This window comes from Podarcis filfolensis (genome assembly GCF_964270895.1).
Source record: "Podarcis filfolensis genome assembly, chromosome: 3".
NCBI classification, from domain to species: Eukaryota; Metazoa; Chordata; class Lepidosauria; order Squamata; family Lacertidae; genus Podarcis; species Podarcis filfolensis.
In genome coordinates this window covers 3,606,442-3,678,530 of record NC_139606.1, presented here as the reverse complement: position 1 = coordinate 3,678,530, position 72,089 = coordinate 3,606,442, and the positions used below count along the sequence as shown (strand labels likewise).

Below are 72,089 nucleotides of genomic sequence, written 5' to 3'. Positions count from 1 at the left end.
TAGGTTATTTTAAAAAAGATTTGCAGGATTACCTCCAGATTTATCGGTCTTTTGTTCTAATGAATGGGAAAACTATCAGAGAAGGCCAGAAGGATGTTTAAGCAATTGTTTAACTCAGGCTTTTTGCTCTTGGTGATGCTGTCATTGCCTCATGACCAAAATTGTCATTGAGCAGCAAAGCAAACACTTGATTTGAAGTCCTTTATTTCACTTTTTGTTCATTTTATTTATTTCACAATGGCTGCTACAGGACACTGTAGAACTACAAACACCTTAGGTGATTCACTCAGTCATTGAGCAGCAAAGCAAACACTTGATTTGAAGTCCTTTATTTCACTTTTTGTTCATTTTATTTATTTCACAATGGCTGCTACAGGACACTGTAGAACTACAAACACCTTAGGTGATTCACTCCGATGCTTTGGGATTGTGCAAATTAGCTGGCTGCATTTCCATCTGGTTTTTTTTTCTCAGTTCTGAAACCAGGGGAAAAGGTATTGCTGTTTTTAGATAGATTCCCTATAAAACTCTTTATGGAAAGGGAACAGGGTATTTGACTGACTGACTGCTCCTACATCAGCCTTCCCACTCCTGGGAATGACGCTTGGAGGCCCTACAGGGAATATGTATTCATTAGTAAATAAAGATCGATGAGTAATAAATTATGAGTGATTTGTTTTGTGTGTTAACTTGTTTGTTAAGCACCATGAATATTTTTTTAGCTGAAAAACAGGAGATGTGTGTTTGTGTATAATGAAATAAATTGAAAATAAAGAGAGTAGCTGAGTTGGTAGAGCATGAGACATCGGTACTGACCCCCTTCCATGCCTGCTCCCTGTGATGCAAATAGGGAAACTTAAATGCCACTTGAAGAAACAACAGACAGCCAACCACTCAGAACACCATGTGCCATAAGTCCATTTGTGTTTGATGCTATCATTCTGGCTGTTCTGCAGAGCAAGCTCATGGTGGTCATGCTGACATTTAATAGCTATAACATCATCAAAATGCTGCAGTCAGCCTCATGCAGAAGATATCCAGCAGATACCTAAATGTGCTTTAAGTCACACTGACTGTTTAGCATTTGCACTGCTCACATTGGGAACGCTGAGCCAAAACGCATGATAACATCAGAGTACTGCATGAGTGGGACAATGGTTGCATTGTTTAATGTTTTTTCATATTAAGCAATCCCTGAACATTGCAAATGTATATATCAGGGACTCAGCTGTATTAGTTTAAAAAAAAATTGTTGTTGTAATGTGTTATAACACTGTGACACCAGATGGCACAGTAGAGTTGAAATTGGAACTCTGAAATTTTCCATTGTGGGCTTTAAAACTGTTTTTTCAGAACATTTTCAGAGTGTTTTTTATAGCTGTGTAGATGCAGCCCAGGTCTAGGCTAGGACCTTTCTCCACGATGTGCTAATTGTTTAAATGCAAGATTTGAGGTAAAGGTACCCCTGACTGTTAGGTCCAGTCGTGGACGACTCTGGGGGAGCCGGTTACAGCTTCCGGGTCATGTAACCAGTATGACTAAGCCGCTTCTGGCGAACCAGAGCAGCGCACGGAACCAGAGCAGCGCACGGAAAGACCATTTACCTTCCCACCGGAGTGGTACCTATTTATCTACTTGCACTTTGACGTGCTTTCGAACTGCTAGGTGGGCAGGAGGAGGGACCGAGCAACGGAAGCTCACCCCGTCGCAGGGATTCGAACTGCCGACCTTCCGATTGGCAAGCCCTGGGCTCTGTGGTTTAGACCACAGTGCCACCTGTGTCCCTATGCAAGAGTCTAGTCTAATGTTAATGTTTAAAGTGCAATTCCTTCACAATGCAATGAACATCAACACACCCATCTTAATTTACACATACAAATGGATATATGGCATGAAAATCTCTGAACAAGTATCGAAACGAAGTTGGCACTTAAAATGTAGCAACACCAGACAGAGGTAGCCCAAAGCCATCATGAGTAGAAGCCTATTGCAGCCTTGTCCTCTCTGAATTTGTCTGATGCCCTTTCAAACCTGCCTTGGTTGGGAGCTGTCAGATCTTGTGGGAGTGAATTCCAGCTGTGTGCTGATTCTCTGGAACATCCCTCCAGCTTGACTTGGGCAAACATTACACACTGGAAGAGAGGGAGACAGAACTTATTGTTGCTCTTGTGAATGTATGTGACTTATGCAAAAAAAAATAAGGCACATTTTCCTGGGTAATTCCTTTTTTAAAATAATAGTTTTTATTAAAGGTTTTCTTGGTTTACAAAAGTATGTGCATTGTCTCTTTTTTCAGGTTGCGTTTTCTACAGATCAGTTACATTTGTTCTGAGACATTAGTGCTGTGTGCAGTGTATAAGCAATTCCAAAGATAGGCTCTTGTACAGTGTGCTTATATCTCCTGAAGAGCTTTTAGTTTAGGCAAATGAAGACCCTCCCTACAGAATCTACATCAATTCCCAAATCGATAAGCTCAGTGTAAGCACCCTTTGACTTTTTGTACACAACTGAAACCAGGGAGCAACCAAACAGGGCCCCCTCTCCTTCTCTATATAATCAATATGGCATGTAAAGAAGGGGGTTCCAAGGCCAAAAGGTGGGGACAAACTTCTGAATGTAGAAGGAAAAGCAGAAAGATCACACACACACACACACACACACACACCCTACCTCCAGCCAAACTAATTGTATTCCTAGGATGCAAAATATGGCTAAGTAACTAAGGAGAAGCAGTGTGCCAACAGATGAACAAACTGTCCTTAGAATAAGCACTCATGGGGCATAAGTGAATATACCTCTATCGTTTGAAGCTCTGCACTATATCATAACAAACATAGATAGGCCCAGTAAGCCAGGTTTGTGGCCCCCAGAGATGAGCAGGCAAAAGGAAACAGAGGTTTCACAACCTGTCCAATTATTGCTTTGATTGATCTCAATGGGGGACTATCACACCACACAACCAGGCATTGCTGCCATTTGTCACCAGAAAACTAATGGCTACTTTCCCCTTCGTGTAGATCACCCCCCAAAAAGCCCTCCAAACGAGTAAAAATATTCCCCCTTCCTGGAAAATAACAGCCCATCCCATTACTGAGAGAGGCTGCTATTTCCCCATGTACACTCACTGAAATCTCCTCCACCAGTACTGCTCTCCCTCTCTCATCACTGTTAGCCAGTCATTTGTTGATGTGTCTTAGGGAAAAGGCTAAAGCTGGATGTGGTTAGTCTGGGTAAAAGAAGAGTGTTTTCTCCTACTTCAGAGGGTAGGACCTGAACCAACAGATTCAAGCTACAAGAAAGGAGGGGAAACTTTCTGGTGGTGAGAGCTGTTCAGCAGTGGAACGGACTTCCTTGGAAGATGGTAGACTCTCCAAGGTCGGAAGGCCACCTGTCATGGATGCTTTAGTTGACATTCCCGCACTGGAGAGGGTTGGACTAAGTGTCCCTCTGGGTCCCATCCAACTCTACAATTCTATGGTTCTATGACACTGATTACTCTGACCAGCCTGTATGTTCATCTGGATGGAGAACTGTGGGCTTAAATGGATGCTGCCCGCATTGTTCTTCTCCACTCCTAACCAGCAGATGTAGCTGTGCACACAGAACACTTTCCAAAGGAATTAAAATAATGTCAAGCACCTGTTCACTAAGGGGGTCACTAAGGGGACTGAATTTAGTCCTCTTACCTCCTCCTATTTTCAGCAAAGTAGCCTGTAGGCACTGGAAGGCTACAAAAACAATTAGTGACTGGAAAACAGATTTCACTGTTTATTAATGAGGAGCTGAATAGAATGAAAGATGAAGTATGCAACCTACAGACCAAACTAGTGATGACCGAAGCTAATGAAGGAACAAACAAACATATTATTGATAGAATGGGAGACCACTTAGAACAAATGGGAAATAGTAGAAAAGACTGCATTAAGATTAAAAGGATAACTGAAAAAGCAGAAGGAGATAATGTAGTTTCTTATCATGTTGACTTAATTGTTTCCATAGCAGGAGTAGATTTGGCTAATAAAATTATTGCTGCAGCTTACTATTTAAATTCAAAAATAGTGCATACAAGCTAGATAGAGATCGTCAAGATATATTTCAGAGCATTAACTCAAGAGAGATGTTTTTAAGAGTCATCCAACATCTTAATGATATTAAAATTGGTGGTAATGTGATCAACTTCCTAGCAGACATTTCCTGTTACTCTGAGCTAAATCAAACTGAGGTTGAAGCATTAAATGATTCACATATTCCATTTGTCCAATGTAGTACTATCACTAATTTTTCAAATATCCCGAAATTATATTTAATTGACTTAAGTACGGAAAATTAGTTGCAAATTGATGGAAATGACAGTGTTGGAGGGAGTCTGAGTGTCAGTAAGCTTGACCTGGGAAGCAGAAGAGAATCAAAATATATTAAAGAAATAATGTTAAAGAAAAATCAGTTATCGCTGATACTTTTCCCCCTAATATATTGTTAAGAAAAAAATATGAGTGAAATGAAATGTTTGAGTCTTGGGGTGCGAGCCAATGCAGTGCAAGCAGGTATCCTCTGAAATGGGATTTCTCTTTCGACTTCCCCCATCCCTTCAACCTTCTGTGCCCTGCAATCTACTCCAGAACAGATTTTGGAGGCATCTGAGCAGCTGGAGGGGAGAGAAAAGAAACTGGAACTATTGTTGTAGAAAGGAGGCTCCATTGTGCAAATGGGCAGACACTGGATGCCAATCATCGTGTCAAAGGACTTAACCCTTCAGTTAAAAGAATGCAGATTATGCAGTTCTTGAAAAAGGGAAAAGGCAATAAAATATTTCTGCAGACACTCGCATGAAAGAGGTGCAACAAGTCTATATGAAACCTCCTTAGCTAGTGCAAATCTATGTTTCTTGTGTGACAGCTAAGACCAGAGGTGTGCTAATATATGTTAAAACTTCAATTCATTTCTAGTTTTTAGCAAGTGTAAGAGATAGTGAGGGACACTGTACTATGAATAAAATAGGTGCTGGGTATTTTGTTGTTGTTTAGGGACGCGGGTGGCGCTGTGGGTTAAACCACAGAGCCTAGGACTTGCCGATCAGACGGAGTGAGTTCCCGTTGCTTGGTCCCTGCTCCTGCCAACCTAGCAGTTCGAAAGCACGTCAAAGTGCAAGTAGATAAATAGGTACTGCTCCGGCGGGAAGGTAAACGGCGTTTCCATGGCCTGCTCTGGTTCGCCAGAAGCAGCTTAGTCATGCTGGCCACATGACCCGGAAGCTGTACGCTGGCTCCCTTGGCCAATAAAGCGAGATGAGCGCCGCAACCCCAGAGTCGGTCACGACTGGACCTAATGGTCAGGGGTCCCTTTACTTTATTTTGTTGTTGTTTTTTGTTTTTTTTATTAAAGATTTTCTAGATTTACAAAAGTGTGTGCAATGTCTCTCTCTCTCTCGTATCCCCCCCCCCATGTAACATTTTTACAAATCAGTTTCATTTGTTGAGACATTAGGAAGAAAAGAGGAAAAGAGGTGGAGCGGGGTGCTGGGTATTTTGTTTATTTATTTTCTAAAATTTATGTTCCTTTTAATTGTAAAAAGAAAAAAAAACTCATAGTAGATAAGATGCTGGTCACATTATGCACCAGATTCAAAATAAAGTGTCTTTTCCCATTTATTTCACTTCCCTCCAACCTCACTATTTACAGTGTTCTTCTTATAGTAAATATAAATATGTAAGTGAAACCAAGCTTATGGGGAATCTCCATGGTTGGGAGGGAAGATGGTGGGGAGAGGTGGCCCATTTTGGGTGACAGGTCAAGTGCCAAGGCCCATGACACCCCACACCACTGGGCAAAGATTGGGGTGGCCTGTCACAGTGGCGTCAGAGTGGGATCTGTGTTTCCGAGTGGAAAAGGCCTGTGAGCAATGTGTGCCTGAAGTAAAAGGGGCAAAAAAAGGAGGGAGGGAGGGAGGGAGGGAGGGAGAAACAGCAACACACCTTGAGCTGTTCAAGTTGATACTGGAGCAGCCAAGCCAGCAGTAGAAGGAGCAGTTTGAGAAAATGGATCAGGGGCAGAACTATTGGTCCGGTGAAATGAAGCAACTGCAAGCAGAGTGCATGAGAAGCCTCCTTGGGGAGAAATCTGCAATTGCATGTGAGGGGAGAGTCCTGCCTTACAAAATCCTGCAAGGGGGTGACCCTGTTGGGATATTGATGTTCTGTTCCATCTAAACAGATGTGTGGAGTTGTTGTATGTCACATGTCTGTTTACATTCCAGCACAGCTTGCTGGGAACTTCCGTTTGTGTATTGCTTTTGCTTTGTGCTTACTGCTTTTTGCTTGGGCACGAAGGGGAGCAGACATGTTTTTCCTTTGTCCTATTGCTGAATTAAATGCCTGTAAATATGCTTACATATGCCTCTGTCCGCTCTTCCGTTGAAAAGAGTTCTTATCTCTGCTGGCTTGCGTGCTCAGTCTCTAAAGGTTTCTGACGCTTGAGTTGCAGTTTTGATGCTGTTCTGAGAACCAGAGTTCGTCTGGCTGCCAGCCAGTGGGCTGGAGCCAGCTGGGGGCCTGCCAATTGCCCCCGTCTCCCAGGACGCATCCCAACAGACCCAAGACCCCAGCTGGAGGTCCAGAGTGTGGAAGAGCAGCTGAGGGGCTTAGACAGTGAAGAAAGGCAGTCTGTAGCTGAAGGCAAGAGGGAAGATGGCATCTTGGAGAAGGATGAGCTGTCTCGATTTGGGGAACAGGAGGAACTGGAAGTGCATGTGAGCATGCATGAAGAGCAGTGGGTGACTGCTGGATCGGTGCCAGCAGGGGTGCCAGGAAAAGGGAAGCAGATGGCTTCTGCTGATGTGGAGCTAAGTGGGGCCACACTGTGCTGCCTGCCCAGCCATGCAGTGGGGAGCCCAGATGGCTGACGCCCCTCTGCTTTGAGGGGCACACTCACGGCACCCTGCAAGCCCAGTGCTGCTTTGTGAGGCTCGCTAGAACAGTGCTGGGGGCGCAGGGCGCCATGAGCTGTTGTGGCCTCCAGCTGGAGCAGTGGCATTGGGTGAGATGGCTGGGGGGGGGTTGTTGCCCCCGGTGCAGTTTGGGGGGCACATTCCTCATGGCACCCTGCCACAGCATGCGCTGTTGCATCCGTCTCACACTGTCCTCCAGCTGGAGGGTGCCTTGAGAAGGATGCAACAGCTCATGGCATCTTGGGACCCCAGCGCTGGGTCTTGCAAAGTGGCGCTGGGCTCACAGGGTGCCATGAATGAGCCCCGCAAAACAGGGTGGCATTAGCTCATGTCTGGGCAGCGTGGCCCCACTTAGCTCCAGTGGGTAGGGGTCTCTCCGGCGGTGCACCTGCCCCCACAGCACACCCACCCTAGACACCAGTGGGGGGCACTCTGTCAGTGGTCAAGAGACAATGGAAGAGACTGCAAGCCTGGGCAGTGTGTCTGGAGGGCCTGGGCCTTGTCAGCCTCGCTGACAGGGGAAGCTGGAGCACCAGCTTGGCTGCAGGAGTTGCCAGAAGGAGGCGTACAAAGCGCCACACAACTGCCTTAGGGACTCCACCCTGGATTTGTGTAGGGTTTACTCTTTTGCCTTTTATTCTCCCAAAGATATCCCAGCAAAGGGAGCAAGTTAATAAGGTCTCTTTATAGGCTATATGTTTAATTATGTTTTTTAAAAAACTAATTAAGCAATAGCCCTGCCCCCCAAACTAATTCAGGACTGGATCTGGGGCAGGTGATTGTCAGGTAGCCCCAAGCAGGTCTACCTGATTCGGGTCCCCCAGATCAAGGCTGCCGGTCGGATGGAGGGGGCTGCGCACAGTCTTAATAGCAACTACAAAAGTCGCAGAATCAGATGGATACAAATATGTGACCAATGATTTGCTGAATGTTCATGATTGACAAATATGAATTACAGCTCAGAATCTGAAGCAACAATTAATCAACACAACTATCACATTTAATGATCCACTGGGAGGAAAAATGTCACTAAAAACTGCTGGCTTCATTGTACAAATAAAAGCACAGTGGAATGTTCAAAAAATGATCAAAACTGATGGTAATTCCTGCAGAGACTCCTTAATGTTCAAAGTGCTGCCTGAGCCAAGAAACTTACCATGCCTCATGGCTGAGCTGGTCCGGGAGAACAGAGCTTTGTGAGTTCTGTTTGCAGAACACTATTGGCAAGCACTTAGTTAACTTAGAAAACTTTCTATGTTATTACTTTGAAGTATGCTTTTGAATTCTCAAACATACCAGCTTAAGTCAACATTGCAACATAATGAAGCCACTCTGTTCTTTCCTCCTGGAAACAAATAGCCCATCACGTTATTGTCAGAGACTGTTAATGTTGTCCCTTGTACGCTCATTGAAATCTCTTTCCCTATTGTTCATTCACTTAAGGAGAAGTTGATTATGACACATGATCTCTCTTTGTGGTCAACTGTTAGCCAGTCATCGACTGATGAGGCAAGGCACCAATGTCTTCATTAGCCTAAGCACATTGCCTACATACACAAAGGCAGGAGTCAATATGTGAATGTCTATCTGGATGGGGAATTGTGTGTTCCAATGGGTCCTGTCTCCCATGCAGTAGTGGGAGCTGCACACACAGTTTTCCAAACAGTAGAAAACTGGGGAAAGGGAGAACAGATAGAATATCCTGAAAAGGACATGGGTAGTGGATGGAATCCTGAATGGCAGTCACCCTAAAATGTTATGCTGCAGGTCCCATTTTGAAAGGATCGCTAATAATTATATTTTCCCCATTATTATTTTTTAAGACAAGCTTTCCATTATAGGCTCCCTGATTTTGAGGCCAGGAATAACCAAACTTTAAGCCATAAATGCTGACCCAGCCGCAGTGTGCATGCACATACACAGCAGAAAAGCACCAAAAGAGGCAAATATTTAAATGATGTACCATATTTTTCGCCCCATAGGACACACCGCCCCATAGGACGCACCTAGATTTTTTTGGGGGGGGGAATAAAGAAAAAAAATCCTCCCCCCCGAGCTTCCCCCGACCCCAGCCCCCAGAACAGGCTGCTGCCTGCAAGCCTTGCGAGCCCAGCGGGACCTCCCGCCGGGCACGCAAGGCTTGCGGACATCTGCCCGAAGCACAGGGCGTCCTCCGGAGGGCGCCCTGTGCTCTGGGCTGCAGGCTGCTGCCGGCAAGCCTTGCGGACACTTGCCCGAAGCACAGGGCATCCTCCGGAGGGCGCCCCGTGCTCCGTGCTGCAGGCTGCCGCTGGCAAGCCTTGCACGCCTGGGGGGAGTTCCCGCGGGCACGCAAGGCTTGCGGACACTTGCCCGAAGCACGGGGCATCCTCCACAGCGCACCCCGTGCTTCGGGTTGCAAGCTGCTGCCCCAAGCCTTGCGCGCCGGGCGGCACCTCCTGCCAGGCGCGCGAGGCTTGCGGACATCTGCCCGAAGCACGGGGCATCCTCCGGAGGGCGCCCTGTGCTCTGGGCTGCAGGCTGCTGCTGGCAAGCCTTGCGGACACTTGCCCGAAGCACGGGGCATCCTCCGCAGCGCGCCCCATGCTTCGGGTTGCAAGCTGCCGCCCCAAGCCTTGCGCGCCGGGCGGCACCTCCCGCCCGGCGCGCGAGGCTTGCGGACATCTGCCCGCAGCACGGGGCATCCTCCGGAGGGCATCCTGTGCTCTGGGCTGCAGGCTGCTGCTGGCAAGCCTTGCGGACACTTGCCTGAAGCACGGGGCGTCCTCCGGAGGGCACCCCGTGCTCCGGGCTGCAGGCTGCCACCCACAAGCCTTGCGAGCCAGCAGGAACTCCCGCGGGGCTTGCAAGGCTTGCGGATAGCTTCCTGAAGCCTGCATTTGCCCCATAGGATGCACACACATTTCCCCTTCATTTTTGGAGGGGAAAAAGTGCGTCCTATAGGGCGAAAAATACAGTACATTTATAGAAGTCACAAGCCACAGATAAGCCCTGCTTTCTCTGCTTTTCAGCCATGATCCCGCTCAATTTGTGCATGTTTGGCTGGTTACTATGTTGTACAAATCTGCTCCTAAGGTAAGACTTTTGTGAATTTGCCAGTTTGGACATTCATAGAAGACTTCTTCCCAGAAGATTGATTCCTGTTCATTTTGCTAAACAAATTATTTGAATCACATCCAAGGACATCTTGACAGGGAACAAACAACCACCTTTGTACCCACCATGCAAGGTTCCTTCGAGTCTGCATTGGCCCAGTGTTGCCATTCACAAGCAGAACCTGTGTATCAGAATACGCCTGTAAAAATCGCCTTAAAGCAGGACTGTCGTACTGAAACTCCCAACCCCTAGCAGAGCCAGTGAGTTTCCTACCCAGCAAGCAAGGTGGAGAGCTTAAAAGTTCTTTCCACATAGGGTGACTGCTGCTCCTATTCCAGATTGTATTTCTCTTTCTCTGTTAAGTACAGGGGATGGATATTGAACTTGCCATTGGGCAGGGGGTTATTTGGGTAAACTTTTAATTCAAATAACAGCTTTCTGTCAGCAAACCTATGTATTAGAGACCAAAAGTTATCCTGTACATCAGGATCCTGAAAGGTTAGTTCAGTACACCCTCTCTGGTCACAATTAGAAAGGTATTTACAAAGTAATCCATTTCCTAAATCCAAGGAATCCCCCTACAATGGCTTCGATTCATGCTTGCCGTTCAGATTCTTTCTCTCTCTCTCTCTCTCTCTCTCTCTCTCTGTGTGTGTGTGTGTGTGTGTGTGTGTGTTTATATTCGAATGTGTAATAAAGAAATGTACATGTTATGGAAGAAACCAATATGGCTTAACGCAGAACTGGTACTGCCCACCTTCATAACTCAGAAGAATTCAGGTTTTCGTTAGGGCAACATTTTTCAGAGCTCACTGGGAGCTGTCCAGGGTACTGATTCCTTCCAGGACTTGACTGCCGTGAAGAAACCTGATCTGACCAGGCCCGTCCATTTCCCTCGCAAGTCATAAGCCCCAGCACAGCATGTCAAGGAGGGGGCGCTTTCCCGACTCCTCCCTCCAAGCTACTAATCAATCACACGCAGGCACCAGAAGGGTTACCAGGCTTTATCTGGCATCAGCTACAGAACGTCAAACAGCAAGTCGAATACACGGCATGTTCTCTCCCTCCCCCAGCAGTTTAACTCAAAGATTTATAGGGGCTGGGGGATGCTGGCAACCAGCCAGCCCCATCACATGCTCCTACTTTGGGGACTAACTGTTACCACCTGACTAACTGTTACCACCCAGCAATCCTTGCTCACAGGATCACTACTTCATGACAAGCCAAACATTACTGGCAAACATTCAGCTGGCCACACTTTCTACGTTATGACTTTAAAAGAGGGCTGGAGAAATGGAAGCTTAAGTGCAAGACATGTACTAGCAGTACATGTGAAAAGGATCTAGGGGTCTTGGTGGACCACAAGCTTGACATGAGTCAACAGTGTGAGGCAGCAGCAGCAAAAGAAAAGAAAAGCTAATGCTATTCTAGGTTCCATTGACAGAAGCATAACATCCCGATCAAGGAAAGTAATAGTGCCACTGTATTCTGCCTTGGTCAGACCACACCTGGAATACTGTGTCCAATTCTGGGCATCACAATTTAAGAAGGATGTTTACAAGCTGGAACATGTGCAGAGGAGGGCGAACAAGATGATCAAGGGTCTGGAAACCAAGTCTAATGAGGAGCGGTTGAAGGAGCCTGGAAAAAGAGGAGATATGATAGCCATCTTCAAATATCACAAGGGCTGTCACATGGAAGAGGGAACAAGCTTATTTCTCTTATTTCTGTCACATGTTCTCTTATTTCTGTCACATTTCTCTTATTTCTGTCACATGGAAGAGGGAACAAGCTTATTTCTGGAACGTGTCCAGAGGAGGGCAACCAAAATGGTCAAAGGCCTGGAAACGATGCCTTATGAGGAACAGCTAAGGGAGCTGGGCATGTTTAGCCTGGAGAAGAGGAGGTTGAACATATGATAGCTATGTTCAAATATATAAAAGGATGTCACATAGAGGAGGGAGAAAGGTTGTTTTCTGCTGCTCCAGAGAAGCGGACACGGAGCAATGGTTCCAAACTACAAGAAAGAAGATTCCACCTAAACATTAGGAAGAACTTCCTGACAGTAAGAGCTGTTCGACAGTGGAATTTGCTGCCAAGGAGTGTGGCGGAGTCTCCTTCTTTGGAGGTCTTTAAGCAGAGGCTTGACAACCATATGTCAGGAGTGCTCTGATGGTGTTTCCTGCTTGGCAGGGGGTTGGACTTGATGGCCCTTGTGGTCTCTTCCAACTCTATGATTCTATGATTCTATTCTATTTTCTCCTGCTCTGGAGGGTAGGATCGGAACCAATGGCTTCAAGGTACAAGAAAGGAGATTCCGATTCAACATTAGGAAGAACTTTCTGGCAGTAAGAGCTGTTCGAAAGTGGAACAGTCTGCCTTGGGAGGTTGTAGACTCCCCTTCCTTGAAGGTTTTTAAGCAGAGGGTGGATGGTCATATGTCCTGGATGCTTTAGCTGAGATTCCTGCATTGCAGGAGGTTGGACTAGATGATCCTCGGCGTCACTTCCAACTCTACAATTCTTATGATCTCCCTACTGCGTGCTAATTAGGCTTTAGGGGATAGCTTGTATTAATGCTAAGGGGAATTTTTTTCCCTAAGCCTAATTGCTGGGGGGAGGGGATTTTTAGGGAGGGAAGAATCATCCCTCCCTGTGATCTACATACATACCCACTTCACAGCAACTAGGCTTATGGGGAGACTATTATCTTGGTTTCAAGTCTTTTTTAAAAAATAAGGTAACCTTCCCTATGGGGGTGATTAGTGAGGTGCATGGCTATTGTTTTGTGCACATCACCCCCCCCCCCATTCACCCCTTATGACAATTAGCCAGCTTTGGCTGGTGACCGAACTGTACTCCTATCTGGACAGGGATAGCCTCACTACTGTTGTCTATGCTCTGGTAACCTCTAGGTAAGGTTACTGTAATGCATTCTACATATGGCTGTCTCTGAAGATGGTTTGGAAACTTCAGCTGGTGCAGAATTTGGTGGCCAGTCATATTACACCAATACTGGCCTGACTGCAATGGCTGCCAAATAGCTTCTGGGCCCAATTCAAAGTGCTGGTTTTGACCTATAAAGTCTTAAATGGCCTTAAACAGCTCAGGACCTCAATACCTCTCTCCATATGAACGTACCTGGACTCTGCAATCATCATCTGAGGCCCATCTTCTTGTGCCCCCTCCACAAGAGGTCCAGAGGGTGGCAACATGAGAAGGGGCCTTTTCTGCAGTGGCCCCTCCCCCAAGGAGGTTCACCTGGCCCCTTCATTATACACCATTAGGCACCATTCCTCTTCAACCAGACTTTGGCTGATTATATCTTTTAATATGTGCATGTGGGAGGGGTCAGGGGGAGTGGGAATATTAGTTGGTTTGGTTTTGTTCTTGTTCTTATAATGTATTTTGTCTTTTTATCTTGTATTTTTATGCTGTGAGCTGCCCTGAGATCTATGGATCAAGGGCAGTATACAAATGTAATTAATTGAAATAATAATAATAATAATAATAATAATAATAATAATAATAATAATATAGTGGTGCCAGTGTAGAGGGCAGAGAGATCAAGACTGGTGTTAGCTAGGAAGGGAGAAAGTGTGTGTGTGTGTGTGTGTGTGTGTGTGTGTGTGTGTAAATGAATGCATACAGGTGAAGGGTGTTTATGGGTGAGAGAATTATGGATAAAAGGGGTGGATCCACATGTCCTGCACACTTTGGGATCTGGTTCCTACCTCACCCCTTACTGGTATGCAGCCCACAGCAGAGTAACCCTGAGAAAATCCTCTTTAATTATTTGACATTTAACATGTGGCAATATTGCAACATAATGAATACACTTTGTTCTTTTTTCTGTGAGAATATTCACCCTAGAAAACAAAAGCCCATCACATTATTGACAGAGGCTGTTCACTGAAATCTTTTCTGCTATTGTTCCAGCTGCAAAGTAAGTTTAAGGAGGAACTGTTCAAGCCAAATATCTCCTGTTGTGTTCAGATGCTGACCATAACCAGTGATTACTGGTTATGAGTCTAAGGACATTATGCACACAAAAACCAGATTCAGTGCATGTCTGCCCAGCTGCCTGGGGAACTGTGCACAAGTGAGTCTTGCCTGCATGGTTCCTTTCTCCCTTACAGCAGTGATGAGCTGCACAAACAGAACCCTTTCAAAAGGCTATGCGGGAGCGACAATGGGGATATTTTGTCTTCCCCTTCACTCACATTGAATAAAACAACAGAGCCCTTCCTGAAGACATATAATCATGCAATTGAGTAATGTCAGCTAAAACGGAAATCGCTACTAATCCTCTTCCACACCTCCTGCTACTGAGACAAATAAGGAAACCAAAATGCTGCTTGAAGGCACAACTGAGAACAAAACCTGCACAGCCTTTCAGGACACTGTGTGCTAGAAGTACATCTCTGTCTAGGCTACAAGCTCAGGTCAACAAGCTTCGCTGGCTAAAGCATCGCCAAAATGCACCAGACAGCTTAACTAAGAACATATCCAGAAGATCTATCTCTAAAGATCTTTTTCATTCTCATGAGGGCCGACCCAAGGCATCTTGCTGCCTGAGGTGAAGCACAAGATGGCAAACCTTACTTCCATGTACCAAAGCTGGCTAAACTGGCAGCTGAATCTCAGTTCAGCCCTGGCAATGGAACAGCATCCACCACCACACCTCAGTGTGGGGCAGGCAGATCATGTGGCTTGCACAGCTCTGCTGCCTGAAGCAGCCACCTCACTCTGCCTAACAGTAGGGCTGGGCTGGGCCACCCTGCCATTTGATTGGCTTATGCTGCATTTATGAGCTGGGGCAACCCAGTCAAACAACGGGGTACAAACAATAAAATTATGAAGAGGAGGAGGAAGATGAATGCAGCAAATCAGTTTAATAAACAAATTTCTGTCCTACACATCCCTTAACTTATTTATTGTTCAGGTTGAAAGCACCTTCTACAAAATAAATGGACATGGCAGTCATTGCAAGACTGCCAATGGGGAGCATTTATAGAGGTTTCTTCTTGTCAAACACATAGCCATCAGGGATAGGACTCAGTAAGAATCTTTCTCAGTGATGTGCTAGTTGTCTACATGCAATATTGTTGCATTTTTCATACAGGAAAACATTCCAAAATTAAATCCTTCACTGATACCCTGACATGATACAGTTGAGGAAGGATTTTACTGTTTGTTTCACTGATCACATAACTCAGTCACAAGAGAGGAGCTCAGGAAAGGATATAGGGGTACCTTGTTTGTGGGCAAAAGAGTAAGAGGCAAGTTTGGGGATAAGAGAACCACAGTATGATTAACTATTCAACTGGATATCAGCTTCAAGCAATGTCTACATTGGTGACCCATTGGAATGCGGAGTTAACCAGGGCTATTGACTGTCTGGCTCTGAAGCGCCCTCTCCGATTGCATGGAGCCCGGACAGCCCTGTGGTTTCCCCGGAGCTGAGAGCGATGAAACAATTGTTGAAATGGCTAGAGTGCTGGTGGCTATTAATCCAGAATGCGGCAGTTAGACTGGTGGCTGGGAGAGGCCGCTGAGAACATATAACACCGGTCCTGAGAGACCTGCATTGGCTCCCAGTACATTTCCAAGCACAATTCAAAGTGTTGGTGCTGACCTTTAAAGCCCTAAATGGCCTCGGTCCTGTATACCTGAAGGAGCATCTCCACCTCCATCATTCAGCCCAGACACTGAGATTCAGCTCCAAGGGCCTTCTGGCGGTCCCCTCATTGCAAGAAGTGAGGTTACAGGGAAGCAGGCAGAGGGCCTTCTTGGTAGTAGCGCCTGCCCTGTGGAACGCCCTCCCTCCAGATGTCAAGGAAATAAACATATATCTGACTTTTAGAAGACATCTGAAGGCAACCCTGTAAAGTTTTTAATGTCTGAGTTTTTTTGTGTTTTAACATTTTGTTGAAAACTGCCCAAAGTGGCTGGGGCAACCCAGTCAGATGAGAGGCTTATAAATAAAAAAAGTATTATTATTAAAATTATTGACATGTTGGCAAAACACAAATGTAGCATTTTTTCTAATTAATTAATTAATCGAACTATCTGTAGAAATACATTTTACGATGCGCTATATATTACATAGTTCTCAGTACAAATATCATATTTTTATTATAATGATTAATTGTTAATATATATATATGGCTTATATGCCAAAATGACTTCTAAGTGGTTTATAATGATAACATCGATCCATAATTAAAATACACAATAACATTAAAACATCCTCACTTGAAATATATAATAAAACAAAATATAAAAGTAGCATCTCAATTACAACAATTAAAGACAAAAGGCAAGTACAAAATGGAATCATTGTTCCAAGAGCTCTTTTAGGACCTAAAAAATTGATCTTGCCTTGATTGCACTTATATTTGAAAATCTGTATTCATTTAACTTTGTCAATCAAGCTATCTATCTACCTCAGGTTAAGGCTATTCAGAGAAGAAGAAAAATGAGCAGATGTTTTGAAGTTTTAGAATATGCATAGCAGTCCATTCCTTGAAAAAACTTAGGTGATCTGGCTCAGGTAGATTTATTTCAGAAATAGGTGACAATTGCATTGACTCTGTATTGAAATAAAATAAAATCTGGATCTTTCCCCTGCAATCCATGCATTGTTTTGTTACACAGGGATTTTTGCAAATGAGCGAAGTTTCATCTTGGAAACTTCATTAATAGCTCTTTTATGCCAAGCCACAAGCTCCTGTCAACAAAAGAGAAACCAGGAAAACTGCCTGAATATATACTATCCCATGAAGAAAGCCTTTCCGCAGAACCTCTACAGAACCCTCTTTGGTTGTTAGCACTCTTCAGGCAAAGCTCTCAAAACGGTTTACACAGGAATGAAAGAAGAAAACAAATGCTAGCCAATAAAAATAATTGTGTGACCGTTGAAGTGCACACGCACACACAGAATTAACAGATAGCAAGAAAATAATGGATGGGTTCTTTTTTTTTCCTCCCCAAAAAACAAAACAAAAAAAAGGGAAATGTTTATTTCCCCTCACCTCAGAATATATATATATATATATATATATATATATATATATATATATTCATATATTCAAAGAAAGTGACCAAAAAGGAGGCGTCTGGGTTAAAGAGCTTGCCAGATGTGCTGCCTGCAGTGCACCCAGCAACTTCTAGAGAACATTTCTGAAAAAAGAAGGGACCCCTTTCCCCCCCTCACACCTCTTAGTCAGTCTTCTTTCCACCAGTACTACTATTCCAAGAATGTGTTTTCTTTTTATATTTTTTAAAAATGACTTTTTAAAGAGCAGGCGCACAAGACTCCACAGTTGTGCCAACCATCTTCCACCTCCCAGAGTGTTTCTGGGCTCCCCTGGTGCCAAATATGGCCTCCTCATTCACATCACAGGAGACCCCTGAGGATGATTCTCCTTCCCTTCCCTTCCTTTGCCTTGGGATACTGTCCAGAGAAGTTACAAAATTCAGTCAAAACATGGACATTCCCCAAGGTGTTTTGAGGGTTATGTATATGGACCACGAAATGTGCACATTTCCCCCTTCATGGGAGGATTATGTGCATGTTCTCCATGAGGTATAAAGAATGTGCCAATAGCTGCTCAATTTACATCCCCCTATACATACACACACAAACACACACACACACACACAATTCTAGCCACATTCACACCATACATTTAAAGCACTCTTAAAAACTTAAAAATTCATGGCTTGTCATGGCCCTCCAAATCCAATACATCTATATTATTCAGTTGGCACCAATCTCTTATCCAAGAAAAACAGGCTGCCTCGTAATATAACTTTAAATCGGCTAGGCCAAATCACCACCTCTCTTTGATGTCAGTTAGTAGGGTGTGCTTTATCCTTCTTTCTACTCATTTCCACTGGGAAAGCATACAAAAGTAACATTTCCTGAACAATATCCTGCTCTCCATAAAGCTGGACCATAAAGAAGGCTGATCGTTGAAGAATTGATGCTTTTGAATTATGGTGCTGGAGGAGACTCTTGAGAGTCCCATGGACTGCAAGAAGATCAAACCTATCCATTCTTAAGGAAATCAGCCCTGAGTGCTCACTGGAAGGACAGATCGTGAAGCTGAGGCTCCAATACTTTGGCCACCTCATGAGAAGAGAAGACTCCCTGGAAAAGACCCTGATGTTGGGAAAGATGGAGGGCACAAGGAGAAGGGGACGACAGAGGACGAGATGGTTGGATAGTGTCTTCGAAGCTACAAACATGAGTCTGACTAAACTGCGGGAGGCAGTGGAAGACAGAAGTGCCTGGCGTGCTCTGGTCCATGGGGTCACGAAGAGTCGGACACGACTAAACGACTAAACAACAACAACAACATCCTGCTCTCCAGATTGGTGGCTTTGGCTCCAATCTAGCCTCAAACCTGGATAAGTATCACGAAGAAGGAGCAAAACTTTGAAGGTGGGTAGACTTTGCTGCAACAAACTTCTGAGCTCTTTCAACAAGACTCTAGCTCAGAGAAATCAACAGAAACCTCAAAGAAGAGACATGTCCTCTGCTGAGCAAAGCACTGTAGCCAAACAATTAACAAAATCACATTTCTGGTAGTAGAAGTCTTCATTATTACCAGAGAAGTTCCAGTTCTGGGTCAGATGGCTGTGCTTATACTTATGGAAATCAAACCACAAAAGAAGTTTTTTGTTTTGCATGCCTGGTGCTCCTCTTTATTCCGAGTGCACCTGGGAGAGGTCTCATGTTTGCCAAGGAGTTCTCTGAACATGATACATGCACAGTGAATGTCATTCAGTGAATAGAGATTAAATTCCTCAAATATAGTGGAATATTACAAGAGGTTCAAAGCATTGTTTCCACCTGTTACTGAAATTGTTTACCCTAAGATGCAGCTTCCTGTTATTTTGCTTTACTGGCAGTCTACAATGATACATGTTAAAATATTTTTGCACAACCTAAAATATTTTTGCACAACCTAATAATTTTCGCACGACCTAATTCTTGTGGCTAGAGCCACATGAATCAACAAGTGTCACCCTCACCCTTATCTCATGCCACCAACACTCTCTTCATAGACATCCTGAAGCCAAGCATCATTACATACTTTCTCTAACATACTTCAACCTAACTATCATACCAATGTGCAAGGATAGGGAGGTTGGCCAAGAAACGGATATTTTAAAAGTCAGGAGCTTGAGAAGTTCAATGTGACATTGTTGTTGTTTTTTGTGTGTAGGGGGATTGTTTTGTTTTGTTTTGTTTTTGTTAAATTTATTACCTGCCTTTCACCAGCAGGTCTGGTGGGGGGCATTTGCAACAATTTAAAATTCAGAAATTCAGAAATTAAAAACATGGGCCTTTGGTCCTATTGTGCTACCAAAGTCATGTAGGTCCCATGGCAGTCTCGAGCATGTCTGATAACCATACAAATGAACACAATGAAGGCACCTCATGTAATTGCAGCAGCTGCACCTTTTTGAACCTCACATCCCTAAACTGCTGTGAGGAATGTGGAATCCATCATTTGCACTAAAGACAAAAGGAAGAAAATGCCAGGCACCTTTAAGCCCCTGTAAGAGGCATTTGCCAGTCAATGATTCTCAAATTATCTGGAACAAATCTTTCTTCCGCTTTTTTGCACTGGAGCAAGGCTAAAAAGAAACACTGAATCTGAAATAATTCATGAAGCAGAAGAGTAGATTTTTGTGCCTGTCCTAACCCTTATAGGTGACAATCCTAAACTCACTTACCAGGTATTAGGCTCCATTGAAAATACTGAAACTTACTTCTAATGAAACGTAAATAGGATTGTATCGATAATTGTGCTTTCCCGGGTAAGCATTTTTAAAAATAATAATAATAATAATAATCCACCCCACTGTCACTTAATGTAAAGAAAGTTAGCTATGCCAGCTCTAGGAGTGATGTACATTAGGGTGTATCCTGGGAATAATGAGACTTTGGATCCACCAGTTCCAGGCCCTCATCTAGCACATTTGTTTTCAGTCCCACTGCCTATGGAGAATCTCCAGTGGTTTGGGCATTTTCAGCCGTTGCACTAGGGAGACAGCAGCCTGTGGCTCTCTTCCAACAGTCCCTCAACTGCTATCCCTGAAGGCTTGTTCCCTAAATAGGCATAAACAATTCATAAAACTGTTACTATGTTGTATGAAGTGTTACAAGGATCCAGAAAAAGTGAGACGCCAGAGCTGATGGATTCAGTTACATGAATCTGAAATAAGAAGGTTCCATGTGCTTCCAGACTGTAAACAACTGCAGAAGATGATAGGAGGAAATGAAAGAGGGGGGAAATGAGTAATTGAGTCATACAAAATTGCTTTTCAAAAACTGTCAGCCATGGCAAGCTGCAGGGAGCCATGTACAAGTGTCAGGCAGCAGTGGATCCAATCCCCACAGCAGGTCGCCAGGAAAAGACAAGGAAAAGTTCTTACCAACTGCTTTTCATTCAATATTCACAGAGAGAGGCTTGGAAATGCAGTCTCTTTGAATAGTGGCGTTGCCCTGAGTCTCCACCCCCTCGATCTCTCACATTATGCGTCATCCCTATGGGAGCTGAGATGTGTCCTCTGCCTCTGAGCTCTCTGCTCTCCTACTTTCAAGGCTCACTGGGTTCTGGGAGGGGGATCTGGAATGCTTTCTAAAGTCACTGTGCCATCAGCTGTCTCTTGTGCTTCTTCCTCCTCCTCTCCCATTATTTCCCAGCTTTCCCTCTCATCTGCCTCTGAGCTGTGATCCCCCTCAAATCCCTGTCTTCCTCTTCTCTGGAAGGGCCAGGCTGGGGAGGCAGTCTCCACCATTCCTCCTCTGCCCAGACAATAAGCCTTATTTATACAGTACAATCCCCTTTGTTTGCACAGTCCTTACTGTACCAAGTCACGTTTGCACTGGTAATTATACCATAACAGACAAAACAAAATAGTTCTACAAGTTTTACTCAGTCCATTATGTTTGAAAGATAACAGTAATGTATGCTTTCATAAATGACATTCCCATCAAACCAGGTTTGACGGCAGTAAAATGGACATAATCCAAACAGAGAACTATTTCTTATTTTCCTTGGAAAACGAACTCAACCATCAGTATCCTATTCCTCAAACTTTGCAGTATCCATTATGTGAAGAATTCCTTATATTTTCAACACAAAAAGTACACTCTGATTTAGCTGAAAATTAATAATCAATGTTAAGTTTTAAAAAATGGATTAGTGTGATGTTGTTGGTAACCCAGCCTCTAGTCAAAATGTGTTTGGTTTGAGGGTGACTTTTAGTCCAGTTCAGCTACTCGTTATGGAAAGCTCCTGATCTATTTTCCTTTTTGTCTTTTGCAGAGGAAAACCAAGTTGTTCCTCATCTAGCACAACTGTAGGGTTATAACAGCAGTAACATTTCCACAGCCAGGAAAATATCAGGAAATAAAAGCTATTACAAAAACAAATATTGCAAGAAGACAGTGACACAATTCTCACATCCTACTTCACACAGCCGTTTCTGTGACTCACATTGCATACCAGGAAGCAACAGAGGTAGGGTGTGTGTGGAGAATATATATATTCACTGAAGCAAGAAAATCCACTCATTTTCAAAGGAAGGAAGGAAACTGCCTAAAGGTACAACGAATTCTTCTGAACTCCCTAGAAAAAAAGGTAAGTTATTTTGGGGATATCACCAGAGTTACATTGCTGTGGTTCATATCGCTTAACTCAGACAGCGTTTTATAATTATTATTATGTTTTTAAACTTCTGTTTTTCCTAGAAGCTCTAGGTAGTGCAGAGCCATAGTGGGGGGCGGGGAAGGGGGGTTTGGCCCTGGGCGCACATTTTTGAGGAGGCGCAATCATGCTCCCCCATAACAGGCACGGAGCGCTGGCAACTGAGGTGCGGTGGCAGGCAGGTTGGTCTAGTGGGCAGGTGGATGGAGGCAGTGGGCGAGGAGCCTCTTGGAGGTGGGCTCTGTTCACCCTCTGTGAGGGCTCTGCATGGGCCCCCCTGGCATGCCCCCCACCTCAGCTGCCCAGATGGGGTGCAGCACTTGCCCTGCCCTAGGCACTGGCAATCCACACTATGCCACTGAGGTGGTAGATATGGTTTTCTCCACTCAATTTCTCTTCGCAACACCCTGATCAGGTAAGCCGCTTCCACCTTAAGGAGGAGGTGGGGTTACAGGCTCTCACGACCCCTCCATGTGTGTGGGATGTGTGTGTGGTCAGCCCCGTGCGACTGGGGGGTTACCGGCTAGTGGTTAACCCTTCCCAGACTCCCTGAAGACGGCCAGGAGTGAGATATAGTCAGTTAGGTCCAATGCCTAAGCCAATACCGCTCACAATCTGTAATCAATAAAGTTGTGGCCTTTTTTAGCCCATTAACCTTAATACTGGTGCCAAGCGTTTTTATTCAACTATGGGGTGGGGGGATGTTGGGACCTTGCCACGCATTGTTAGGGTGCATGATCATGACTGGCCCAGTCACCCAGAAGGTTTGGTGGCTGAGTGGGAAATTGAACATGACGTCTCCTTGGCCTTAACTGAACACTCTTAACTGAACACTGGGTGTGTGTAAAAGTAAAACAAGTCAGCATTTCTGTTTTGCCAACTCTCATTGCTAATGTCAAATCCTACCTGACACCGGCAAGTTATAAACATGAAACAGAGAGAAGGAGATTATGAAAACTTATGCTTCTTATTTGTAATAAAATTGTTGTTGTCATTCCAAAGTGCCAAATATGGAAACACGGACTTTCTGTCTTTCTGTGACCAATTCGCCATTATAGAGGAAGAAGGCTAAATGTTTTTGGAAACACACAGCATACTTTATGGGAAGTTGCCAGAGTCTAGCCATTTGAATGGAAAGATATGTTGGTAATCACTATGCCCATATATCTTAACACTGCAGGTTGAGTTGTAGGGCCACTGAGCTGAGCACACTTCATGCAAGGTGCATTTTCTGAAAGTCTTAAAACCACCCCCACTTTCTTGGGCACATTCACAATTTCACCAACACAGAATTTGAAATAAGAATGACTATGTGACCCACCCTGTGATGTGAACTGCCCTGTAATCTTTGAAGAGTAGTATACAAATTTAATAAATCATCATCATCAGTTTTCAAACTAGATAACCCTGGGGAAGCTTGCCAGGAATTCCATGAGATGATTATTAATAACAAACTTGTGTCTCTGAAAGAAAGCTTGCCTGTTAGTAGAGATCACCCCCTCCAATGTACAGGGGAGTGTTGGGTGTACTCTAAGGCATGCTCTCCAACTCATAAATCGCAATAGAGAGGCACAATAGCCTTGACAAGCTCTACTATACTTCCTCAAATCATCTGCAGCAGGCATAGGTTGTGCAGCAGGGCATGTAAGACCCTCCCCAGCAATCACAATGCTATGGATATTGATGGTAAAACCACTGGACTAAGGGACGGGACTTATTTTGCAAATGAAAGAAGTATGGATTCTGAATCATTTTGCACAGCAATATTCTGATGTAAGAGTTTTGTATGGCTGAGACAATGGACTCTGTGGCTTGCACTGAGATTGCAACAGCAGCATCCTGCGTTTGTCTAGAAGGCGAGTCTGTCACACTGTGGTTCCTCTCACTTTATTAAAAAAAAATTAGTAGCCAAATATATGTGGTTGCACAGGTATAGCTTGTGCTCTACTGGCCTTAAAGATGCCTTGGAGGTGCTTGCCCCCTAGATTAATTTTGCCTTCTAGACTAATTTTCACTAAAGTTCCATGCTGTTCTATAGTATTGTCACCACTGGATTTGGTGGGTCTGTAGCAATGCTGACAAGAGCAAAGATTTAAAGTGGACAATGGCCTGGTTGACACATCACAGTAAGCCAGGGTAGGGCCATATTATTATTATTATTATTATTATTATTATTATTATTATTATTATTATTATTCCTATACCACCTTTCATCTGACGACACAGGGCAGTTTATAATATAACACAAAAATGCATACCATAGTAACAAAAACAGTACCTACCTGTATAAAGGTAAAGGGACCCCTGACCATTAGGTCCAGTCGTGACCAAATCTGGGGTTGCGGTGCTCATCTCGCTTTATTGGCCGAGGAAGCCAGCATACAGTTTCCGGGTAATGTGGCCAGCATGACAAAGCCGCTTCTGGCGAACCAGAGCAGTGCATGGAAACACTGTTTACCTTCCCGCTGGAGCGGTACCTATTTATCTACTTGCACTTTGACATGCTTTCGAACTGCTAGGTTGGCAGGAGCAGGGAAAGAGCAACGGGAGCTCACCCCGTCACAGGGATTCGAACCGCCGACCTTCTGATCGGCAAGTCCTAGGCTCTGTGGTTTAACCCACAGCGCCACCCGCACCCCTCCTACCTGTATACACACAGTTTAAATAGTCATATATTTAATTAGCCAAAGGCCTGAGCAAATATGAATGTTTTTGCCTGGTGCCTAAAGATATGTAACAAAGGCACCAGGTGAGCCTCCCTGAGGTGAGCATGCCACATGGATGTGCTGGTTCACAAGGAGGTGCTTGCACCCATTTTGGGGGCTTTTTAATTTGATACAGGACAGCTGCTAAGCCAAGGTTTGGCTTAGTGAGTCATCTAAACCCAGAATTGTGGTTAAGTTCACTCTTCATGAGGATGGACTGATATGATTATTTCACTTTTTTTCTCCTTTTAAAAAATGTATCTACTCCTTACAAGCTTCTGGATAGATCAGAAATATTTTTCAGTGATAAAAAGTGACACTGTGTATTGGCACTGGAGAAAAACCTCTCAATCTACTGTTTTCATGTGCTAGCAAGGACTTTTTCTTCATAAATACCACAACAACTTGTTAACTTGGAGACCCAAAAATAACACAAGTCCTGGTGAATGATCCTGTTCTCAATTTCTTGTTAATGACATTTTGTATCTCAAAATATTTCTAAAGTGTTCAGAGCCTCAACAGTAGACGACACATTTTAAAAATAAAAAAGAACTAAATGCCACTGTCCTTCATTCCTATTATAACCCTTCTTTTTCAAACACGGGATTAATACAAGAGCTCTCCATCAGCAGCTGCAAAGGAGAGCAGGTTCGGTTAATGAAAAATGTCACTAGCGGAACAAATAACTAGCATTAACCATTCAGAAGTATAGGTTCTCTGATCATTGCAGAGCGCTCATGATGACACAGCTAACTCAGAACAATACTCAGATTCCTGCTTACCTATAGTACTTAGTTACAGTTCCCAGCTCAGAAGGAAACAAAGTTCTGGTGTACTATTAGGAGAGGCTGGAGTGGGAGAGGGCAGTCATGGATCACTGCTCTGTGGCAGCCTTTTTCTCTTACCTGCAGGTGTGGGGTGGAGGGAGAGAGCGATAAAACATCAAAATATTTGAATTACTGTGATGTGCTGCTTCCTGATCTCTCTCTCTCTCTCTCTCTCTCTCTCTCTCTCTCTCTCTCTCTCTGTGTGTGTGTGTGTGTGTGTGTGTGTGTGTGTGTGTGTTTCAAATAGCTGGCTTCTACATTAAGGATTTATTATGTATATTGTTATAGGATTAGGGTCGTGGTGGTTTAGATGATATCCTTGGATCGCAGCCAAGCCTGTGATCTTTTTTGAATCTAGTAGAGGGAATCTGCTGAGCTGCTTGAACCTGTCTCTTTTGATACGATAATGGGGCTGGTAGACATCCATTTACTTGTTAGACAAGATGTGTTGCCAGACAGACAACTGAGATCTGGGGATTGGGCCTTTCTCCTGGCTGGTTGTTATGTCATCCTAAGAAGCAGGGGATAGTCTAAGTGTAAGCCAGGGGGTGAAAGGACTTAGAAAGGCTCCTCTTGTTCTCGGCTGAATCCAAAATTATGGTTTTGGATACTTACCACCTAGAAACTAACGAGGAGGCAAGATCTGTTACAGTGTAAATGCTGTGCGTCCCTTCATCCTATGCTTGGATTGTATATATGTGTAAAAGGCCCACATATCCTAAAGATATCACAGTCTCCACTGACCCATACCGTGCAACTGTCCTGTTTTTACCGGGACTTACAGAAGCTGCCCCAGGTTCTGATTCCATCCCAGGATGTCCTGTGATTTCAGCCAAGGGGGTTCCGCACCTTTGCCTGCTGGCCAGCTGCTGCCGCCCACCACACACACACACGGAGGGCTGCAGCATCCTGAAGAACAACACCACTTCTGGACATTTGTCACTGCGGCCCTGTGTGTGTGTGTGTGTGTGTGTGTGTGTGTGTGTGTGTGGCATTGGGCAGGCGATAGCAGTGGGCAGGTGAGTGGCGATGTGCAGTGGCACGCAGTGGCAGGCACGGACACGCACAAGCTGGTAAGGTGGCAAGTGAGCAGCAGTGGCAGGAAGGGGGGGTATGGTGTGAGCTGGCCAGCGGTGGTAGCAACAGTGGTGTGGTGAAGGATGACCCGATTTCTTCTTGGGAAATATTGGAGCATATGCTGACCTTCATTCCAAGGAAACTAAACCCTGCATAAGTAATGGCATCCCAGGAATCTCTTGCCACTCAGAGATTAGGCTGCATGTAGCAACAGGTAATTTCCCAAAATTTCACATGGAAACATAGCACAAGTGTTCTCTCCCATGGATTATGATAACTCTCAGCCAGGCCCTGTCTTTGTAACTCTAAGGGCTTATCTACACTTCCTCTTGTTCTGCTACTTTTCCCCAGGGAAAACCACTCTTTAGCATACAATCAGAGCAAACAGAAATCAGGTTTCTCACAAACTGCTGTTTGTTCCAATTTGGAGCTAAAGAGCAGGTTTTCCTTGGGAATGGAGCAGGGCATGGGGGAAACTGCTCAGACTTGTGCCTAGAAATTGTGGGTCAAGTGGAAAACCACTTGGACCTGTGCTTTCTAGACACAGGACAGGTAGAAGTGTGGACAAAGCCTTAGACACATAGTAACCAAGACTGCCATCCTTAGTTTGAGGACACATGGTTAGGATTGTGCTGTACCACGGTCAAATATTTACACTTTCTCTTAACACTAAATTCTGTCATTCAAAACAATAAATTTTGACTTACTGAAGAGGCCTCAAATCACTTTAATGATCCCTGAAGGAAATCTCTAGCTAGACTGCCCAGTGTGCTGCTGTAGTCATGAGTTTTCTAAATCAGGGATGGGTTGGAGCAGATGATTTTTATGTCCCTTCCAAACTGATGATTCTGTTATTCGTGGGGAGAAGAGGGACCTGCCAGATCTTTGAAATTTACTCAATGAGTAAAGCAGGCTCCCTGTTTCAGAAGGTCAACCAACTTACAGAGGCTTATGAAAATGGCAAGCAGGGGCACAGAGCTAGCATGCTCAGCCCTAAGGGGCCCCCTCACGTAGTTTCAAATTACACAGGTAAGGTGGATGTTTTAGTGGCATAGATATATTGCAGTTAAGATGACAAATGTGTCCTGGTTTCTTTGCTTTTCAGCCATGATCCTGCTCATTTTGTGTGCATGCCTGGCTGCAGCGCTGCATCAATCTGCTGCACAGGTAGGACCTTGGTTTATTTGTAGAATGTGGGGTGTTCATAAAAGGCAAACTGGTTCCTGATGCTTTTGCTAAGGCCACCTATACTAATCAAATCCAAGGAGATCTTGCCAGGGAGTGGGAAAGCACTTTCACACCCACCCTTCAAGGTTCATTGAGGTCTGTGCTGGCCAAGCTTGACATGAGCATGTCTGTGCAAAATAGCCCTAAGCTGCCAGGCAGGTGCCCAACTTGCTCCCTTTTCCTCACTCCATATTTTTTGCTACCTAGAGAGCAAAATCCTGCCCCAGCCAGACTCAATGTGCTTTCCTGCTGGTGACTGCAGATAGAACCCATCCACCTTTGCTATGCCAGCAGACAAGAAGCTAGTTGAGCTTCTTTCAGAGAAGACTTTCAGAGAACTGACTTCACAGCTCATACCCCTCTGGTGAGTCACATCCAGAGGACAGAGCACTAACAAATGGCCAAAGTAATTTGAAATTAATTATTCTCCTTTATTACATCCAGATTATAGGTTTGTAATCTTCTGTTTTTAACTCTCCAGTTTTTGTATTTTTTTAAAAATTATTTCTGCTGTATTTTTGTTGTTCCCTGCTGCTGTTTTCGTGTTAACTTATAAATGACTTTCTATTATTCTCCAAAGAAATACACAAAATGTTCAAAAAGGAGGCAAAATGATTATAAGAGAGTTCACAGGGAATAATATTATTACAGTAATACATGATAAATAAGCTACTTTACAAATTAAACCTACTATGAACACTTTAGATTTATTATAACACTGCTATTGTCTTACAAAAACCAAATAAAAGCATGAAATTGATTCCTGTCCTTGAGACCCTTAAATTTGATGAATTTAACTGATAAATTTTAATCACAGGGTCTCAATTGCTTTGCATATATTTATACACCTTGATTTTCTCCCCATCGTTGTTGTCAATTTTATTATTCCTAACGGTTCCCATAATTTTCTGATCAATTCTATTTTAGCTGGTTTTCTACTGTCTTTCATTTTAGCATATGATATCCATTCAAAGGATATATACAAGACTTGTGTCTAGTGCTTTTTAGATACACAATACTTTACAAAGTTCAGTAGATGCATGAATGGGTTAATAATTACGGTAAGCCCACAACTTAAGCAGGGATTACATTCCAGGGATCATGCCTAAAGCCAAAATCATGTAGAGTCAAAGCACATTGGGTTCACAGGTGGGTGGGATTGCCAAAGTCATTTTTTCCTGGAACCCTGCCCCCTTTCCACCTCCGTCTATCATCTATCTATCTATCTATCTATCTATCTATCTATCTATCTATCATCTATTGCCACAAGTTTAAATCTGTATGCACACAAGTTGCAATATTACTGTATTGCAGATATTAATATTGTGCAGCATGAAGCAATTGGATGCATATAAACTGAGTCTTTTTGGAACAAAAATTGTCCAAAGTTTTATTCAAAGTTTTACTAACCAGAACTTCTTCAAAAACAGGTACAAAAACATCCATGTTTTTCATCCAGAAAGTTTTATAAAACATATGCATATTCAAGCATAGGTTCTTCTTCTTAAATATATAACTTAATTACGATCAGCGCTGAAATCAAGGCTCTGTTTTTCCCATGGCCTGCACTCACCTGCAGCTTCTTGAGACACTTCCTCATCACATCCTTCCCTGACTGTGCCTGGGAGCAAATGGCCAAGCCAGCTCCCTTTCAAAATGGTGACTTTGCAATGGAATACCTTAATCACATGATTAAGGAGAGTTAAACACTCACACGAACGCTAGCAGAGAACAACAACTCAGCTAGAGCTCAGAGAGAGCTTCCTTCTAGCTTCGTAGAATTTTCAATCGTTAAACCCTTTGTGACATACATACAAACATCCTCCACTTCAATGTGCAATTAAACAATTATACTTAACATACTGTACTCCAGTTTCGATTACTTCGTTGATAACCGCAATCACCAAACACCAAACACTTTCTGCCTCAGGACAGCATGTGATAATAGTCATTTTTCTTTTCTTTGAAGAAGCAACAATGCCCCCCTCCCATTTACCCAATATTTTACTACTCCACAAAGTTTATTTCTTAAATAAAAAGTCCCATACTTCATCTGTGGTTACAGTCTGCATGTTTTTCTTCTCTTTTTCTCTATAATCGAGTTTTCCTTGATAATTCTCTTATAACATTATTCTTGTTCTTCTCTACTGTAAAAATTAAATGCTATTTTTAACTGTTAATTTATAAGTTTACATTTAAATAAATTTGGGTCATTGGTTCAAATATGTGTTTCCAAATGTAAACCATTCTGGGCTGAGTTTATTTTCATGTGACCTATCAACTAAAAAAGATTTATTTGCTGGGAACCCTTATCTGCATCCCTGTGTTAGCTTGTCAATAAGGACGCAGTCTCAGTTTCATTTCTTTCTGTTTCACTTTATGTATATAGTGTACATGGATCACATTTTAAAAGTTGCTCCATAAATATGAACACACACACACCCCACAAAAAAAACCCATAATGGCTCATTATTGGACCAGGGCATTATGCCTTGAGTACTTCCTCTTCCCTTCTCTTGCAAGCCTTGGTGTGAGATTTCTGGAGTTTACTAAACCATTGTTTCCCATTATGCCTCAACCAGAAAAGTGTGGCTTAAGTTGTAAGTGTGATTAGGCTATGGTTTGCAAACCAGCATTTGGTTGATGCTTAATTCACAGTTTCCTAGTTCTGATGTAATGGGAAACTGTGGTTTAGCAAAGCCAGAAAACTTGCAAAGGGGAGTGAGAGAAAGGTAGAGGAGGCAGAGCAGGAGGGAACACACAGACACAGGCCATGGTTTATCAGTCTGAGATGGTTGCATCTGAACACTTGGCCACTGTCTCTTTGGTTGCAGGTCTCTGACCATTTCGCTAGTTTGAGCACCATCAATGAAGACCAGAAAAAGCAGATTGTGGACATACACAATAAGCTACGGAGAGAAGTCCAACCACCCGCTAGCAACATGGTGAAGATGGTAAGGCACATTTTGAAAACCCAACAGAAATGTATGAAAGAACAATCCTGTCATTTTTAAAATTAATTGTTGGGGGGGAACCATTTGTTAAGGTAGGAAAATGATGAAACCAGAGCAAAATATAGTGGACAAGATATTGCAACATGGTTTTGTTTTTACCTGTTGCATTTTATCTAGTTAAGTCACTCTGAAATTTTGTTTTTTGTAAAAAGTGGGTAACAAATGTAATTATTATTAACAGAGCTACAACTATCTCCATTAACCAATGATGAGTACATAAACTACTACACAAGTAAATCCAATGTGATGTAAGGATTGGAGATGCAGGCTGAAGTACCACTACACCATGAAGCCACGGCTCAGCCTCCTGGCTCTCAGCCTAGTAAACCTTACAGTGCTGTGTGACTAAAATAGGAAGAAGAACCACATATGCTGCCTTGAGCTCCTTGGAGGAAAGGCAAGATACACAAACATAATAAATGAATGAATTTGGCAACATTAGCCATTTCTGGCAATGAGTTTCCTATGAAGTGACCTATTTGCAATTGCTCTTTACCCAAATTCCACTCTTAAATGCTTGGTTAGAGAAAAAAATATGTCAAAAACATTGCTAAATAAATCATCCTTCCTTGCTTGCTTGCTTGCTTCCTTCCTTCCTTCCTTCCTTCCTTCCTTCCTTCCTTTCTTTCTTTGCAAAAATAGACTAAGATCCAAATGCAGTAACGAAAATGCACCTGATTCGACTAGACAAGTAAGCGAAGCATAGAAAGAAATCCTGGGAACATAATGTGCTTCTAAATACCTATAATTTTAAAAAGGTTTGATTTCCACCATTGGCCATGATTATTGAACCAGGATTGTGCCAATAGCTGAGAAATTGTCTTTCAGTGTTTAGCTAGAATATCAACATCACCATAGTTACAAAATCCACTGGTAATTGATGCATTTCTATAAACTTGTAACTCACTAATGTATTTCTATATGTACACAGGAGTGGAGCGATGATATACGAAAGATTGCACAATGGTGGGCAAACCAATGCACATTAGAACACAGTGCAGCATCTGATAGAACACTAAGTAAGTAAAGAACCCATTTTCCAGCAAATATGAGTTCAAACAGATTATTTAAAGTGGATTTTTGTCAGAAGACATTAAATCTATTTCATGAAGAAGAGAATAACAAATATTTAATGCAATATTTTTCTTTGAAAAAAATTAATTTGAACTTTTATTTTAATTCAGTCCAATATCAAAAGAAACACATGAGTGGCACATTTAAAATATGCCAATTGGCCTTTGCAGCTGAATGTTTTATATCTTCATACAAACACTTGAGGCAATATATGCAGGTCTTGGAATCTGCTCCCAAAGTTTGGGGGTTGGGAATGCCTTTTCAGAACTGGAGCCACAGAAGCTGCCCTGTGCATACAGACCTATCCATATTTCTCTTTTGAACCAAGCCAAAGACTGTGCTCCTTGAAATGTCTCGCATATACTCCAATAAGTCTTCCAGCAGCCGTAATCTCTGCCATCTATAGCAAATGGTATCCAGGTAACAACCTGGGTGCTGTAAGTTATACATTTATACATATGAATGCCCAAGTGAGGAACTACAGTGAAATCTTGCAGTGTTGCCATAACTTGAAAGGGAGTCTGACAGAACCGGGGTGGGGGGAATCTTCAAGGGGGAAAGGGGGGAAAGAACACTTTTCTCCTTCCCGCCATCCTGAAACCTGACCCCACTATCATGTAAAAGTGCTGAAGTGCTAAAGTCTGAGATAGGTGTCAGCCCTGAAGTTGAGCCTTTTGTTGGTCTATAGCAGGGAGAAACTTTCCAAAGAGTATGAAAGGGAACATTTCCCCCTTCCCTTTCCTCTTCTGTCCTCTTCTGTCTCCTGAAACCTTGAGTCAGGAGCTCAAGAAGGTACCTTTCCTCCTCCTTCCCTTGTCTCTCCCTCTCTGAGCTCGTCCCCACTTCTGCCTGTGGCCACAAAGCAGGCCCCCAAGAGGTTTTCCGCTTCCCAAACACAAGTCTGAGTAGTTTTTCATGTGTCCCGCCACTTTCCCTGAGAAAACCCACCACTCTGCAGAAAAACCAATTGTTTGTTCTGATTCAGTGGTATACAGCAGGTTTTCCCAAGGGGAGGCAGCAAGACAAGGAGAAGTGTGGACGAGCCCCTATTCTCTCTCTCTCTCAGTCTCTCTGCCAACACTCTCAATATTCCATGACCCCATGCTTCCAATCTTCTGTGGGTTCCGCAAGACAGTGATCCCCGGTCCTTGTCAGGCTATTTTGGTTTGTGCCTATTTAGATTTATTTCCTTTCAATTTTTACAAGTGAGAATACTTCTGTGTACCCTGTATGCAGAAACCTCTGCCATTTAGAGGTGGGTGTAAAGGTAAAGGTAAAGGTACCCCTGCCCGTACGGGCCAGTCTTGACAGACTCTAGGGTTGTGCGCTCATCTCACTCTAGAGGCCGGGAGCCAGCGCTGTCCGCAGACACTTCCGGGTCACGTGGCCAGCGTGACAAAGCTGCTCTGGCGAGCCTGCACCAGCGCAGCACACGGAAACGCCGTTTACCTTCCCGTTATAAAGCGGTACCTATTTATCTACTTGCACTTAGGGTGCTTTCGAACTGCTAGGTCGGCAGGAGCTGGGACCGAACGGCGGGAGCTCACCCTGCCGCGGGGATTCGAACCGCCGACCATGCGATCGGCAAGTCCTAGGCGCTGAGGTTTTACCCACAGCGCCACCCACGTCCCTAGAGGTGGATGTATTTCACCGCAAAGCTGATAGGCTGAGAAGACCACCAGCACTCCACGTAAACAGCACTGGTGACCACATGCTTGAGATGGCAGAGGGTTTTGCCTACTTGGGTTCCACCATAACCAGTAATCTCTCCAGTGACACTAAGCTGGGCAACCATATTGACAAGGCAGCTATGGCAAAGGCTCACCTCTCCAAAAGGGTATAGGAGAATGGGATGCTAAGGATCAACACCAAGAAGAAAGTCTACCAGGCTTGCATGTTCAGTACACTGCTGCATGGAAGTTGTGGGCAACTAACACCCGCCGAGAGCAACACCTCAGGGCCTTCCATATGTGCTGTGTCAGAAAGATTTGGGGTTGCAAAACCATGTAATGTCAGGGGAGAGACTTCCTGGCCCTTTCATTCACATGCAAGAGCAGTTTGATAGTGAAATGGACCTCCACCTCGGAAGGTGGAGGGCTCTCCATCACTGGAGGTGTTTAAGCAGAGGTTGGTTGGCCATCTGTCATGGATGTTTTGGATGAGATTCCTGCATTGCAGGGGGCTGAACACAGAGATCATTGGGGTCCCTTCCAACTCTACAGTTCTATGATTCTGTGATTCTATTACTATGTTTTATGTTTACTGTCAGAGGCAGCAGGTCTCGGTATAAAGATAAAGGAGAGGTTTCAACAAAGGAAGAATGTTAAATTTTGTGGTTTTTTGTGAAAAACCAATAAATAAGTTTTGTTAAAAAAAGAATTAGGGGTAAGGTCATTACAGATTTATAGAAAAGAAACTAAGTCCTAGACCAGGGTTGGCAAAAAAATTTAGCCGCGGGCCAGTCCACTGTCCCTCAGACTTTGTGGCGGGCAGAGAAGCTGCACCGGGGAGGGGGGAGCTGGAATTAGAGGTGATGGGGCAAGTAGTCCTCCTCCCCACCCCCCAACCCCAGCCGCTGTGCTTACCTACCCAGGGGCCACTGCTGCTGCTTCTCGTGGGTAGGCAGAGAGAGCTTGTCCGCTCCACAGGAGCACCAGGGCAGCGGGGGGGGGGCAGGAAGATGAGGGCACAGAAGGGCTGGCTCCAGAGAGGGTCTGCTTAAAATGGCGCTCACCCAGCTCAGCCCAGCCCCCTTCCTCCTCTAGGCAAGGCGGGGAGAAGCCAGGAAGAGGGAGGGAGGAGGCGCCGCTGCAGTGGGGGGGGATGGAATGGCGCAGGGAAAAAATGGCGCAGCCTGAACAAAAGAATCCCCATGCCGATCCACAGATAGTCCACGGGCTGGATCCTGAAGGCAATTGGGCCTGATCCAGCCCGTGGCCCTTAGTTTGCAGACCCCTGTCCTAGACAGTATAAATGCTACTTTTCCTGAAGCACATGCAGAAGTAGGCAAGCCTTCAAGTTCTTGTAAATAATTGTTTTTCCACTTGCAGATGGCACATCCTGTGGTGAAAATCTCTTCATGTCAACTTCCCTCAACAGTTGGACTGAAGCCATTCTGAGTTGGTATAATGAAAGAGATGACTTTCTGTATGCTTCTGGAGCAAAGACAGAAGGAGCTGTGATTGGCCATTACACTCAGGTACTATGACACTGGTCAGAGGTTAAAAAGTTTGAACTATTTATTTACAAATTTAACTAGCTGTTTCAAACGTGTTTGGAAGGGGCAGACTAGCAAGCAGAGATATCAGTTATTATAGCAGAACAAATATAGCTAAATATGTCAGTTCTCAAAGCCCAAGAAATGTAACTGAGGATACTGTCAAGAAATTTCAAAATCAGTTAAGCCTAAGACTGAAATTCAATGACAATATCCAAAATGCATTAGCCTTGCTGAATGTTGCGCCATGGTAAAAGAAACGTTCACTACCTGGCTAACATCTTCATCCTTGTTGAGGTTTCCAATTATTTTTTTTAAATAAACTATTTCATTATCTTTAATTTCTCAAAGCAGTTCACAAGAGTATTTAAAACAAATCACATGGACCCAAATGCCTTTGCAAGGTAGACAGCGAGGTTTTGACTCCTGAACAGCTCTTTATGGGAAGTAAGTTTGAATACATTGCACAAACTGCCGATTCTATAGGAGAGGTTTGCATCAGTGCATGTCTCTTAGACTGATTTGTGATGAATCATCTTTATTATTTACTAGGGATGTAGGAGGGGAATTCTATTCAGTTTGCATTTAAAGGCAAACCTATTGCATTGTACATGTTAGGGGAAGGTGGGATCTGTGCAATAGAATTGCAGCACTGAGATAGGATGTGAAGGGTCCATTTCAATACTCCTTAAGGTTGTAATGGTGTGCACTCAGATTTACAGTGTGATCACATTCATGTTCATTTGTGTATCTGCAGGTGGTTTGGTATAATTCGCATCTAATCGGATGTGCTATTGCCTTCTGTCCAGACCAAAAATACCAGTACTACTATGTTTGCCAGTACAGTCCTGCGTATGTATTAACAGAAGAACGTGCTGCCTCTTGCAATGCTGTTTTTATCTTGGGACATAAGCATTTAAGTTTAGGGTTAGCAGCCAACCAGTATTCTGTAGCACTGACCAATAACATTGTACTTTTTTGAGAAATCCTCACAGGGGACTGGAAAACCAGATTCAGCCAGACTCCACCCTGCTGGTTCCAGTTTCCTCCAAGCTCTATACCAGGGGTCAGCAAAAAAAATTAGTCACGGGCTGGTCCACTGTCCCTCTGATGGGCCAGAGAAGCAGAACAGTGGGGAATCTGGAAGAAGAGGCAAGGGGGGCAAGTAGTCCTCCTCCCCACCCCCAGCCCCAGCCGCTGCGCTTACCTTTCCTGGGGCTGCCACCACCACCACCACCACCGCTGCTGCTTCTTCTCGTGGGTAGGAAGATGAGCACATCCGCTCCACTCTCTGGCCCACAGGAGCAACAGGGCCAGGGCGGCGGAGGGAAGATGAGCGGCGCAAAAGGGCTGGCTCCAGAGAGGGGGCTGCTGAAAATGGTGCTCAGCCAGCTCAGCCCAGCCCCCTTCCTCCTCTAGGCAGGGCGGGGAGAAGCCAGGAGGAGGGAGGGAGGGAGGAGGCGCCACCGCGGTGTGTGTGAGGGAGAAGCGGGCAATGGAATGGCGCAGCCCAAGCGAACATAATCCCCACGCTGATCCACAAACGGTCCGCGGGCCAGATCCTGAAGGCCGTGGGGCCTGATCTGGCCCGTGGGCCTTCGTTTGCCGACCCCTGTTCTATACCTATTGCCCACCAGAGTCTGCTTCATGCCATTTATATGTTCTGTCAGTACTGACAGGTACAGTAAGGATCCTTTTCTGGTGCATATGGGAATGAGTTTCCCTTCTCTGCCTTCTCTCTTGGCAGCAGCCACCTTGGATTTTCTTCTGCATAATGTGGTCCCCTGTGCCTGGAGGTGGCATGTGAATGACACAACTCCATGAGGGCAGCCGACTGCAGGGGTCAATCCTACACAGTTGGCAGATTTCAATCTTGACCTCCAAAGCGCAAACCAAACATATTATATGCTCAAAGTACTACTGCTGTGTAGTTCCTTTCAGTAACTGCTTTCCTTTCTTTTCAAGGCAGCCTGCAGCATCTTGCTCCTATGTGGTGGTTTCCTCTACTACAGGAGGATAGGAAAATTGTTAAGCAAAACAAATCTATTTAGTTGGGTGCAGCACATAACCTGACAGTAGTTTTGTTTACCTATTCATATTGGTGCTTCCCTACTTGTGGCCTTCCTCATATGTCACTAGGGACTCAGCTACCTTAGTAAAGAAACAAGGAACTGAATGTGTTTTAAACATGCAACACCAGATGGCGCCAGAGAGCAGTAATTGTTTAAAACTACATTTCTCATAGGAATTTTTTCTTTTGTTAAAATGATCTAATTTCTGACTAATTTATAGCGTTTTCCCCCTGTGTTTAAATCTACCCTATGTCTCATATTCATTGCTGAATATATCTTACACAATAAATAGGTAAAAGTATTGTCTCATGGCAGTTCACTTGGCTGCCAGCAGGTGGCACTGTGAACTGCAGGGTGATGGCAGACTGAGCTCCCAGAGCTATGGGGCCCTTGCAGCCGTGTTGCAGGGTGAGGAAGGGCGCGTTGTAACCCTTTTCTCTAATCGCAGTTGTGCAGAGGCTGAATATGATTCGACAACAGCAACAGAAATGAATTGGCATATCCTCAAAAAAACACTTCATACACAGCCCTGAGACTTGACCTCTCATTACGAAAAGAAGTTTCGGGCTTCAACCTTAGCTTAGATTAAGCCCTGATCTTCAGTGCCTGCCAGTTAAATTTTGGGTAGCAAAGCCCTCTGCTGGAAGCTGGAATGATCGGGCCGAGGTCATGTGGATTTCATTGGATGGTTACTGGAACAGTAAAATAAAATCTGTGAATTCTTTTTGCCCAAAGTAGCTAATATGGTTTGGTTTCTTCACCCCATAACTTCCAAGGCACAAAATGTTCTGCTCTGTTTTGTATTGCTTTGTTTGAGTGTTGCTGTTTATTCTGATCAAACCTGGCCATGACCCACCCCAAGCAGTGCTTGTTATGACCCCTGTATGCATCCCTGATCCGGACAGACAGTTGGAGGCTGCAGTGGCATCCAGTGTGGAGCTGACTCTGGCTCAGGGTTCAGGGCAGTCTAACTATGGAAGATGGGGAGACAGCTGCTGCAGATGGACAAGAACGCCCAGAGGAGCACCCCAGGCCACTAGGGCCTATAGGGCCAGAGCCTGGACCCTCACAGGCCCCTTCCACCAGGGGCATAGCATGGTGGGGCCAGGGAGGCATGGCCCCAGACACACAATTTTGAGGGGGTGCAACTAGGTGCCCCCCAAGGACCCCCATCCTGCCCTGCCTGCTGCCAGGGGTCTCTGGGCCCTGGAGCCTGGCCTGGCCTCAATGCTGTGTCCCTGGCCCCCTCACTAAATGGCTGCCCAGCCAGGGCTCACTCGCTCCTTGCTTGGTGAGCAGGCACGGACAGAGGGGTGCAGGCAAGGGGCAACCCCAGCATGGCCCAGCCCAGCGCTTCTCTCTGTGGGCATCAGGGAGAATCAGCCACCAAGGGTTGTGTCAGCCAGCTGGGCTCCCCCTGCACTGGGGGGAAGCAGCACAGCACACCCCGCTTGGCTCCAGTGGTGAGGGCCAGGTTGGCGTGGCAGGGTCTGTTCATCCTCGGCGCCCCGCATCTGCCTGGCATGCATGTGCAGGCACCCCAGGCATCGCCAAACAAGACGATGCCGCTGCATGCCAGGAGCACACCAGAGGTGAGGTTAAAGAATGAAGGAAGAGTGCCAGTGGCCAGGGGGTTGTCCCTTTAAGGCTCGGAAGCAGCTCTGGAGCCTGAAGGAAGCGCCTGAATAGAAGGCCTCAGTCTGCCCCCAGCCTTTGTGGGAGCAAGTTACTCGCTTGGCGCCTAGATGAATGATAGAGGGGTGTGTGAATGTGTGTTGAAAGTAGGCTTTACGTTAATGGTACTGGCCCTAACCAACACTGGAATGTGGCCCCTGGAAAGCTCTCCCGAATGCAGTGTGGCCCTTGGGCTGGAAAAGACCCCACAGCCCTGATGCAGTGGCCAACATCTGTTTTTGGAGTGGGCATCAACCCCTCTAGCCAGCTGTTCTCTTCTATACCCCACACAGCCCCTTCCCCTCCTAACATATTTGTTGTGTGGAAGATTGAGCAACTGGTGCCATTTAAGAAGGCCATCTCTCAAGACAGAGGAAAAAAAAGATATAAACTGCTGGTTTTCATTTATCATTCCAGAGGGAACATCAAAGGCAAGATTGCCACCCCCTACGAAGCAGGAGAACCCTGTGGGCGCTGCCCAAATGATTGTGACAAGGGATTGTGCAGTAAGTTTGAGAATGTTAAACTATTATGAGGCAAAAAGATACTGGCAAACTCAAGTTTGTGAAATTATCCAACTAATCCTTGTACATGAAAACCATAACCCTTCTCTTAAAAACAAATATTCAACACCAGCTGGGCCCCAGAGTTTGCTATGGTGGAAAACAGGATGCTGAACCTTTAGTCTGATCCAGCAGGAGGCTCTCCAAGAGAGTCATTTTTGTTTTGTTTAAATGTTCTCCAGTTTGTAACTCTCTCTCTCTCTCTCTCTCTCTCTCTCTCTCTCTCTCTCTCTCTCTCATTTTTAGCCAATCCATGCACGGAAACAAATCTTTATACCAACTGCATGAGCTTAAAGGATCAAGTGGGATGTGATCATCCTATAATGGAAAAGTGTAAGGCTGCTTGCAAATGTCCCACACAAATAATATAAGGCTCCTGAATTTCTTACTTATACCAACCATCTCTTTGTATTAATATAACAATACGCTTTGCTAAATTAGACTATTGTTAATTTTTGATTATCACTGATCCATAGACTACTACAGGACAAAACCATTTTATATTAAATTCTAATAATTTTTTTACATGTAATTGTAATTGTAATTGTTTATAGTTATTACAAAAATGAATTTAACATTAGAATTTTCCTCTCTGTTTGATCTGCAGTCAAACTAATAAAGCTTTTGAGTCTGAGAAAACAAAAGAAAATGTTTTGATTTCCTTGTGACTACGGAATGTAGCAAATTGCAGTTTGAGCATTTGTGCTCAGGGTGTGGACAGCAAGAATCCCACAAAGAAAGAGAAATGGCCAGAACTTTATTGGTTACAACTAAGCCACTTTGGCCTAGCAGAGGCTGCAAGGATCCAAATATCAGGCAGCCCAGCTCTGGGCAGAAGCACACAGCCAATCTGCAGGCTAGGAAATGTTAGTGGAAGGTCAGAGAGCTTTGAGTTCATGAGCCACTATTGCCATCCTGCAGGTCACAGGCATTCCAGGGCCAAAGCTGGTCTGGGTCCAGAAGCAACACCCAAACACCTCCTCAAGAGAGTCCCCATTGAGAAGCAGGGAGCCCAATGCCTGCAGCACCTGCCAGAAACTAAGGACAACATTATCGATAAATGTAACATCCATGCCAAGAATAACAGGGCTCTGGGGAAGGCAAAATCCCCTCCTCCAATGCCCAGTCCCATCAACCGGTGGCCAACCTTTCTCCATAGCAAAGGCTGAGTGCTGCAAAACAAGTATTCAAGAAGTTCAGGGCCAAGATGGCAATTGTCACAAGGCATGCCAGCTCTCCTCGTTTGGAGCTGACCCAAACCAGAGGGGGAGAGGCTCTTCCTGCAGTCTGCCCCGAGGTCCCACCCCCAGGAGCTCAGCTGGCCTAGCTGATTGGTGCCTGGGACACAGCCATGGACCACAGTGTGGCTGGTCTGCAGATCACCATCTGGCCATATCAATGAGGCAGCCAAGGCCCCCCCCCTCCCCGGTCATCACTCCATGATGCACATGGTGGTCAGTTTTGACTTAGTGGCCTATTCCACTACATTCACAACTTTTGATCTTTGCCTTACCCAATTATTAGTTTTTCTGACTTTTAATAACATTACTAACATTGCCCATTCCATGGCGTTTTGTGTTGTTTGTTCTTAAGCATCCTGGTCCAGAGTGAGGAGCAGCAGCAAAATGTCTGCTTGGTAGGGGTCCTGTGACCTTCATCTTCCCGCTTGCCCACCCCCACCTTGCTGTGCCTGCTACCCTCAGGTGCTGTGGAAGACGATGCCCCATCAGCTGCCAGCTCAATTGGCTGCTGTACATGGAATGGGATAGGAGAGGCACCGTTTTTGCTTCAGGCAGCAAACTGTGTTGGTCCGGCTCTGCACAGTGACTGTTGGCAAACTGTTCCTATGGGTAATCATGCAACTTCTGCTGCATTTGAAAGCCATTTACCCTTTTCCAACTTTCAGGTTGACGACTGGTTCATGTGGCTAGTTCAGCCTTGTTTGGAATTTATTTGCCATCATTGCACGGTCATCATCCATCTCACTCATTCCATGATGACCCTGTATACTGCTTTGCTTGGTAAGCATCCTGAGGGCTTCATTTTCCCACTTGCCCACCCCCACCTTGTTGCGCCATAAGATTGTGGGAACAACTGTGTTAATTCTCCCAGCTCATTTGTGTCCCAGAAGGATAGGGAAATGTCACTGAGGAAGTCCATGTTGAGCTGTGTCCAGGTTAAGAAGAGAAGAGTTTGGATTTGATATCCCGCTTTATCACTACCCAAAGGAGTCTCAAAGCGGCTCACATTCTCCTTTCCCTTCCTCCCCCACAACAAACACTCTGTGAGGTGAGAGGGGCTGAGAGACTTCAGAGAAGTGTGACTGGCCCAAGGTCACCCAGCAGCTGCATGTGGAGGAGCGGAGATGTGAACCCGGTTCCCCAGATTACGAGTATACAGTTCTTAACCATTACACCACACTGGCTCTCTGGTTAAACTGCAGGTTAAACTGCAGAACACACTGGTATGTGCAAGCAAAGGAATGAATGGAAGAAACTTAAAAGTGCAGTAAAGCACGTGTGCTGCAGTTCTGGAATTTGTGGTTTAGGAATTATTCCGGTTCACCCAGAATTCAGGAAGACTGGGATGTAGGAATGCTCTGGCACCAACCAGAAGAACAGCTGTACATAGCTTTGGGACTTCCTTAGTGGGAAGCAATGCACAAATCTAACAAACCTATACAATGAAAAGCTGTAATAGGTGGAGTCACCTGACCTCCCTAAACTAATCATTTCTCTTTACCTGTCGCCTCTTTTCAAATGAAACCTATCTATTCCAGATTCTCAATATAGTGCGTCTATACCATTTTTTTAGACAGTAAAATTCGTGTTAAATTGCTGTTTTAGGGGGTGTTTTTCATTGTCTAGAACAGATCAATCCATTTTCAATTACTTTCTATAGGAAAGCACGCCTTGTTTTAAGTCCGCTTTGTTTTAAGACTGGACTTCCGGAACGGATTACGTTCTTAAATCAAGGTACCACTGTATTTCCTCCACACTAAGCAACAGGCTGCAAAATACAATTTCAAATCTGGCAGTTCCTTCACATCTCGCAGTACTTTCATTTTAACTTGTGGTTTTTTACATTGCGATAAAACTTAAAGAAATCTTTTTTGCCATCTCTAAACAGTAAATCAGTCACAAGAGGTATTGTTTGAAATAAAAAGATCATTCTAGGCAAAACATTCATTTTTATTACTGAAATTTTGACCCGCAATGACAATTTTAACCTTTCCCATCTTGGCATATCTTTTCTAACTTCAGCCCATGTCAGATGTTTTTTGTTGTTAGCCACCTAGTATGTGGTCATATTAATACTTTCCTTTTCTGATGGTTAATCTTAAAAACTGCTAATGCACCAAACTCATTTATTGGTCCATAAGAATACTGGTATTCCCTGCTGTGGTATTCTAAAGTTCTTTTTCTAAAGTTAACATCATGTCATCAGCAAATGCCCTTAGCTTGTATATTTCTTTTTAAATCTTTCTTCCCATAATTCTTTCCTCTAATATCTCTCAGCAACACTTCTAGGACCAGAATAAAAAGTAACGGGGAAAGTCGACATCTTTGCCTTGTCCCCTTCTGTATATCACGGGGTTTAGTCATATCTCCATCAAGCACTATCTGTGCGACCTTTTGGGTTTTTTTAAAAAAATAATTTTTTATTAAATTTCCTATTGACAAACCAATCATATCACATTAATTCCAAATTATACCAATACATAATAAACTCCAAATATTTAGCCGAATTTTAAATTTTTGTTGGGGGTACCCATGCTTCAAGTTCAGAAAGGGTCCAATCATCTCATATTTCTGCTGCTTTGATGTTCACAAGTCCCATCTTTCCATCTCTTTGTTGTTATCCTTTACAAATCCCGTCTTCCAATCTTCTTGTTGTTATCATTTTTCTTCTTAATAAACTCTGAGTTATCTCCACAAGCGAGTTGAAGCAAACATTATTATAGTCCTGTGTGGATTTTCAGGCTGATCCAAAAGTTCTGTTCAAACAGCAGGCACCATTTCAGCAGTTCCCATAAGATACAATCTAGGCGTCTGCTCATTAACTTTCCCAGACCGGTTGCTCCATAAATCAGTCTTTTCAGGGGAGTTCTTGCCAGATCAAACATAGAATTCAGATATGATAACAGAACCATGACTTCTTCCCCCTTTGACTGTAAATCTTGCAACAAAGTCTGTCTCGTCTCATAATGGCGGTTCCCAATTAGAACTGCATCATCCAAAAGCCTTTCGTTTCCTTTCCAGATCTTCCGCAAAACAAAGCCTTTAGTTAATAATTTTATTTCCACACAGTTTATTTTCCCATCTCACTTGCTATCAGTCGTGTGGCGGTTCTTCTTGGGGAGGGGTTGTTAGGTAAATCATCTTGAAAAAGAGAAAAGTCCCCCCCCTTTCCGATCCATTTCAACATACCGACATAGTTGTGATTCTTTGATGTAGTCTTCTGTTCAATCCAACCCGTCACTCAGCTTCTCAGAGGTCGATTTAATTAGCAATCCTTCGCTAGAAACATGTGCATTTACTCTTCTCCAATTGTTTATCTTAAGCAATGCAACTAGGATCGCGATCAGAAGCAGCATGCAGGAGAGCCAAAAACTCACTTGACGGCTTTCCGCCCAGTGCCCCCACCCCCTCCTTCTTTCAAACTTGGGGGTGATTTATAGGCATCCGCGGGTGAGGCAGCATTTTCCCATCCCCTGGGAAAACCCGGGAGGCTAATTACTCCCATCATTAGCCTCTTAATTACCTCATGTGAGCCGGAGAGATGGTATTGTCGGCCATCTTCCAATGCACCCCTAGCGGCCTGTGCGACCTTTTGAAGGGCATATTCTCAGTGTCTTTATCTGCCAACCATAGGAGCCCACTCCTAGGGGCTGAGGGGTCTTCAGCATCCACTAAAACCTCTGAGGGGGCTCCCCCCCCAGTTTATGGGCATTGCCATTCAAATGGTGTGCATGGACCACCAATGGTGTGCGTGGACCACTTACCTGCCGCCGCCCCGCCCCCCACTTTATTCAAGTTGGCACCCCTGCTGCCAAAACTTTCAACTTCCTCTCCTCTGCTGTTTGGTTGCTCAGATACAGATTCAAGCCAGGGGTGTCAGCTCACATCACAGTCCTACATGAAGGTTATATTGAGCTTATCTGGGGCACAGAGGGTATTTCGGTTGATGTGAATCAACAGGAAAAAGGGGTAAGTTAGGTGAAAAAAATGGATGTTATGGGATGTAAATTAGGCCACATCTTTATTGATTCCAGGTGTAGGTTGGATTTGGCTGGGGCCAAATCCGTATTGGCCAGAATTCAAAGCCGGCTAATCCAAGCGGCTGGCACGGGAATTTCCCAGCTGCCGGCCGCCAAGTCGCAGCCTTGTTTCCTGGGGGTCAGAGCCTGGCACGATGGGTAAGCTGTGTCTGGGTATTCCTCTGAATGGCGGCATTTGCTTAGCCAGCGAACCAGGGAACATTCGGAACGGAAAGGAGGAGCCAAGCATTCCTCCTGGAGTCAAGGTAATCCATTGCATTTATGGCCTCGTAATGTGTGAATAATTTGTTTAAATAAATAAATAAATGAAACCTCCCTTCTTTAATTAAAAAAGAAGAGGGAGAAATTATTCTTGATGCCTTTGTTAATCATATTGCTATACAGTGTTACCTCGGGTTACATACGCTTCAGGTTACATATGCTTCAGGTTACACACTCTGCTAAACTAGAAATAGTGCTTCAGGTTAAGAACTTTGCTTCAGGATAAGAACAGAAATTGTGCTGTGGCTTTGTTTAATAAGGTTGAATTGGACAGTTTAGATTTGGGATTTTTGTGTCCCACTTTTGAAAGACTGGTTAAAGAACAATATGTATATCTTTTCCAATCCCAAATCAATGAATGTAAGAGCTTGTTCTCAACATTCCGTCACCCTTTCAGGCATGACCAGGAAAAACAATGAAGTTTTAGCAGATGTAGGGCTGGAACTATGATGATGGGAAAGCCTTGATGGGGTAAATCAACAACAACAACCAAAAACCCTTTATTGGGAGGTGTTGTCATGTGCTTCTTTGTTGATATTGAGCATTGTCCTTTATATTATACAGTGGTACCTCGGGTTAAGTACTTAATTCGTTCCAGAGCTCTGTTCTTAACCTGAAACTGTTCTTAACCTGAAGCACCACTTTAGCTAATGGGGCCTCCTGCAGCCGCCGCGCCGCCGGAGCACAATTTCTGTTCTTATCCTGAAGCAAAGTTCTTAACCTGAAGCACTATTTCTAGTTTAGCGGAGTGTGTAACCTGAAGCATATGTAACCTGAAGCGTATGTAACCCGAGGTAACACTGTATAGCAAGTCATTCAAGCAGTAGAGTTTAGTTCATCTGGGCAAGTGGGGCACCGTCCTACCAAGCGAAGCCTGTCCTTAGCCAGCCCCCACCTGCTCCTGCTCCTCTTTAGCCCCAGGGTTGCTGTTATAGACTTTGCCTATCATTGGCTCTAACTCCCCACTCCTCTTGACTCTCCTGCATTCTGCCCCCAAAGTCCAATGGGCACCATTCGGACTTCCAGCCAGCTGTCATAAAGAATGTCTCATTCTTGGCGAAGGCTTGTGCAAAGAAGTGAGAGCCGTGGAAGTGTACGGCCGTGTCGCAAAGGTGGTGGCCCCAAAACGGGAATGACTCAGGGAGGCTGAAGGTTTGCTTGCTGTTCAAATGCAGGAGCTCAATACGAAATGAGCAGAACTCAAGAAGGTGATTGACCGTCTCCAGAAGCTAAATGATGAGCTGGAAGAACTGAATACAGTGGTACCTTGGGTTAAGTACTTAATTCGTTCTGGAGGTCCGTACTTAACCTGAAACTGTTCTTAACCTGAAGACTTTAGCTAATGGGGCCTCCTGCTGCCGCTGCGCCGCCGGAGCATGATTTCTGTTCTCATCCTGAAGCAAAGTTCTTAACCTGAAGCACTATTTCTGGGTTAGCGGAGTCTGTAACCTGAAGCGTATGTAACCCAAGGTACCACTGTAACCAGAAGAAAGAACTCGAGAACAGCATTGACGTATGCTCTCAGAAGCTGGACAGGGCTGAAAAGCTGATCAGTGGTTTAGGAGACAAGAAGGATAGGTGGACGGAAGCAGCACGCTTGCCAGGAATTCGATGCACTGACCTCATTGGGGATGTCTTCTTATCTTCAGGGACAGTGGTGGCTTCTTGGGGAGCCTTTACCGTTGATTACTGTACAGAATGTCAGAAGAAATGGCTTGCTTTGTGCAGAAGGAGAAAGTCCCATGCTCTACTGATTTCAGCCTGAGTAACGCTTTAGGGGAAACAGACAAGATTATTAGCATCTACATCCAGTCTCTTAAAATCACCCCGGCCACCCAACGGTTCATCATAGACAATATGGGAAAGATATATATTGAACCCCCAACATTTGACCTTGTTAGAAGTTGCCATGAATCCAAATGCTGCGCAGCTCTCATTCTTGTCCTGTCACCAGGTGCTGATCCCATGGCAGGTGAGATTTCATAAACAACTGCCTTTCAGTTGAACAAGGCGGTAATTTGCATCTTTCACCATCCACACCCTGAGCAGCAGCTCATACTCTGACCCAGAGGAGGAGTGTACAGCCAGGTTTTTTTTTAAAAAAAAATGGCAGTGCAAGCAGATGAGGTGCTGGGCCCATACCCGGGTCCCCAATTCTAAACCTGAGCCAGAGATTCCATGGTCAGAGGCAGTAATGCCTCACAAGGCCAGTTGCTGGAAACCACAGAAGGCAAGAGTTGTGTTCAAGTCTTACTTGCGAGTTGCGCTCAGGCATCTGGTTGACCATTATGAGAACAGGATTCTGGACTAGATGGGCCATTGGCTGGTCCAGCAGGCTCTTCTTAGGCTCTTGTGAGGCCCCCAAACTGGGATCCCTAGAGACAGTGAAGAACTGCATTTAAGATTGGAAATATTAGAAACCTAAAGGGACAGATTCACCCATCCATATTCCTGAGTGGGGAATTTAAAGTGGATCACCCTGATCTACTGCGCTGTCCACAACACTGATGCTCTCATCGTATATGTGCTGCACCTCTAAACTAGGGAACAGCACAGCATGGATTAAACAGGCATTGGCAACAGCTTTTGACCCCATGCCAGTAATGGCACAACCATTGCACCAATCATTGTGTCAGTCTGTGCGATTAAGAGGGGGCTTAGATTTATTGAAGATTTCCTCAGTATGTCACTCACTGGGCCGTTTTTGCTGCCCAAAGCACCCCAAATAACAAATGGGAGTATTTCTATGTGGTTACAAACTTGGGTCTATTTTGCTCAGATTTCCTAGGCAGCCATACAGTATAGGCAGCTTCTGTTCAAATTAACCAGAGGCACTTGTGGCTTTTCTGTGTCCATCAGAATACAGCTGTTCAGTTTTGAGCTCAGCAGTTTTCAAATGACAGCTGAAGGGCACATAAATAATATTTAACATTAGCGGCTCAAATTAATGTAAGACCTGGAACACACTGGTGCACTGTAAAGGAAGTTAATTAAAGATAAATATCTCCCTCTTGCATCCAATATTGAGACATATGCCTGGGCTTCACTATAGTTTTGTTTCAGCGTAGCCTATTAGCATTGAATGGCATTTTATTGTTTGCCATCAGAAGAAGAAAGCTTGCTGTATTGCAGACTCACTTTCCCCCACTCTGACCTGGACAGGACATTCCTTATGAATTGCAGTAAAAGAATCTGATCTGAGAATCAGTATGCAGCAGATTCAGATGTTTCTGAATGAATATGAAGAAACCTCATTTGAAGCTCTCACATATCTTACAGGTATGGACATTATGCCTACATTCAGACATAGTGCTGGTTTCGCATCATGAAAACGAGTTTAGCGTGATTTAGCTAAACCATGGTTTATCATTACGAACTTGAGCATACTACAAATATTATGAAAATGAGCCCCCAAGGCTTGCACACTTCATCTCGCTATTCCTCAGTGTGGCCATAGCAAAACAGCTGGAAAAGAGGAGGGGGAAGAGAGGAGCATGCAAGGCACACTGCAGCTCATGTGATGCTCGCTGCCTTATACAAAGTCAGTTGATTGGTCCATCTAGTTCAGTATCGTCTGCTCTGACTGGCTGATACCTTCCTTTGCCACAGGCAAGGATTTCTCCCAGCCTTAGCAGGATATGGCGGCGATTGAATCTGGAATCCTCCCCAAAACATGGTTTCCTTAAATTACATCTGGGCCACCCCCACCCCCAACATACCACCCTTCCAAGGTGCATCCAGGACTAGCCCACAGCATATGGGGATTTGTGACGGGAGTCCAATTCTGACCAAACTCCATCATCCCTGTAATGCCAGGCCAGCTAACATATAGTTGCTTATTAAAGATGTCCCACCTGTAGGTTCCAATTCCCTCCTGAGCCTGCAGTATGTGGGCTCCGGTCGCCTTGTGAGCAGAGTCTTACTGGTCTCCTGTTTTAAACAGAAGGTATCTCTGTACGTTCCATAAACACCTTACCATTTTCATCGTAATGTGTTGTTTCAATCCCTAGGCGAATGTAACTATGGCAGGAGAGCAACGGAGAACAAGGACAGGTGTCTCCAGCTCTCTCTTATTTCCATAGTGTATTACAGAAATTCAGAAGTCCTGGAAAACTATCAGCTTTCCCCACAGGGGGCATATTTTGTACCATCCTTCAGTACATCCTTCGGGACCATAAGACACACCTTGTTTTTAGAGGAGGAAAAGAAAAAAAGTGTTCTGAACGAAACAGTGGATGTCTAATTTTTGTGGTTCATGCTGTGGCCACAGACATGTGATTTGACAGTGAGTTTGGAGTAGCCCAATGCAAAAATCCTGAGGATCCATGTGGATCCGTGCTTTGTAACCATGTTTTTGCGCCACTGTGGCCCCAGGCAACAGTGGGTGCGTGATTTTTTTGGTGCAGGCTGTAGCCATGGACATGCTATGTGATCTGATGGTGAATTTGGGGTGACCCAATGCAAAAATCCTGAGGATCCATGTGGACTTGTGCTTTCTAACCACATTTTAAGTGGGGAGGGAAGGAAAAACACTGGAGGGACAAGGAGCACGTGTGGAGTGTGGGGGGAAGGAGGCTGCTAATAATGCAGGAGAAGGGTTTAAGTACTGAAGGGACAAGGAGCACACATGGGGTGTGTGGAGAAAGAGCTTTTCAGCGAACTGAGCAGGGAGGAGGGAGGGAAAGAGAGCACGGTTCCTTTAAAGCAGCCAACCAGGCGGGAGCCGCTTACACCCATGTAAGCGGCTCCTCTCCCGCTTTGCTGCTTCAAAGTGAGCCATGGAGGAGGGAAGGAAGGGGAACCATGGATCCTCTGCTCGCGACTGCAGCAGGATCTCCCCGCCATCCATAGGCATTTGCTCCATAAGACGCATAGACATTTCCCCTTACTTTTTAGGAGGAAAAAAGTGTGTCTTATGGAGGGTAAAATACGGTAGGTGCCAAAAAAGGTGCTTACTTAAAATGTTTTCTCTCTAAAGAACCAGTGTGGTGTAGTGGTTAAGAGCGGTAGTCTCGTAATCTGGGGAACCGGGTTCGCGTCTCCGCTCCTCCACCTGCAGCTGCTGGGTGACCTTGGGCCAGTCACACTTCTTTGAAGTCTCTCAGCCCCACTCACCTCACAGAGTGTTTGTTGTGAGGGAGGAAGGGAAAGGAGAATGTGAGCCGCTTTGAGACTCCTTCGGGTTGTGATAAAGCGGGATATCAAATCCAAACTCCTCCTCTTCTTCTTCTTCTTCTTCTTCTTCTTCTTCTTCTTCTTCAAAAAGAGTACAGTGAAGCTGCCTGCAAGATATCAATCGACAAGGAGTTCCAAAGTGTAGGGGCCACCACATTAAACAATCAGTTTCTTACAGATGCAGAATGGGTATTATGTGGCTGAATCCCACCCGACTAGTGATGGTCTGGAGGTACTCTTTGCTTTGCTCTCAATTTGCTTTCTCTCTTGTGTTGATCCATTTTGGATTGAGGATTGAGAATTGGGCCCTTCCTTCCCCCTGTTCTAACAGCCATACTCACAGCAACCCGTTTGCTCTCAGGGTGACTCAGGAGGGAAGCAAAAGGCACCACGGCCGGATCTCTCGCCAAACTCCTTTGCCATGGCCTTTCATTCAACTTCGCTTCTGGCTTTCCCCAGTTCCGACCATGGCAACTACATAGTAGGATGTCGAATTAGATGCCCCTCTAGCCCCTTCTAGCTCTATGGTTCTTTGATTCTGTGGCTTCATAATCCATCCATTCCTGTGCAAAGACTTCCTTGCCCTCAGCCTTCCACTCTCTGCCCCAGATGTTCATCTCCTTGTGGTTTTAGGCCCCATCTGCACCATACATTGAAAGCAATGTCACACCTATTTACACTCTAAAATCCTGGGAACGGGAGTTTTTTAAGGGTGCTGAGAGGCTAGTTCTTCTTCCTACGGGACTCGGGGGCTTGCAGCTCTGTGAACACAGCTATTAGATTTTGGGCATACTGCATTTTTTTGTGTATAACATGCCCCCGAGTATAAGACCCAAAACTTGGGGACTCGAAATTAAGAAAATGGGGGGAAATTGCACAGAGTTGTTGAGCTTTTATTGGGGGGGGGGGGCGACCAACAATGCCAATCGAATGCATCGCAGAAGCAAAATATCCTCTGCATGCTCGCCACCAGCAGCCACCAACTGCCCGCCCAATTGCCCTTAACAAACTACAGATTTGTCTGTGAGATTGTCTTACCCCATACATGCCCTTTCAGTCTGCTTTGATCTGTGGAGCTGGCATTGTTACAGGTGGCACATAATACCCGTTCTGCATCTGTAAGAAACTGATCTTTTAATGTGGTGGCCCCTACACTTTGGAACTCCCTGCCAATTGATATCTTGCAGGCAGCTTCACTGTACTCTTTTTGGCACCTACTTAAAGCATTTTTGTTTAGACAAGCCTCCTCCTCTGTTTGAAATACCGACGTGTTTATGTTTCCTGCTGGTTTTAATTTTCTGAATGTTTTCATTGTTTTTACAATTTTACAATTGTAAAAACAATTTTACATTGTTTTTACATTGTTGTATTCTTTGTATAAACCCCTTTGAGGGTTTCTGTGTTTTTTTAAAGAATCAAACAGCATATAAACTTGTATGAAATGCATACATGCATATATCAATGTATGGTGTAGATGCAACTGCCGTCTAACCTCCCTGGAAACAAATCGGAATGAATGTGCAGTAAAACAAGTTGCTCAAGCCTTAAGGTTTTGTTTTGTTTTTATTTTTGAAGGGGCGATGGTTGTAGCCCAGGACTTAAGGCTTCTTTGTTTCTTTGGGTGTTGGCTGTAGCCGCACTTTTTCATTAGACAGCGCAGGCATGTGCCCCCAATCATTTAGTTGATGTGCCGGCAAAGCGCAACTATGCCCTTCTTGATCTGGGGCAAATCAGAAGTGATCTCCATGGAGACCACGTAATTGTTGCATTGGCAAGTGGTGCCTCTCCCAGCACTGGTTTCATAGACGGTACACACGTACAGGTGAAACTCAAAAAATTAGAATATTGTGGAAAAGTTCATTTATTTCAGTAATTCAACTTAAAAGGTGAAACTAATATATGAGATAGACTCATGACATGCAAAGCGAGATATGTCAAGCCTTTATTTGTTATAATTGTGATGTTTATGGTGTACAGCTGATGAAAACCCCAAATTAACAATCCATTTTCCAGCCAGGAACACAAGCGTGTGATCAAGGGCTCAACAGAAATAGCTAAACTTACTCTTAATCAGGTGTGTGTCTACCAAGCTGATCTCAGGACCCCTTGTTCCCAGAGGAAGTGAGAGGCTTAGCATCATTCTATAACATATTACTCTCCACCCAAACTGAGTTGCCACTCTGGTGGGCAAGCTAGAAAAAAATCATCCAAGCTGAAATCCCACTACGAAAAGAAGAGATCTTGGTTTGACTTTCCAAATACAGCTGTTCTAAAATCTTTCAGGTAAGAAAGCTGGACCACTAACAAGACTGGGATACATATGGATATCTGCTATAAGCTGCATTTAAATAATCAATTCATGGTGGGAAAAGTGCTTGTGTAAGTCACCTTAAGTAACCCTGAATTCGAGATGCTAGAACATTGGGAAGAGCCCTTCTTAGAAACATATTTATGGGAACAACTTAATTTGCACTGAAAAGTTCGTTGCTAATATCTGTCATAGCCAAAAGTAACACAATGGGCCACTATGTGGACTCAATTCACAATGGGCCAGTTCACAGACAATGGGCTGGTTCATAGACTCACCCATCCAGGGATATAATATGCATACAAGGCCACAATTGTACTTCACCTCTGCAATAACCTCCATTTCCCCACTCACTTGTCAGTGGCCAGGTTATTCTTCTGAAGGAGGGAAGGATGAAGGTCTATGGGCAATGAGACCACCAACCAGAGCCATGACTCCATCACACTGACAAAGTATTTGAGCCTGCTCCCATTTTCTACCCATTTCCCACACCAATGCATCTTGTGTAAGAAAACCAGAATGAGAGGCCAAACCTTAAGATAATATGCGAGATATGAAAACATATTACGACATATTATTGGCTCAGTGCTTTAAAAAAAAAATTCCAGCACAAAGAAAGTCATGGCATCCCTTGGAGTGCCTGGCGTGCTCTGGTCCAGGGGGTCACGAAGAGTCGGACACAACTAAACGACTAAACAACAACAACAAAGGGAGAAATTCTTCTGCTATAGGAAGCACATAAGTCTGTATCAAAAGAAAGGGTAGCCATTATTATGCAATGCTACCTAAAAGCATTTATCTATGAATATTAACACATCCAACATTTAAAATCCTCACATATTCTAAATGAAAAGTAAAGGAAGGCACATCAGTGATCTGATTTAACTACACACCTATGCAAATGAAATGGGGTGTTGACACATTGGGTTTTCTAAACAGCTTGTGATCACATACTGCAATCTGTGCAATCTGTAATGATTCAGTGCCTTCAACCATTCATGATGGTTTGCAGTTGGTTTAGTCTTAGGCTGCAGCTGCAAACACATTCCGCTTTGGGGGGAAATGGGTCTTGCTTCTAAGTAAATGTGCTTGGCTCTATGGGTGATGAAAGGATGCCATGGGATAAAGAACAAGCGCAGATATCAATCCTTCATAAGAAGTTGGCTGGCATGAAAGAGCTCACTAATAAGAAATGCTTTGTTGTTGCATAGAAGATGGTTAATCAATTTCAGGAAATAAATCTTTTTTTAAACAACATGAGAGAAATCCAAAGTTCTCCCTCAACAAAACTGTGTGATTTACTGTTGGACATTGAGTCATTCTGCGAAGAAGGAAACAGGAGAGGTATATAAGCATAACATCATCCAGTGACATCCAGAACCTCCTTAAATCTGCAAAGGAGGTTATTCTGGTCTCACTGGAAACGAGAAGGTAAGATTTTTGGGGGGATGGGGGGTAGCCGGTTTATACCATAGCCTGCTATATCACATAGCCTGCCATGTGAAGGTTATTTGCAACTAGAGTTGCCATATTTCAAAAAGTAAAACCAGGAAACCCCAAAATTGCTGAGCTTTTTGTTGTTGAACCAATATTTCAATGGACTTGCCTAAGATTCAGGACAAAGCCCCACCTTTCAGAGATTCCACCTGGATGTCAATTCCACCTTTGAAATGTCTGGGAAAATCCGGATGTATGGCAGCCCTAGTTAAACACGTTAGGTTAGCTCAGGAGGAGACATCTTAATGTTCACGTTTCTATTATTCATTCATTTATTTCATAAAATTTACACACCACTTCACGGTTAAAAAAACAACAACCACCACCCTGAAAGCAGTTTACAAAACTCTTCTACTGAAGACTCTGCACTTAAGCCAGGTGATAAATCGTGTCCTCCTCCCAGATAGCATGTGTTGCGGTGAGATCATCAGGACTGACCTCATTGCTTGTGTGGGTGGGAGTGATTGGATAGCCACAATAACCCGATTGGTGGTCCCTCGGTTGCTGGGGTAAATCTGGCCATTGGGATTGATCATGCATTAACCGAGGGACCTATATATACCACTGCACGTTGCGTTGAGCTTCCTCTTTTCGCCTTGTGCATCAGATCACCCTCCCTATATTTATGGTCCATTATGACCTTGCTATGCCATTGTGGGTCATCTGTTCTTGGGACAGGGGCCCAGTAGGAATTTCCCCATTTGGCTGATTGGCTGGTGCCACTTGGGTTTCGCCTGCCGCATGGCAAATTATCACAATTTTGTAAGGTTTGGCGGTTAGGCATTGGTTCAGTGTGGAGGGGAGGGGAGGTTGTCACACCTGCCCCTCCAATGCGCGAAAGGGTATTCCGTTAAAAGAATCCAGGGGCTCACCTTGCTTTTGTCCGATCCCCTTCCAGGGGTTAGGGCCACACCAGAGCCCCTGGGAGCATTTGGGGTGAGCTTGAGTCTGAGCCTGGTCCATTGCTCCCCCAGAATGCTTTCCCTTACTGACCTCTGCTGGTGTCCAGTCGTCAGTGCTGCCCTGCCAAGGTCAGGTGCAGCTAGTCGGGAACCAATGCCTAAGCAAACCACTCATGATCTGTAATCAATAAAGTTGAGGCCAAAATTATGCCAATAACCTTAAACTAAATTCTGTGTCAATTGTGTCTTTATTTATTGGGGGAGGTCTTGGGATCGTAATATGCATGAGCATTACCATAGTCTTCAATGGATATAATGCTAGGGATATATCTAATGTATATTTTACAAATTTCACATTTATACCTTCCCCGAGAAGAATCCTGGGAACTATACTTTTCAGCAGGTGCTCACAATTCAGTCTGGAGATCACAGACAGAACTAAAAGACCCAGAGCCCCCAGGGGGAAGGAGATTGGTGATTAAAGCAATTTCAAGGCTGCCGTTTTATGAGCATTTACTTGGGGATTCCCATTCCAGTGGGAATGACTTTTAAGGAACATGTACATCCAAGTTACTACAGGTCAGTTATTCCTTCTAACAGCCTGATGTTTTTCTTTGTGGGGGATTAGTATGCTATAATCTATATTAAACATTGTATTTACATTGTACAATTCAGCAATGAATTGCCACTGTTAAACAACCGGGAGTCCAAAACCCTCATCCATCTTCTGCAAACCATGCAGAGATCTTTCAGCAGATCCTGATCTGCCACCTGACCAGCCCTGTTCCGGGAGGCAGAAATCGACTTCTCGACTGCTGCCACATGAGCAGTTTGGAATCTAAACCAGCACTCAGGAGAGGGGTGCCATGTCTTAATAAGTACATCCTATATACAAAAAGCAAATGTAAGGAAAAACCCCTGCTGTTATTTTGTTTTCAGAGATGATCATTCTCATTGTGTTGCTGAGTTTTGCTGCTGTGTTACAACAACCTGCTTCAAAAGTAAGTTTCTTAGCTACACAGGCATCCATGCCTAACTCTCTCCCATTTAAATCAGTAGGGGGGAAAGTGTTACTAAAATTGGTTGGGTTGTTTTCAAATCTAAGATTGGATTGGGCCAACCAAAATATTCTCTTTAATCAGTCAAAATGTGTTTTACTGCTTCATCCAGGAACACAATGAACTTGAAAAATATCATACTTAAGGGGAAGTCCAAACAAATGTAACTGTATTTGTTAAAAAAACAAAATGGCAAGTCTCTTTGTTCTTTCAGTAACCGTAGACTTATCCAAAGCATAGGTGTCGGGTGCCCAGGACCCTGGCGCCATGGCTCCCACAACGTTTTAAATTAGGGAGCCAGGCTCGGTTGCGCATGCATGCTGCGGGGGACATGTGCACTATGTCATCATGCCCCTGGTGTGTGTGCACTACCTCACTGCACCCGCATTACGCGTATGAGTGACGTCAGCATGCGGGGGGGGGTGACATAGAGCTCACACACCAGAAGGGCGTGATGACAGTGCACAGCCTCAGGCACCCACAGTTGCAGGCGCAAGCCGGCACTACTGATCCAGAATACGCCAAAGAGAGTTTGGTGGCACTGCATTATCCAACAGTTTACAATTCAGATTTCATTTAGGTCAGAGCAGCCTGACAGAGGCAAATGGGGCCTACAAAGCACTTTTTCATGATTCTTAGAGAAACAGTGGTAAAATTATATTAGCATAATGAAAAATAATCCTATAAATAAAGACAAGAGGAATATTACTCGTTCTCTTACTTCAGGCACATGCAGTAGGAATTGGACCAGCTGAGCGAAATCAGATTGTTGACAAGCACAATGCCCTGCGGAGAGGAGTGCAGCCACCGGCAAGCAACATGCTGAAGATGGTAAGCTAGGAAGAGGCCCGATTCATGTAGTTCAGGGGCCTTGCAAAGGCTTTCCAGGGATACGACACCTCCTTGCAGGCAGAAAACCTTTGATCTTCACCCTCTCATAGTAATCATCAAGGATAGGACTAGATTCAACAACAGCTTGAATGCCACTTACACATCGTTTTAGAAAAGACAGAAGAGGACAAAAAGTGGGCACAGATTTGCATATCATCATTTATGCGTATGTCACTATTCCATCGTTCAAGCCGTGCTCAATGCAATTTACATAATTAGATAAATATAACAAAATTTGTCATAAGCAAAGAATAAAACACATCCAGACATATACAACAAAATTAAATATTCCCCACATAAGTCCTAATAAGATCTAAGAATAAGCATGCAAAAAAACCCTCACGGAGTTGGCAGCCAAGGTGGTGGAGAGAAAACCCAACCAGCCAAGTTAAGGCAGCCGGGGGGGCAGCAATGGCGTGCTGAAGTGGCCTGAGTGGGTGTGGGGTGAGCAGGGAAGTCGCGTGGGGGTGGCAGTGGTGATGGTGGGCCTGGGTGGGTGGGGTGGGTGCCCCGGATTTAGGCTAGAAGAAGTTGGAGGGTATGCTATATAATGGCTGGATCTACACACCTCAAAAAAGCATTTCAGGAAAACGTGTTGTAAACCTCATAATGTGAAATCATGTTGGCAAAAGATGGAATTCTACAGGGTCATCTGGGGTCACAGTGTTATAACACATTTAAAACGCTTTTTCTGTACTAATGTAGCTGAGTCCAATGTGTCCTGAGTTCTGTGGCTCAAGCCTCACCACCACAACTTTGCCTAAACATGCAGACTTTTCTCCCCCAGCAAGCAGCTGTGGCAGGTGGAATGGAGGCTGTCTTCTGTGAAAAGGAAGGGGTGCTCCTGGCAAGAGAGGTGTGGGAGGAGGGAGACGGGGGAACTCTGATGTCAGACATGTAGGACCACCACCCCAGAAGGAAACATCAGTGTTTCTAATGTACACACCAGGGCTTCACTAGAAGTGGGACAAGGCTACAATGCTCGCGTCAGGCCAAATTTGACTTGGAGGGAAACACACCAAAGCACAAGAAATGGCAGCATACGTTTGGAATATGAATAACATTGTGCATCCATAGATTCAAAGCCTAGTGGTTGGGGTGTACTGGAACCCAAGTAAATGGTAATGTGTGCACATCCCAATGAGTAGCTGAGAGCACCTAACTCACCATCTTAACCAGGGTTTAAAAGCTGGCTAGGTATGTGGACGGCGTTGTGGTCTGAGCCCCTTGGGCTTGCCAATCTGAAGGTCAGCAGTTTGAATCCATGCAACAGGGTGAGCTCCCATTGCTCTGTCCCAGCTTCTGCCCAACCTAGCAGTTCAAAAGCATGCCAGTGCAAGTAGATCAACAGGTACCGCTGTGGCGGGAAGGTAAACGGCGTTTCCATGTGCTCTGGTTTCCATCACGGAGTTTCGTTGCACCAAAAGCAGTTAGTCATGCTGGCCACATGACCCAGAAAGCTGTCTGCGGACAAATGCCGGTTCCCTCAGCCTGAAAGTGAGATCAACGCTGCAACCCCATATTCACCTTTGACTGGACTTAACTGTCCAGGGGTCCTTTACCTTTTCTACCTTACTATCGTTAAGCATGGCTGGCATGAGTCAGGCAAAGGTAATGCTAAACAATGCTTAAGATCATCCAGGGACTGAGGTTGGTGACTGACTCTAGAACAGAACACATGAAATTTTGAAGAAATCAGAGGTATATGATGTTCTCCATTTTTAGAGAATGTGTCCATTCACACATTTACTATTTTTTTTTTTCATTTAGAGATGGAATTCAGCTGCTGAAGCGAATGCAAAACGCTGGGCAAGCAACTGTCAATTTGCTCACAGCCCAAGTAACCAAAGAGTTGCCGGCAAGTACATCTGTCAGTAAGCACTGTGCAAAAAATTGAGGGTGATCTAAAATCTAACCCATATCTAATATACATTCACTGTTGTTGCACTGACTCCGCAATTGTCATTCTGAGCATAATATTAAAAATACTTGAGGAATCCCACAGAAAGAGGAACAATGGAGAGGAATGCTCCAATTCTCCCTAACATCTGAAGTCAGAATTCCACATGCCATTCTCACCAGCTCAGCTTTGCCTCGACACGCACTGTGTCCACCTGTGATACATATAACTTTTTAAGCACAGAGGACCAGTACACTGCAGCTTCCTCCTCCCTCACGTGTTCTAAAGAAGGTGAAACCTGAAACATTTTGCTTTTGAACTTCAATATCTCTGCCTTGTTAATCACAGTAATGGAGGGAGCTGGAGCTGGAGATTGGAGACTAGAGATAGAGATAGAGATCAATACAATAATTCAGTGGCAAGCAGTGAAATTTTTCATAGGGAAAGTTAAGGTAAGAGGTGACAGCTTGCAAGGGCAATTGGGGTGATGTTGCATGTGTGACATTACGACGCCACAATGTCACACACGTGAGCATTGCGCCTCCATCCCTAAGCTGGGCAGAAGCTTCCTGGGCTTTGAGAAGGAGGCGCCAGGCCTCTGACAAGATGCCAGGTGGGCTTTGGAAAGGTGTCAGGAGGGCTCTTGAACTCTTATGGGGACTTGCCTAGTCCACTGACCACACACCACTGCAGTAATTCTAAAACCCCCAGAGAGCGAGTGCCTTTTAGAAAAGACATTTACAGGCAAACATACATGTGCTAACAACAAAACAGGTGTACCTTTTGCTTTAGAATAATTATTTTGCATTCAAATGTGAGTAGCTTTAACCAACTAGCTAACCAGACAGATTTGTGAGTGGGGGGACAAATTCTGCTTGGAATAAACAAGCGTTTACCTGTCGCAGAATGTTCCTCTGACACATTGCATGACTCCTCTTGTTTACAGAATTTCCTAGGTCAGGAATCATGAGTTTTGTTAATGCTTCCCGTCTCAACTTCTAGATGGCATCTCATGTGGTGAAAATATATATGCATCATCTCACGCTACTCCATGGAATGATGTGATTCAAGCTTGGTACAACGAGGTGAAAGATTTCAAGTACGGTGTTGGAGCAGTCCGTCCAGGGGCCGTAACTGGTCATTACACTCAGGTAACTCAAACACCGTTTTGTATCTTTCTCAAGCGCATGGTTCAGCTAGTCAGTCCATGCCTGACAGCCCACTCACATCTTGGCTTGCTACTGCCTGGGACCTCACAGAAGGAAGGAAGAAAACCGAAAAGAGGTGGGTTTTTCCCTCGCGTTCCACCCAGTACTTTTTCCATATTTTTCACACAGAACTTCAGATAATGGATAGTCCTTATCTCTGCTGTGCCTTTCTTTCTGTTTTTTCTTCGGATGCCATTCTCATTCACAGCTTATTCAAACTTCCTTTCCCTGAGGGGAAAAATGAGGGTGCTTCAGTTAGACACAACACAAAGTGATGATATTTTGGTTGTTTTTTTAAAAAAGCTGTTAAATGTACGGTATGTTTTCCTTGTTCGGCATGGAAACAGATTCCAATATGTTTTCTTGTGTGGATGTTCTTATACTTACAGGTGGTTTGGCACAAGTCTCACCTAATTGGTTGTTATGATGCCCATTGTCCTCAAAGCAGGATGAAGTACCTCTACGTTTGCCAGTACTGTCCTGCGTATGTATTATTTATTTATCTGTTTGTTTGTTTGTTTGTCGTTTGTTACCCATAGTCTCCAAAGGATTTATGTTTCATATCTGTTTTCCTTTTATATATTACAAAAAAAACAAACCTGAATAAAAGAACCCTCATAAGAGCCACAGGACACTTGGGCAGCACGCTAGTACTGTATTAACTCTGCATTTCAATGGCTGCCAACCAACCATAAAACAAAAACAGCAAAGTCCTTCTTATTACCTTTGGGCTATTTGCCTAAAAAAAAAGGAAGCAGCAGTGGATTTATTTTTTAATGACAAAGTCAAAAGCTTTTTTGGAAAACTGCCCCCCACCCCCCGCCGCCCCCTTTGGATCCTCCTAAACAGTTGAAGACTTTCATTCCGGGATGTTCATTGCACTGAATATTCAGTGAAATGGACTCCCTAACTTCACCATCTGGGAGGATCCAGTCAGACCTCATATGATGGGTCTGGCAGCCCACCTGTCAGTTACCTGACAGCCCAGTTACATCAGGTGACCACTTTGAAATGCAGAGCCCACAAAGTGCCTTTCCTTCAGCTGATTGTCAGCTGTTGAGAAGCCCTTTGCACAGGGAACATGCCTGGTTGGTTAGAGTGTGGTGCTGATAACGTCAAGGTGTCAGGTTTGATCTCTGTATTTTTGACCATATCAAGTTCCTTATGCCAGCTCTAAATCCTGGGGAAATCCCGTGCCACTCCAGAAAATATTTGGCAGAAAACCTCCATGTGCACCCACAACTAGTGTAGAGAATTCTGGGAGGCTTACTTCATTCAGCCCAATTTTTTCCTCGTTCATAGGAGCAGTCACAGTTATATTCCTCAGGAGAATAGGCAGGGAAGTCACAAAACTAGTGACTTCTCGTTCACCCCACATAGATGTTTGTAACCCAAATTACATGCAATTGCATTTTAAGGTTCCGTCTTATATAATTTCATCCTCTTTAACATGTTTCTTAATATATTCGGCTATTTTCTGACACTTCAAACCCCAATGTGGTCTTTGCATATGGGGAATAACTTTTTTAATACAGTGGTACCTCGGGTTAAGTACTTAATTCGTTCTGGAGGTCTGTTCTTAACCTAAAACTGTTCTTAACCTGAAGCACCACTTTAGCTAATGGGGCCTCCTGCTGCTGCTGTACCGCTGGAGCACGATTTCTGTTCTCATCCTGAAGCAAAGTTCTTAACCCGAGGTACTATTTCTGTCTGTAACCTGAAGCGTATGTAACCCAAGGTACCACTGTAGACTAGAAAGGGTTTCCAGTCTTCTTTAAGGATTTGAAATCTGTGTCTCTTATCAGTGCTGTCAGTTTTGCCATCTCTGCGTATTCCCAGATTTTCATCAACCATTCTTCCTTTGAGGGTGTTCCCTCCTCCTTCCATTTCTGTGCATTGAGAATCCTTGCCATTGTAGTCACATACATAAATACCATTGAGGCTTCCTTTGGGATTTTTCTGTCTACTATCCCCAGTAGGAAGGATTCTAGCCTCTTGGGAAAAGCCAATTTATTTATTTTTCTTAATTTCATTATATAACACGTCCCAAAAGGCCTTCGCCTCCCTGCAGGTCCACCACATATGATAAAATGACCCCTCACAGTCATTACATTTCCAACACTTGTTTGATACATTTTTGTACATTTGAACTAGTTTCTTTGGGGTTAAATATGATCTATATATCATCTTGTAATAATTTTCTTTTAAGCCATAACATGCTATAAATTTCATTCCTGTTTTCCAAAGCTCTTCCCAGGCAGCCATATCTATATTATGTCCAACATCCTTAGCACAATTAGTCATTGTTATTTCAACCATTTCATCCTTTATTTCCTAGCCTAACAATGATTTGTATGTGTTAGAAACTAATTTCTCATCATTGTTACATAAACCTGCTTCCAAGTTTGCCCAGACTTTTTCAGTTGAAGAGTGAGTTGGCCAGTCTCCTTTTTCCTGCATCTGACTAGAACAATAAGCCAATATATTTGGGAGGCAGAAGGAGCTACTGCCCCTCCTTCTCTCTGCATCCCACCCTGGCAGCTGCATTGCAGAGGCAGGAGGGTTCAGTCCTGCTCAGCTTCACTGCATGGCTGTCTTACCTTGCAGGGAAGAGGTCTCCTTCTCCCAGCTTCCCAGTCGCTCTGGGAGGCTGACCCTGTTTGGCCTTGTCTCCACCCAACTCAGCCAAAGCCCCAATCCACCTGAATGAGCTCAATTCATTTTAGACTTGGAGCTTCAGCAAAATCCAGCGTGCAACCCTATTCCTCACATTCATTTCAAAAATGTATGCAGTGCTTGTCAAAAAACATCCGAGCAGTTTGAACAATAAAATTAAGGAAAAATTAAGAACAATAACTTACAGCACACAAAAGGTTAATACAACAGTAGACTAAAGGAACTTTCTAAAAAATATGCATAAATACTTTTCTAATTGAGAACAGAAAGCACAAATGTATCCCTGTTTGTTTACTTCTTATTTATCTTATTTATCATTCCAGAGGGAACATGATGGGATCACTTCAAACCCCATATAAGTCTGGGTCACCTTGTGGGGACTGCCGTGGTTCATGCGACAATGGATTATGCAGTGAGTAGAAATAACTTCAAATATTATCATAATGCCTTTTTGTACTTTAGAAAGGGCATTCAATAAGAATGGGTCCAGTAAATTTGATGGGAGGTTATTCCTGAGTAGATGTGCACAAGATTATAGACCCCATAACCTTCCTTATTCTGTAGATGGTTGCAGGATGTCTATGTAAATGTTCTCATGACCTGCACATCCACCCTTACAAACATGCCCAATTTATTCTGGGTTACAGCCAGAATTGCTAAACTAATTACTAATTCAGTTCCTACATTCATTAAAACAAACTGCTAAATAATGTTTTACATGTTCTTCTTTTTCTTTTAAATCACTTTCAGTTTTGATCTTAAACTCCACTATGTCAACTAAAAATGAAAAAGTCCCTGGAGTTTGAATCCTTGGAGGTGTTAACTCTGATGTGTTCTTGTCCTTTTCATTTTTAGCCAATCATTGAAAATATAGAGATAAGAACATCACCTGTGAAGCTGTAGTGAAATCACAAGGATGCAATAAATAGGAAATTATGCAAGAGTGTGTCGCTTCTTGCAACTGCCCCCCCCCCCGAAATAACATAGGAGGTCCCTCTTGGGGCGTTCATCATCTTCGCTGAACTCTGCATTCTCACTTAAATCATACAATCCTCCAGTTTCTTCTGACAGATCCCGTCTAAATGAAATTTTTTAACATGTTTTTGAAACTGAAAACTCATAAAAAGTCTTGCATGGATGGATGTTTTCATTCTTTCTTTTTGCCTAATGGGGGGGTAGGGAGTTGGGGGTAGGGTCTAAAGAGTCACAGGAGAAATAGAAGGCACACAGATGCACACCTGCAAAAGATCCCAAGAGGGATGCAATGTATGGCTGAGTAAATGCGGATACAGGAAGCCTGGAATGCAAGGGGGACAAACGTAATGAAATGAAGTGCAACTAACCCACAGCTGCTCCACCTGGCCTCACACTGACATAACACAGTTTGGATCCTAGGCTCATCCTGCAGCTGAAGCAATTTTGCAATACATAGCAACCCAAAAACCTACGCAGCAACACATGTGCACAATGGTCCTGGTATCCCCAGTGCTTGGAATCAACTAGTGCATTTGAACAAAAATCTCTGAACGACCGCAGAAAGTTGCTACCATAATTGCTGGATGAACTATGGGTGAATTAAGTTAATTTGGGAGTGGGACGATTTCTCATTCATCTTTACGCTCAGTCCCTCCACCCAGTGCTCTGTAGGGGGACTCTCAGACTTATAGCATTCCACAGTTTTAAAAATAAAAATATTAGTTGTTGCATTACCAGGAATGGGAGATGAGAAGCAAATGGTGTTCTTAGGTTTCTTTTGTTGCTAAGGTGACTTAAGTCCATACAACATAAGAAGAGTGTGCTGGATCAGGCCAATGGCCCATCTGGTCCAGCATCCTGTTTTCACAGTGGTGATGAGATGCTGGCAGGGTTCAAGCCCAAAAGAACTTTTCTTGTAACTGGGATTCTGCATTGCTGCCTTCAGCTGTGGAGGAAGAGGGTTAGTGACTGTGGCTAGTAGCCTTCAATAGCACTCTCCTCCCTGAATTTGTCTAATTCTCTTTTAAAGCCATCTAAGCTGGTGGCCGCCATTCCCTCCTGTGGAAGTGAGTTCTATAACTGATGTGATCAGAAGGAAGGAATGGGAAGTATTTCCTGTATCTTCCTTGGTGACAGTGAGATCTCTGACAGGAGCCGTTAGAAGCTCCTGATCAGCTGCAGCAAGTCTTTTGTGAAACTCCTGGTAAAATGACGTGGAAATTAATGAGGAGCAGGGGAGAAAGGAGGAGAAACTATTATTACATGCAGCCATGATACAAACGGGTGGAAATGAATACTTAAATGAGGGAAGGGATGGAAAGGGTTAATAGAAGGAATTTAATAAAGTGCAATGGGGTGAGGAGTGAAAACATTTCTCAAGCCAAGAAGTGAGTAAAAAAGACAATAAGTTAAGTGACCACATTATTTTTGTGTTTATACATACACACATACGTATATTGAACCTTCCCCAGCAACTGGCTAACAGATGAGAATGCAAAGGCTCCAATGTGATGCTACAGCCCAGTGGAGCAGCACAAAAACAGGGGGAGGTTGTATTCAACACAGTTTTACTCAAACCTATAGAGTTGAATGGACCTACCTTGGTCATGTTTATTAATTTCAGTGGGTCTGTTTGAGTGAAACCAGCTGAGTACCACCCAGGAGTTCCCACTTCCAATGTCTGGCGACAATCCCACAGGGAGAAGACTTGTCTTGAGGCAGGGCAGGGCAGGGCTATAGCCAATCCGAGTGGGTAGAGGAATAACCAATGTCCTCCTTCAGGTAACTGGCTCAAGCAACCAGAGTAGCAGCAGTATCAATCTGCAGCAGCCAAAACAACCAAGACGCTTGTAGCAAACACAGTACTCGGGTCATAAGGCTACCAATGCATGGACTGCTGAGGTTAAGTTGCTGCAGTCCAGGAATGGCCCAGGGAGCTCACTTGGGCCTCTAATAACAGAGATGGATTAAGGAGAACCCCCAGACAGCATACCTGCTCCTTCAGAAGAAGCACAAGCCCATCCAGTATAGGACGTTGACCTGTCCTCCAGATAGGGAGCCACTCTATAGGCCTCCATCTTTCCAGGATTCAAGGTCAATTTATAGATCCTCGTTCACCACTGCATCCAGGCACAGCTCCAAAAACTCATAGTGATCATATGGGTGTTGAATAGCATTGAAGACAAGATCGGTGCTTGGAGCAACTAGCTCAGACCTCTTTACACACTGAGCTTCTCAGATAGACTGAGGTACAACAATAGGTTTGATTCCCCTCCTCCCAAGGTGAGGAGTGGCCTAGCTAAGCCTGGCAGGACAGCTTACTCTATGCCATTAACCCCTTCATGCATCAAGTGGACTTAAGCATGTTGGTTCTATGAGGCTGGTGATCCCACAAGCCCAGATGGGCAACCAAAACATGCATGGGGGCACACACACCCTTGCTGGAACAGGGTCGGGAGCAACCTGTCCCAATGCATGCCATGGCAATCCAGCCGAAGCCCACTGCCTAAGGCACAGCTTGGTCCCAATGTTTGGCTTTGCCACTTGGTGATCTGCCTAGAATACCACACTAGGCCATATACCATGATATGTGCCCACTCTGATCCAATTCAGTGATCTGTCAAAAACAAAGGCTGAGACACTAAGGACCTCCTCCCCACCACTAACTTCGAATCACGAGTGAAAGTAAGGGGGGAGCATGGACCAACACAGGGGATGCAAAACTTTAAAAAACCCTTAAGATATAGGGTGTCTGCCTTAGGGGAGGGGGGTAATTTTCCATCAGATGTCACAAAGCTGGTGCACTGATTGAGCTGGGGCCCTTTCCCAGGAATAGTGCTTGATGGTCCCAGCGTCTTACCCTGGGAATCCCAGAAACCACCTTAGCAGAACCTTTCTCAGGGACAAGTCATGAAGGGATGAGGACCACCACCCCCCATGCCAAGATGGAGCTTGGGAGGGAAAGCGCAACATCCACACACTCTTTCTCCCGCTCCCCCCCCCCAACCACATGCTCTCCCCCACCACCACCATCACAACACTTCGCTCTGCTGGCTCTTTCTCCAGTGCCGCGGTGGCTGGGCCTCAGGCTTCTTGCAGCCTACTCAGCCTTGCCACGGCGACCAGAAGTGAGACACCTACATCCAGAAGTGTGCTTTTGGATGTGTTGTGCCCGCTTCTGTGAATATGGACGCGGCAGATATTAGCCACAGCGGTGGAGGAGCCTATGATGGAGGCTGCTCCGGCCACCCTGGAAGAGGTGGCGGTGGCTAGGTCGCACAATCAGAACATCACAGATTTCAAACAACTGCTGGGCAGGTTTCTGTGAATTTGTGATGTCCAGATTAATTTGGGGAAATTGAGTGGTATGAACCATCATGGATTCAGCAGATACCACATTAACTGTACTCCCAGCAAAGCAAACAAGGTTGAACCCCCCTCCTACCCTGTGGGAACGTGAAGGAAGAGCAACCTGCCTAGCCAGAAGATGGCCATTATCAGTCCTGTCCCTACAGATCAGATAAGAGTGAGCCATAGGTCCACCTCCTTCTTAAAGGTAAAAAAAGGTAAAGGACCCCTGGACGGTTAAGTCCAGTCAAAGGCGACTATGGGGTTGCAGCACTCATCATCATCATCATCATAAATTTATTTATATCCTGCCCTCCCCAGCCGAAGCCAGGCTCAGAGCGGCTAACAACAGTAAAACGATAAAACATTCTAAAATCATTTCATTATAAAATTAATTCCAATCAAATTAATGGAAACCATTGGGCTAGAAGTTCTGTGAGGATTGCCAAAGGAGGGAGTCAGGCTGTGCCTTGGCCAAAGGCCTGGTGGAACAGCTCTGTCTTGCAGGCCCTGCGGAAAGATGTCAAGTCCCGCAGGGCCCTAGTCTTTTGTGACAGAACGTTCCACCAGATCAGGGCCACGGCCGAAAAGCCCTGATCTTGCTTTCAGGCCTCGGGAACCACTTTCTGGGTCATGTGGCTAAACCATGACTAAACCACTTCTGGTGCAACGGAACACCGTGACAGAAACCAGAGCGCACAGAAATGCCATTTACCTTCCCGCCACAGCGGTACCTATTTAGCTACTTGCACTCGTGTGCTTTTGAACTGCTGGGTTGGCAGGAGCTGGGACAGAGCAACGGGAGCTTACCCCGTCGCGGGGATTTGAACCGCCAATCTTCTGATCGGCAGGTCCAAGACGCTCGGTGGTTTAGACCACAACGCCACCCACATCCCCACCTCCTCCTTATGCCATAGTAGGAAACATTCAAAGGCAGCCGTAATACAAAAAGCCTCTTCATATGCCAGTCATTCTCTGCCCACAAACTCAGAATAGGCTCTGTACACGATATTCCAATATCAGGTCCACATCATCTCCTTCTGCCCATACCCCCTTCCAAGAAAGGAGAATGGGTCCACAAAAAGACAAAAGCAGTGAAGTCTGTCTAGCAACCACAGAAGACTGGCTGGGCCCCCAATGTGGAAATCTCCATGTGGTTAGGGACCCCAGACAGGTCAATCCCATTTCTGAAAAGGGGAAACTTCTCCTGAATCAGAGGCTGGACTAGCATCTCAAGCCCTGGCAGGTGTCAACAGAGTTGGAGATTCCATGCTAAGCCAGCTTCCCTGAATCCAAGGGCCATAGACAGTAGACTTGGCCTTCTTCGAGGGCCACCTTCTCAGCCTCAGCATTCTCCAGCCTGCCAAAGCAAGCCTGAATTAGCTGACCATCGAGGCCTTTCTTCAGCTGAAGACAAGGTGGGCATTGAAAGTGGTGCTTGGCTGTGGCTTTAGGGGCCTTGACATTGCCCTTCCAGCCTGCTCTGGCTGCCTATGAGTCACAATAGATACCAGGAAGCCAGAGAGGTGCAAAGTGCCCTCCCAAAAACCCTGTAAACAGTGCTGACAAGAGTAAACTTACTCTAAATCCAGTGTGGGTCTGCCAATATGACCCCAGGACCACTTGTTCCCAGAGGGAGTGAGAGGCTTAGAATCATTCTATAATACATTACCAGTGTGGTGCAGTGGTTAGGAGCGGTAGACTTGCAATCTGGTGAACCAGGTTCGTGTCCCTGCTCCTCCACATGAAGCTGCTGGGTGACCTTGGGCCAGTCACACTTCTCTGAAGTCTCTCAGCCTCACAGAGTGTTTGTTGTGGGAGAGGAAGGGAAGGAGATTGTTAGCTGCTTTGAGACTCCCCAGGGTGTGATAAAGCAGAATATCAAATCCAAACTCCTCTTCTTCTCTTCTACTTTCCACCCAAACTGAGTTGCCACTCTGGTGGGCAAGCTAGAAAATATTCATCCAAGCTGAAATACCACTAAGAAAAGAAGAGATTTTGGTTTAACTTTCCAAATACAGCTGTTCTAAAATCTTTCAGGTAAGAAAGCTGGACCACTAACAAGACTGGGATACATATGGATATCTGCTATAAGATGCATTTAAATAATCAATTCATGGTGGAAAAAGTGCTTGTGTAAGTCACCTTAAGTAACCCTGAATTTGAGATGCTAGAACATTGGGAAGAGCCCTTCTTAGAAACATATTTATGGGAACAACTTAATTTGCACTGAAAAGTTCATTGCTAATATCTGTCATAGCCAAAAGTAACACAATGGGCCACTATGTGGACTCAATTCACAATGGGCCAGTTCACAGACAATGGGCTGGTTCATAGACTCACCCATCCAGGGATATAATATGCATACAAGGCCACAATTGTACTTCACCTCTGCAATAACCTCCATTTCCCCACTCACTTGTCAGTGGCCAGGTTATTCTTCTGAAGGAGGGAAGGATGAAGGTCTGTGGGCAATGAGACCACCAACCAGAGCCATGACTCCATCACACTGACAAAGTATTTGAGCCTGCTCCCATTTTCTACCCATTTCCCACACCAATGCATCTTGTGTAAGAAAACCAGAATGAGAGGCCAAACCTTAAGATAATATGCGAGATATGAAAACGTATTACGACATATTATTGGCTCAGTGCTTTAAAAAAAAAAATTCCAGCACAAAGAAAGTCATGGCATCCCTTGTTCTAGAAGAACATTTGAATAGGAACATTCAGTTTTGAACATTATGACTTGCCACAATCCAGAAAGGACATGTAACACAGTATAAGTCACTGTATTTTGCTTTTCCTGATACATCCTCATGCTCCCATGAATCCCTACTCTGCTTCAGCAGATTCCAGAAGCACATGCAGCAGAACGTATGTGCAGCAATTATGTCAGGATGCTAAGTGGACAGAAGCAATCACTGAATGCTGGAATGCCACTCAGTATGCCATCATCAACATCACCTCTGGAAAAATCAGCTGTGTGGCATCACTGCATAAAGAGATACGAGCTGCTAAGGGAGCTGGGCATGTTTAGCCTGGAGAAGAGGAGGTTAAGGGGTGATATGATAGCCATGTTCAAATATATAAAAGGATGTCACATAGAGGAGGGAGAAAGGTTGTTTTCTGCTGCTCCAGAGAAGCGGACACGGAGCAATGGATCCAAACTACAAGAAAGAAGATTCCACCTAAACATTAGGAAGAACTTCCTGACAGTAAGAGCTGTTCGACAGTGGAATTTGCTGCCAGGGAGTATGGTGGAGTCTCCTTCTTTGGAGGTCTTTAAGCAGAGGCTTGACAACCATATGTCAGGAGTGCTCTGGTGGTGTTTCCTGCTTGGCAGGGGGTTGGACTCGATGGCCCTTGTGGTCTCTTCCAACTCTATGATTCTATGATTCTATGATCAGCAAATGAGGGACACCAGAACATTTCCTATCACTTCAGCAGTGCATAAATAGTTTAAGTAGTTAATAGCAAGCAGAGTCCAACTATTATCAGGAGAGCCTTAACCCTTCCCTTGCTACAGTCCTGATCCAGATTGGTAACTGACACCTGCTTCCATTGGCTCAAATGGGAGCTTTACTTCCAGTATAATTAGCAGGCACCAGGGACCAATGATGCCATTAAAGAAACAACCAAACCAGCTAGTTTAATCTGTGGTGTCACCTGTGTTCTACTGCAGATCAGGAAATATCAGACAGACATAGGAGAAACTGCTCTGGAGAGTCCCAGGACTGCAACCTATGCAGACAATTGTGACTGAGAAGCAAGATCCGCTATGCTCAATGTGGTTACTCTCAAATTGGTGCATAGCACTGAAACCGTACATTCATGCCTGGAAATAGGCAATAAAACTAATTTCTGCATGTCATAGGAGTGCTGGGGAATAGAGACAATTATTATTTCAGAAGAAAACCATGTCAAAAGGTAATGTAAAGAATTGCACATTTTTCTTTTCTTTTTTTATAAAATATTTATTAAGATTTTAAAAGTTTATATAAAATAGAAAAAACAAAACAAAAAACAAAAACAGTAAAAATACATACAAAACACATACAACAACAAGTATAATTTCAATCCCTTATATTCATAAAACTTATTTTCCCGACCTCCTCATACCTCCCCTTTCTGTATTCCAATCTCTAATTAATTCAATTCAGCAAATCCTTCCCCTAATTTCTGTATAATTTTTAACCTTTCTTTTCTTGATCACATAATCATTACAGCTTATAACCACTTAATTTCTGAATCAACATCGTTCTAACCTTCAATAATTTTACAATGTTTCCTAAGATAGTCCTTAAATTTCTTCCAATCTTCTTCCGCCGTCTCTTTTCCCTGGTCTCGGATTCTGCCGGTCATTTCTGCCAGTCCCATATAGTCTATAACCTTCATCTGCCATTCTTCCACGGTGGGTAGATCTTCTGTCTTCCAATACTTTGCAATGAGTATTCTTGCTGCTGTTGTAGCATACATAAAAAATGTTCTGTCCTTCTTTGACACCAATTGGCCGACCATACCCAGGAGAAAGGCCTCTGGTTTCTTCAGGAAGGTATATTTAAATACCTTTTTCATTTCATTATAGATCATTTCCCAGAAAGCCTTGATCCTTGGGCATGTCCACCAAAGGTACCTTCAGTCTCTTTACATTTCCAACACTTATTATCAGACAAGTGGTAAATTTTTGCAAGCTTGACTGGAGTCATGTACCACCTATAAATCATTTTCATAATATTTTCTTTTAAGGCATTACATGCCGTAAATTTTATACCGGTGGTCCACAACCGTTCCCAGTCCTCAAACATAATGTTATGACCAATATCTTGTGCCCACTTGATCATAGCTGATTTAACTATTTCATCCTGTGTATTCCATTCCAACAGCAAGTTATACATTTTTGACAAGTTCTTAGTTTTGGATTCTAACAATTCTGTCTCCAGTTTTGATTTTTCCACCTGGAAACCAATTTTCCTGTCTAACTTAAAAACCTCCATTATTTGATAATAATGGAGCTAGTCTTGCACATTTTTCTAGACACACAGGTAATAATGATTATTCAATGAAGAATGGTCTATGCTACAATTAAATCCTAAACTGAAGGCCCATATTGTTAGATCCGCACTTCTGAAGCCCATCCCATATAACTGTAAACTGATCTTTTAATTTTTCTTATAAACTTTTACACACCCATTATCTTTGCTTAATTAAGTATTCTATGTATTTGTTTAAATCTACATTCGGTTCTTGCTCAGATTTATTTAATAATTATTCATTTAGATTCATGCTGTTATGCTATTTATTTAGATGTTTTGCTTATGCTGGTCTATGACCATAATCAAGTACTTAAAATAATAATAATCATCATCATCATCATCGTCATCATCAAC

The 72,089-nt window shown here is 44.3% G+C and overlaps 2 protein-coding genes across 2 annotated transcripts; both read left to right on the top strand.

Annotated features, from left to right (window-relative positions):
• Positions 1–27,463: 27,463 nt before the first annotated feature.
• On the top strand, positions 27,464–39,869 carry LOC310759471 (cysteine-rich venom protein helothermine-like). Its single transcript, XM_083606761.1, has 7 exons — positions 27,464–27,546; positions 30,441–30,560; positions 31,552–31,639; positions 34,745–34,893; positions 35,669–35,763; positions 39,075–39,163; positions 39,467–39,869. Exons 1-7 carry the CDS (start codon positions 27,487–27,489, stop codon positions 39,589–39,591), a joined length of 726 nt encoding a protein of 241 aa, XP_083462887.1. The 5' UTR covers positions 27,464–27,486; the 3' UTR covers positions 39,592–39,869.
• A 15,332-nt stretch (positions 39,870–55,201) lies between these two features.
• LOC310759025 (cysteine-rich venom protein TEL1-like) lies at positions 55,202–63,513 on the top strand (the record flags this gene model as incomplete). The annotated part of the gene is made up of 9 exons (XM_083605784.1): positions 55,202–55,223; positions 55,584–55,645; positions 56,429–56,533; positions 57,381–57,490; positions 59,048–59,106; positions 59,496–59,644; positions 60,091–60,185; positions 62,701–62,789; positions 63,233–63,513. The coding sequence occupies 9 exons, from the start codon at positions 55,202–55,204 to the stop codon at positions 63,241–63,243; spliced, it is 702 nt and encodes a 233-aa protein (XP_083461910.1). The 3' UTR covers positions 63,244–63,513.
• Between the last annotated feature and the right edge of the window lie 8,576 nt (positions 63,514–72,089).

Coding starts and splice junctions, on each gene's coding strand:
- LOC310759471 (XM_083606761.1), top strand. CDS start 27,487: ATGATCCTGCTCATTTTGTGTGCATGCCTGGCTGCAGCGCTGCATCAA. Junction 31,640..34,744: donor AGCATCTGATAGAACACTAA/GTAAGTAAAGAA, acceptor TTCCACTTGCAG/ATGGCACATCCTGTGGTGAA. Junction 39,164..39,466: donor TTGTGACAAGGGATTGTGCA/GTAAGTTTGAGA, acceptor TCTCATTTTTAG/CCAATCCATGCACGGAAACA.